The following is a 72,089-nucleotide window of genomic DNA, read 5'->3' as shown; positions in this document are numbered from 1 at the left end:
CGCGAAGTTAATTTCGTGAAATCTTTAGTAATACTTGCGCCACAGTTTGAAAAATGTTACCAATCGATGCAGAACATTGCATTTCATAAGATCAAACATCTATTTTATATTGGTATCGAAGTTTTAACATTGTTTCGTACGTATATGAGATTTTTCGCTCATATACGCGTATCGTCGAAAAACGAAAAGTTGAAATCTCGTTCAATTTCATTGATTTTATATTCTATCGATGAAGAATAAAGAATATAACAAGAATATAACGTGTTTGCTATGTTTAAATAGGCGTTTTCATATGATTTTTATCGAAAAACTTAATCGACATACGCGAATTTCGCTTTACGCGAAGTTAATTACGTGAAATCTTTAGTAATACTTGCGCCACAGTTTGAAAAATGTTACCAATCGATGCAGAACATTGCATTTCATAAGATCAAACATCTATTTTATATTGGTATCGAAGTTTTAACATTGTATCGTTCGTATATGAGATTTTTCGCTCATATACGCGTATCGTCGAAAAACGAAAAGTTGAAATCTCGTTCAATTTCATTGATTTTATATTCTATCGATGAAGAATAAAGAATATAAAAAGAATATAACGTGTCTTCTATGTTTAAATAGGCGTTTTCATATGATTTTTATCGAAAAACTTAATCGACATACGCGAATTTCGCTTTACGCGAAGTTAATTTCGTGAAATCTTTAGTAATACTTGCGCCACAGTTTGAAAAATGCTACCAATCGATGCAGAACATTGCATTTCATAAGATCAAACATCTATTTTATATTGGAATCGAAGTTTTAACATTGTTTCGTTCGTATATGAGATTTTTCGCTCATATACGCGTATCGTCGAAAAACGAAAAGTTGATATCTCGTTCAATTTCATTGATTTTATATTCTATCGATGAAGAATAAAGAATATAACAAGAAAATAACGTTTTTGCTATGTTTAAATAGTCGTTTTCATATGATTTTTATCGAAAAACTTAATCGACATACGCGAATTTCGCTATACGCGAAGTTAAATTCGTGAAATCTTTTGTAATACTTGCGCCACAGTTTGAAAAATGTTACCAATCGATGCAGAACATTGCATTTCATAAGATCAAACATCTATTTTATATTGGAATCAAAGTTTTAACATTGTTTCGCATCGTATATACGATTTTTCGCTCATATACGCGTATCGTCGAAAAACGAAAAGTTGAAATCTCGTTCAATTTCATTGATTTTATATTCTATCGATGCAGAATAAAGAATATAACAAGAATATAACGTGTTTGCTATTTTTAAATAGGCGTTTTCATATGATTTTTATCGAAAAACTTAAGCGACATACGCGAATTTCGCTATACGCGAAGTTAATTTCGTGAAATCTTTTGTAATACTTGCGCCACAGTTTGAAAAATGTTACCAATCGATGCAGAACATTGCATTTCATAAGATCAAACATCTATTTTATATTGGTATCGCAGTTTTAACATTGTTTCGCATCGTATATACGATTTTTCGCTCATATACGCGTATCGTCGAAAAACGAAAAGTTGAAATCTCGTTCAATTTCATTGATTTTATATTCTATCGATGCAGAATAAAGAATATAACAAGAATATAACGTGTTTGCTATGTTTAAATAGGCGTTTCATATGATTTTTATCGAAAAACTTAATCGACATGCGCGAATTTCGCTATACGCGAAGTTAATTTCGTGAAATCTTTAGTAATACTTGCGCCACAGTTTGAAAAATGTTACCAATCGATGCAGAACATTGCATTTCATAAGATCAAACATCTATTTTTTATTGGAATCAAAGTTTTAACATTGTTTCGCATCGTATATACGATTTTTCCCTCATATACGCGTATCGTCGAAAAACGAAAAGTTGAAATCTCGTTCAATTTCATTGATTTTATATTCTATCGATGCAGAATAAAGAATATAACAAGAATATAACGTGTTTGCTATGTTTAAATAGGCGTTTTCATATGATTTTTATCGAAAAACTTAATCGACATACGCGAATTTCGCTATACGCGAAGTTAATTTCATGAAATCTTTTGTAATACTTGCGCCACAGTTTGAAAAATGTTACCAATCGATGCAGAACATTGCATTTCATAAGATCAAACATCTATTTTATATTGGAATCAAAGTTTTAACATTGTTTCGCATCGTATATACGATTTTTCGCTCATATACGCGTATCGTCGAAAAACGAAAAGTTGAAATCTCGTTCAATTTCATTGATTTTATATTCTATCGATGCAGAATAAAGAATATAACAAGAATATAACGTGTTTGCTATGTTTAAATAGTCGTTTTCATATGATTTTTATCGAAAAACTTAATCGACATACGCGAATTTCGCTATACGCGAAGTTAAATTCGTGAAATCTTTTGTAATACTTGCGCCACAGTTTGAAAAATGTTACCAATCGATGCAGAACATTGCATTTCATAAGATCAAACATCTATTTTATATTGGAATCAAAGTTTTAACATTGTTTCGCATCGTATATACGATTTTTCGCTCATATACGCGTATCGTCGAAAAACGAAAAGTTGAAATCTCGTTCAATTTCATTGATTTTATATTCTATCGATGCAGAATAAAGAATGTAACAAGAATATAACGTGTTTGCTATGTTTAAATAGGCGTTTTCATATGATTTTTATCGAAAAACTTAATCGACATACGCGAATTTCGCTATACGCGAAGTTAATTTCGTGAAATCTTTAGTAATACTTGCGCCACAGTTTGAAAAATGTTACCAATCGATGCAGAACATTGCATTTCATAAGATCAAACATCTATTTTATATTGGAATCGAAGTTTTAACATTGTTTCGTTCGTATATGAGATTTTTCGCTCATATACGCGTATCGTCGAAAAACGAAAAGTTGATATCTCGTTCAATTTCATTGATTTTATATTCTATCGATGAAGAATAAAGAATATAACATGAAAATAACGTTTTTGCTATGTTTAAATAGTCGTTTTCATATGATTTTTATCGAAAAACTTAATCGACATACGCGAATTTCGCTATACGCGAAGTTAAATTCGTGAAATCTTTTGTAATACTTGCTCCACAGTTTGAAAAATGTTACCAATCGATGCAGAACATTGCATTTCATAAGATCAAACATCTATTTTATATTGGGATCAAAGTTTTAACATTGTTTTGCATCGTATATACGATTTTTCGCTCATATACGCGTATAGTCGAAAAACGAAAAGTTGAAATCTCGTTCAATTTCATTGATTTTATATTCTATCGATGCAGAATAAAGAATATAACAAGAATATAACGTGTTTGCTATGTTTAAATAGGCGTTTCATATGATTTTTATCGAAAAACTTAATCGACATGCGCGAATTTCGCTATACGCGAAGTTAATTTCGTGAAATCTTTAGTAATACTTGCGCCACAGTTTGAAAAATGTTACCAATCGATGCAGAACATTGCATTTCATAAGATCAAACATCTATTTTTTATTGGAATCAAAGTTTTAACATTGTTTCGCATCGTATATACGATTTTTCCCTCATATACGCGTATCGTCGAAAAACGAAAAGTTGAAATCTCGTTCAATTTCATTGATTTTATATTCTATCGATGCAGAATAAAGAATATAACAAGAATATAACGTGTTTGCTATGTTTAAATAGGCGTTTTCATATGATTTTTATCGAAAAACTTAATCGACATACGCGAATTTCGCTATACGCGAAGTTAATTTCATGAAATCTTTTGTAATACTTGCGCCACAGTTTGAAAAATGTTACCAATCGATGCAGAACATTGCATTTCATAAGATCAAACATCTATTTTATATTGGAATCAAAGTTTTAACATTGTTTCGCATCGTATATACGATTTTTCGCTCATATACGCGTATCGTCGAAAAACGAAAAGTTGAAATCTCGTTCAATTTCATTGATTTTATATTCTATCGATGCAGAATAAAGAATATAACAAGAATATAACGTGTTTGCTATGTTTAAATAGTCGTTTTCATATGATTTTTATCGAAAAACTTAATCGACATACGCGAATTTCGCTATACGCGAAGTTAAATTCGTGAAATCTTTTGTAATACTTGCGCCACAGTTTGAAAAATGTTACCAATCGATGCAGAACATTGCATTTCATAAGATCAAACATCTATTTTATATTGGAATCAAAGTTTTAACATTGTTTCGCATCGTATATACGATTTTTCGCTCATATACGCGTATCGTCGAAAAACGAAAAGTTGAAATCTCGTTCAATTTCATTGATTTTATATTCTATCGATGCAGAATAAAGAATGTAACAAGAATATAACGTGTTTGCTATGTTTAAATAGGCGTTTTCATATGATTTTTATCGAAAAACTTAATCGACATACGCGAATTTCGCTATACGCGAAGTTAATTTCGTGAAATCTTTAGTAATACTTGCGCCACAGTTTGAAAAATGTTACCAATCGATGCAGAACATTGCATTTCATAAGATCAAACATCTATTTTATATTGGAATCGAAGTTTTAACATTGTTTCGTTCGTATATGAGATTTTTCGCTCATATACGCGTATCGTCGAAAAACGAAAAGTTGATATCTCGTTCAATTTCATTGATTTTATATTCTATCGATGAAGAATAAAGAATATAACATGAAAATAACGTTTTTGCTATGTTTAAATAGTCGTTTTCATATGATTTTTATCGAAAAACTTAATCGACATACGCGAATTTCGCTATACGCGAAGTTAAATTCGTGAAATCTTTTGTAATACTTGCTCCACAGTTTGAAAAATGTTACCAATCGATGCAGAACATTGCATTTCATAAGATCAAACATCTATTTTATATTGGGATCAAAGTTTTAACATTGTTTTGCATCGTATATACGATTTTTCGCTCATATACGCGTATAGTCGAAAAACGAAAAGTTGAAATCTCGTTCAATTTCATTGATTTTATATTCTATCGATGCAGAATAAAGAATATAACAAGAATATAACGTGTTTGCTATGTTTAAATAGCGTTTTCATATGATCTTTATCGAAAAACTTAATCGACATACGCGAATTTCGCTATACGCGAAGTTAAATTCGTGAAATCTTTAGTAATACTTGAGCCACAGTTTGAAAAATGATACCAATCGATGCAGAACATTGCATTTCATAAGATCAAACATCTATTTTATATTGGAATCAAAGTTTTAACATTGTTTCGCATCGTATATACGATTTTTCGCACATATACGCGTATCGTCGAAAAACGAAAAGTTGAAATCTCGTTCAATTTCATTGATTTTATATTCTATCGATGCAGAATAAAGAATATAACAAGAATATAACGTGTTTGCTATGTTTAAATAGGCGTTTTCATATGATTTTTATCGAAAAACTTAACCGACATACGCGAATTTCGCTATACGCGAAGTTAATTTCGTGAAATCTTTAGTAATAGTTGCGCCACAGTTTGAAAAATGTTACCAATCGATGCAGAACATTGCATTTCATAAGATCAAACATCTATTTTATATTGGAATCGAAGTTTTAACATTGTTTCGTTCGTATATGAGATTTTTCGCTCATATACGAGTATCGTCGAAAAACGAAAAGTAGATATCTCGTTCAATTTCATTGATTTTATATTCTATCGATGCAGAATAAAGAATATAACAAGAATATAACGTGTTTGCTATGTTTAAATAGCGTTTTCATATGATCTTTATCGAAAAACTTAATCGACATACGCGAATTTCGCTATACGCGAAGTTAAATTCGTGAAATCTTTAGTAATACTTGAGCCACAGTTTGAAAAATGATACCAATCGATGCAGAACATTGCATTTCATAAGATCAAACATCTATTTTATATTGGAATCAAAGTTTTAACATTGTTTCGCATCGTATATACGATTTTTCGCTCATATACGCGTATCGTCGAAAAACGAAAAGTTGAAATCTCGTTCAATTTCATTGATTTTATATTCTATCGATGCAGAATAAAGAATATAACAAGAATATAACGTGTTTGCTATGTTTAAATAGGCGTTTCATATGATTTTTATCGAAAAACTTAATCGACATACGCGAATTTCGCTATACGCGAAGTTAATTTCGTGAAATCTTTAGTAATACTTGCGCCACAGTTTGAAAAATGTTACCAATCGATGCAGAACATTGCATTTCATAAGATCAAACATCTATTTTATATTGGTATCGAAGTATTAACATTGTTTCGTTCGAATATGAGATTTTTCGCTCATATACGCGTATCGTCGAAAAACGAAAAGTTGAAATCTCGTTCAATTTCACTGATTTTATATTCTATCGATGAAGAATAAAGAATATAACAAGAATATAACGTGTTTGCTATGTTTAAATAGGCGTTTTCATATGATTTTTATCGAAAAACTTAATCGACATACGCGAATTTCGCTATAGGCGAAGTTAAATTCGTGAAATCTTTAGTAATACTTGAGCCACAGTTTGAAAAATGATACCAATCGATGCAGAACATTGCATTTCATAAGATCAAACATCTATTTTATATTGGAATCTAAGTTTTGACATTGTTTCGCATCGTATATACGATTTTTCGCTCATATACGCGTATCGTCGAAAAACGAAAAGTTGAAATCTCGTTCAATTTCATTGATTTTATATTCTATCGATGCAGAATAAAGAATATAACAAGAATATAACGTGTTTGCTATGTTTAAATAGGCGTTTTCATATGATTTTTATCGAAAAACTTAACCGACATACGCGAATTTCGCTATACGCGAAGTTAATTTCGTGAAATCTTTAGTAATAGTTGCGCCACAGTTTGAAAAATGTTACCAATCGATGCAGAACATTGCATTTCATAAGATCAAACATCTATTTTATATTGGAATCGAAGTTTTAACATTGTTTCGTTCGTATATGAGATTTTTCGCTCATATACGCGTATCGTCGAAAAACGAAAAGTAGATATCTCGTTCAATTTCATTGATTTTATATTCTATCGATGCAGAATAAAGAATATAACAAGAATATAACGTGTTTGCTATGTTTAAATAGGCGTTTTCATATGATTTTTATCGAAAAACTTAATCGACATACGCGAAGTTAATTTCGTGAAATCTTTAGTAATACTTGCGCCACAGTTTGAAAAATGTTACTAATCGATTCAGAACATTGCATTTCATAAGATCAAACATCTATTTTATATTGGAATCGAAGTTTTAACATTGTTTCGTTCGTATATGAGATTTTTCGCTCATATACGCGTATCGTCGAAAAACGAAAAGTGGATATCTCGTTCAATTTCATTGATTTTATATTCTATCGATGCAGAATAAAGAATATAACATGAAAATAACGTTTTTGCTATGTTTAAATAGTCGTTTTCATATGATTTTTATCGAAAAACTTAACCGACATACGCGAATTTCGCTATACGCGAAGTTAAATTCGTGAAATCTTTTGTAATACTTGCGCCACAGTTTGAAAAATGTTACCAATCGATGCAGAACATTGCATTTCATAAGATCAAACATCTATTTTATATTGTAATCAAAGTTTTAACATTGTTTCGCATCGTATATACGATATGTCGCTCATATACGCGTATCGTCGAAAAACGAAAAGTTGAAATCTCGTTCAATTTCATTGATTCTATATTCTATCGATGCAGAATAAAGAATATAACAAGAATATAACGTGTTTGCTATGTTTAAATAGGCGTTTTCATATGATCTTTATCGAAAAACTTAATCGACATACGCGAATTTCGCTATACGCGAAGTTAATTTCGTGAAATCTTTAGTAATACTTGAGCCACAGTTTGAAAAATGATACCAATCGATGCAGAACATTGCATTTCATAAGATCAAACATCTATTTTATATTGGAATCAAAGTTTTAACATTGTTTCGCATCGTATATACGATTTTTCGCTCATATACGCGTATCGTCGAAAAACGAAAAGTTGAAATCTCGTTCAATTTCATTGATTTTATATTCTATCGATGCAGAATAAAGAATATAACAAGAATATAACGTGTTTGCTATGTTTAAATAGGCGTTTTCATATGATTTTTATCGAAAAACTTAATCGACATACGCGAATTTCGCTTTACGCGAAGTTAATTTCGTGAAATCTTTAGTAATACTTGCGCCACAGTTTGAAAAATGTTACCAATCGATGCAGAACATTGCATTTCATAAGATCAAACATCTATTTTATATTGGAATCGATTTTTTAACATTGTTTCGTTCGTATATGAGATTTTTCGCTCATATACGCGTATCGTCGAAAAACGAAAAGTTGATATCTCGTTCAATTTCATTGATTTTATATTCTATCGATGAAGAATAAAGAATATAACAAGAAAATAACGTTTTTGCTATGTTTAAATAGTCGTTTTCATATGATTTTTATCGAAAAACTTAATCGACATCCGCGAATTTCGCTATACGCGAAGTTAAATTCGTGAAATCTTTTATAATACTTGCGCCGCAGTTTGAAAAATGTTACCAATCGATGCAGAACATTGCATTTCATAAGATCAAACATCTATTTTATATTGGAATCAAAGTTTTAACATTGTTTCGCATCGTATATACGATTTTTCGCTCATATACGCGTATCGTCGAAAAACGAAAAGTTGAAATCTCGTTCAATTTCATTGATTTTATATTCTATCGATGCAGAATAAAGAATATAACAAGAATATAACGTGTTTGCTATGTTTAAATAGGCGTTTCATATGATTTTTATCGAAAAACTTAATCGACATACGCGAATTTCGCTATACGCGAAGTTAATTTCGTGAAATCTTTAGTAATACTTGCGCCACAGTTTGAAAAATGTTACCAATCGATGCAGAACATTGCATTTCATAAGATCAAACATCTATTTTATATTGGTATCGAAGTTTTAACATTGTTTCGTTCGAATATGAGATTTTTCGCTCATATACGCGTATCGTCGAAAAACGAAAAGTTGAAATCTCGTTCAATTTCATTCATTTTATATTCTATCGATGAAGAATAAAGAATATAACAAGAATATAACGTGTTTGCTATGTTTAAATAGGCGTTTTCATATGATTTTTATCGAAAAACTTAATCGACATACGCGAATTTCGCTATACGCGAAGTTAAATTCGTGAAATCTTTAGTAATACTTGAGCCACAGTTTGAAAAATGATACCAATCGATGCAGAACATTGCATTTCATAAGATCAAACATCAATTTTATATTGGAATCTAAGTTTTAACATTGTTTCGCATCGTATATACGATTTTTCGCTCATATACGCGTATCGTCGAAAAACGAAAAGTTGAAATCTCGTCCAATTTCATTGATTTTATATTCTATCGATGCAGAATAAAGAATATAACAAGAATATAACGTGTTTGCTATGTTTAAATAGGCGTTTTCATATGATTTTTATCGAAATACTTAACCGACATACGCGAATTTCGCTTTACGCGAAGTTAATTTCGTGAAATCTTTAGTAATACTTGCGCCACAGTTTGAAAAATGTTACCAATCGATTCAGAACATTGCATTTCATAAGATCAAACATCTATTTTATATTGGAATCAAAGTTTTAACATTGTTTCGCATCGTATATACGATTTTTCGCTCATATACGCGTTTCGTCGAAAAACGAAAAGTTGAAATCTCGTTCAATTTCATTGATTTTATATTCTATCGATGCAGAATAAAGAATATAAAAAGAATATAACGTGTTTGCTATGTTAAATAGGCGTTTTCATATGATTTTTATCGAAAAACTTAATCGATATACGCGAATTTCGCTATACGCGAAGTTAATTTCGTGAAATCTTTAGTAATACTTGCGCCACAGTTTGAAAAATGTTACCAATCGATGCAGAACATTGCATTTCATAAGATCAAACATCTATTTTATATTGGAATCGAAGTTTTAACATTGTTTCGTTCGTATATGAGATTTTTCGCTCATATACGCGTATCGTCGAAAAACGAAAAGTTGAAATCTCGTTCAATTTCATTGATTTTATATTCTATCGATGCAGAATAAAGAATATAACGAGAATATAACGTGTTTGCTATGTTTAAATAGGCGTTTCATATGATTTTTATCGAAAAACTTAATCGACATACGCGAATTTCGCTATACGCGAAGTTAATTTCGTGAAATCTTTAGTAATACTTGCGCCACAGTTTGAAAAATGTTACCAATCGATGCAGAACATTGCATTTCATAAGATCAAACATCTATTTTATATTGGTATCGAAGTTTTAACATTGTTTCGTACGTATATGAGATTTTTCGCTCATATACGCGTATCGTCGAAAAACGAAAAGTTGAAATCTCGTTCAATTTCATTGATTTTATATTCTATCGATGAAGAATAAAGAATATAACAAGAATATAACGTGTTTGCTATGTTTAAATAGGCGTTTTCATATGATTTTTATCGAAAAACTTAATCGACATACGCGAATTTCGCTTTACGCGAAGTTAATTACGTGAAATCTTTAGTAATACTTGCGCCACAGTTTGAAAAATGTTACCAATCGATGCAGAACATTGCATTTCATAAGATCAAACATCTATTTTATATTGGTATCGAAGTTTTAACATTGTTTCGTTCGTATATGAGATTTTTCGCTCATATACGCGTATCGTCGAAAAACGAAAAGTTGAAATCTCGTTCAATTTCATTGATTTTATATTCTATCGATGAAGAATAAAGAATATAAAAAGAATATAACGTGTCTTCTATGTTTAAATAGGCGTTTTCATATGATTTTTATCGAAAAACTTAATCGACATACGCGAATTTCGCTTTACGCGAAGTTAATTTCGTGAAATCTTTAGTAATACTTGCGCCACAGTTTGAAAAATGCTACCAATCGATGCAGAACATTGCATTTCATAAGATCAAACATCTATTTTATATTGGAATCGAAGTTTTAACATTGTTTCGTTCGTATATGAGATTTTTCGCTCATATACGCGTATCGTCGAAAAACGAAAAGTTGATATCTCGTTCAATTTCATTGATTTTATATTCTATCGATGAAGAATAAAGAATATAACAAGAAAATAACGTTTTTGCTATGTTTAAATAGTCGTTTTCATATGATTTTTAACGAAAAACTTAATCGACATACGCGAATTTCGCTATACGCGAAGTTAAATTCGTGAAATCTTTTGTAATACTTGCGCCACAGTTTGAAAAATGTTACCAATCGATGCAGAACATTGCATTTCATAAGATCAAACATCTATTTTATATTGGAATCAAAGTTTTAACATTGTTTCGCATCGTATATACGATTTTTCGCTCATATACGCGTATCGTCGAAAAACGAAAAGTTGAAATCTCGTTCAATTTCATTGATTTTATATTCTATCGATGCAGAATAAAGAATATAACAAGAATATAACGTGTTTGCTATTTTTAAATAGGCGTTTTCATATGATTTTTATCGAAAAACTTAATCGACATGCGCGAATTTCGCTATACGCGAAGTTAATTTCGTGAAATCTTTTGTAATACTTGCGCCACAGTTTGAAAAATGTTACCAATCGATGCAGAACATTGCATTTCATAAGATCAAACATCTATTTTATATTGGTATCGCAGTTTTAACATTGTTTCGCATCGTATATACGATTTTTCGCTCATATACGCGTATCGTCGAAAAACGAAAAGTTGAAATCTCGTTCAATTTCATTGATTTTATATTCTATCGATGCAGAATAAAGAATATAACAAGAATATAACGTGTTTGCTATGTTTAAATAGGCGTTTCATATGATTTTTATCGAAAAACTTAATCGACATGCGCGAATTTCGCTATACGCGAAGTTAATTTCGTGAAATCTTTAGTAATACTTGCGCCACAGTTTGAAAAATGTTACCAATCGATGCAGAACATTGCATTTCATAAGATCAAACATCTATTTTATATTGGAATCAAAGTTTTAACATTGTTTCGCATCGTATATACGATTTTTCCCTCATATACGCGTATCGTCGAAAAACGAAAAGTTGAAATCTCGTTCAATTTCATTGATTTTATATTCTATCGATGCAGAATAAAGAATATAACAAGAATATAACGTGTTTGCTATGTTTAAATAGGCGTTTTCATATGATTTTTATCGAAAAACTTAATCGACATACGCGAATTTCGCTATACGCGAAGTTAATTTCATGAAATCTTTTGTAATACTTGCGCCACAGTTTGAAAAATGTTACCAATCGATGCAGAACATTGCATTTCATAAGATCAAACATCTATTTTATATTGGAATCAAAGTTTTAACATTGTTTCGCATCGTATATACGATTTTTCGCTCATATACGCGTATCGTCGAAAAACGAAAAGTTGAAATCTCGTTCAATTTCATTGATTTTATATTCTATCGATGCAGAATAAAGAATATAACAAGAATATAACGTGTTTGCTATGTTTAAATAGGCGTTTCATATGATTTTTATCGAATAACTTAATCGACATACGCGAATTTCGCTATACGCGAAGTTAATTTCGTGAAATCGTTAGTAATACTTGCGCCACAGTTTGAAAAATGTTACCAATCGATGCAGAACATTGCATTTCATAAGATCAAACATCTATTTTATATTGGAATCGAAGTTTTAACATTGTTTCGTTCGTATATGAGATTTTTCGCTCATATACGCGTATCGTCGAAAAACGAAAAGTTGATATCTCGTTCAATTTCATTGATTTTATATTCTATCGATGAAGAATAAAGAATATAACAAGAAAATAACGTTTTTGCTATGTTTAAATAGTCGTTTTCATATGATTTTTATCGAAAAACTTAATCGACATACGCGAATTTCGCTATACGCGAAGTTAAATTCGTGAAATCTTTTGTAATACTTGCGCCACAGTTTGAAAAATGTTACCAATCGATGCAGAACATTGCATTTCATAAGATCAAACATCTATTTTATATTGGAATCAAAGTTTTAACATTGTTTCGCATCGTATATACGATTTTTCGCTCATATACGCGTATCGTCGAAAAACGAAAAGTTGAAATCTCGTTCAATTTCATTGATTTTATATTCTATCGATGCAGAATAAAGAATGTAACAAGAATATAACGTGTTTGCTATGTTTAAATAGGCGTTTTCATATGATTTTTATCGAAAAACTTAATCGACATACGCGAATTTCGCTATACGCGAAGTTAATTTCGTGAAATCTTTAGTAATACTTGCGCCACAGTTTGAAAAATGTTACCAATCGATGCAGAACATTGCATTTCATAAGATCAAACATCTATTTTATATTGGAATCGAAGTTTTAACATTGTTTCGTTCGTATATGAGATTTTTCGCTCATATACGCGTATCGTCGAAAAACGAAAAGTTGAAATCTCGTTCAATTTCATTGATTTTATATTCTATCGATGAAGAATAAAGAATATAACAAGAATATAACGTGTTTGCTATGTTTAAATAGGCGTTTTCATATGATTTTTATCGAAAAACTTAATCGACATACGCGAATTTCGCTTTACGCGATGTTAATTACGTGAAATCTTTAGTAATACTTGCGCCACAGTTTGAAAAATGTTACCAATCGATGCAGAACATTGCATTACATAAGATCAAACATCTATTTTATATTGGTATCGAAGTTTTAACATTGTTTCGTTCGTATATGAGATTTTTCGCTCATATACGCGTATCGTCGAAAAACGAAAAGTTGAAATCTCGTTCAATTTCATTGATTTTATATTCTATCGATGAAGAATAAAGAATATAAAAAGAATATAACGTGTCTTCTATGTTTAAATAGGCGTTTTCATATGATTTTTATCGAAAAACTTAATCGACATACGCGAATTTCGCTTTACGCGAAGTTAATTTCGTGAAATCTTTAGTAATACTTGCGCCACAGTTTGAAAAATGCTACCAATCGATGCAGAACATTGCATTTCATAAGATCAAACATCTATTTTATATTGGAATCGAAGTTTTAACATTGTTTCGTTCGTATATGAGATTTTTCGCTCATATACGCGTATCGTCGAAAAACGAAAAGTTGATATCTCGTTCAATTTCATTGATTTTATATTCTATCGATGAAGAATAAAGAATATAACAAGAAAATAACGTTTTTGCTATGTTTAAATAGTCGTTTTCATATGATTTTTATCGAAAAACTTAATCGACATACGCGAATTTCGCTATACGCGAAGTTAATTTCGTGAAATCTTTTGTAATACTTGCGCCACAGTTTGAAAAATGTTACCAATCGATGCAGAACATTGCATTTCATAAGATCAAACATCTATTTTATATTGGAATCAAAGTTTTAACATTGTTTCGCATCGTATATACGATTTTTCGCTCATATACGCGTATCGTCGAAAAACGAAAAGTTGAAATCTCGTTCAATTTCATTGATTTTATATTCTATCGATGCAGAATAAAGAATATAACAAGAATATAACGTGTTTGCTATTTTTAAATAGGCGTTTTCATATGATTTTTATCGAAAAACTTAAGCGACATACGCGAATTTCGCTATACGCGAAGTTAATTTCGTGAAATCTTTTGTAATACTTGCGCCACAGTTTGAAAAATGTTACCAATCGATGCAGAACATTGCATTTCATAAGATCAAACATCTATTTTATATTGGTATCGCAGTTTTAACATTGTTTCGCATCGTATATACGATTTTTCGCTCATATACGCGTATCGTCGAAAAACGAAAAGTTGAAATCTCGTTCAATTTCATTGATTTTATATTCTATCGATGAAGAATAAAGAATATAACAAGAATATAACGTGTTTGCTATGTTTAAATAGGCGTTTTCATATGATTTTTATCGAAAAACTTAATCGACATACGCGAATTTCGCTTTACGCGATGTTAATTACGTGAAATCTTTAGTAATACTTGCGCCACAGTTTGAAAAATGTTACCAATCGATGCAGAACATTGCATTACATAAGATCAAACATCTATTTTATATTGGTATCGAAGTTTTAACATTGTTTCGTTCGTATATGAGATTTTTCGCTCATATACGCGTATCGTCGAAAAACGAAAAGTTGAAATCTCGTTCAATTTCATTGATTTTATATTCTATCGATGAAGAATAAAGAATATAAAAAGAATATAACGTGTCTTCTATGTTTAAATAGGCGTTTTCATATGATTTTTATCGAAAAACTTAATCGACATACGCGAATTTCGCTTTACGCGAAGTTAAATTCGTGAAATCTTTAGTAATACTTGCGCCACAGTTTGAAAAATGCTACCAATCGATGCAGAACATTGCATTTCATAAGATCAAACATCTATTTTATATTGGAATCGAAGTTTTAACATTGTTTCGTTCGTATATGAGATTTTTCGCTCATATACGCGTATCGTCGAAAAACGAAAAGTTGATATCTCGTTCAATTTCATTGATTTTATATTCTATCGATGAAGAATAAAGAATATAACAAGAAAATAACGTTTTTGCTATGTTTAAATAGTCGTTTTCATATGATTTTTATCGAAAAACTTAATCGACATACGCGAATTTCGCTATACGCGAAGTTAAATTCGTGAAATCTTTTGTAATACTTGCGCCACAGTTTGAAAAATGTTACCAATCGATGCAGAACATTGCATTTCATAAGATCAAACATCTATTTTATATTGGAATCAAAGTTTTAACATTGTTTCGCATCGTATATACGATTTTTCGCTCATATACGCGTATCGTCGAAAAACGAAAAGTTGAAATCTCGTTCAATTTCATTGATTTTATATTCTATCGATGCAGAATAAAGAATATAACAAGAATATAACGTGTTTGCTATTTTTAAATAGGCGTTTTCATATGATTTTTATCGAAAAACTTAAGCGACATACGCGAATTTCGCTATACGCGAAGTTAATTTCGTGAAATCTTTTGTAATACTTGCGCCACAGTTTGAAAAATGTTACCAATCGATGCAGAACATTGCATTTCATAAGATCAAACATCTATTTTATATTGGTATCGCAGTTTTAACATTGTTTCGCATCGTATATACGATTTTTCGCTCATATACGCGTATCGTCGAAAAACGAAAAGTTGAAATCTCGTTCAATTTCATTGATTTTATATTCTATCGATGCAGAATAAAGAATATAACAAGAATATAACGTGTTTGCTATGTTTAAATAGGCGTTTCATATGATTTTTATCGAAAAACTTAATCGACATGCGCGAATTTCGCTATACGCGAAGTTAATTTCGTGAAATCTTTAGTAATACTTGCGCCACAGTTTGAAAAATGTTACCAATCGATGCAGAACATTGCATTTCATAAGATCAAACATCTATTTTATATTGGAATCAAAGTTTAAACATTGTTTCGCATCGTATATACGATTTTTCCCTCATAAACGCGTATCGTCGAAAAACGAAAAGTTGAAATCTCGTTCAATTTCATTGATTTTATATTCTATCGATGCAGAATAAAGAATATAACAAGAATATAACGTGTTTGCTATGTTTAAATAGGCGTTTTCATATGATTTTTATCGAAAAACTTAATCGACATACGCGAATTTCGCTATACGCGAAGTTAATTTCATGAAATCTTTTGTAATACTTGCGCCACAGTTTGAAAAATGTTACCAATCGATGCAGAACATTGCATTTCATAAGATCAAACATCTATTTTATATTGGAATCAAAGTTTTAACATTGTTTCGCATCGTATATACGATTTTTCGCTCATACACGCGTATCGTCGAAAAACGAAAAGTTGAAATCTCGTTCAATTTCATTGATTTTATATTCTATCGATGCAGAATAAAGAATGTAACAAGAATATAACGTGTTTGCTATGTTTAAATAGGCGTTTTCATATGATTTTTATCGAAAAACTTAATCGACATACGCGAATTTCGCTATACGCGAAGTTAATTTCGTGAAATCTTTAGTAATACTTGCGCCACAGTTTGAAAAATGTTACCAATCGATGCAGAACATTGCATTTCATAAGATCAAACATCTATTTTATATTGGAATCGAAGTTTTAACATTGTTTCGTTCGTATATGTGATTTTTCGCTCATATACGCATATCGTCGAAAAACGAAAAGTTGATATCTCGTTCAATTTCATTGATTTTATATTCTATCGATGAAGAATAAAGAATATAACAAGAAAATAACGTTTTTGCTATGTTTAAATAGTCGTTTTCATATGATTTTTATCGAAAAACTTAATCGACATACGCGAATTTCGCTATACGCGAAGTTAAATTCGTGAAATCTTTTGTAATACTTGCGCCACAGTTTGAAAAATGTTACCAATCGATGGAGAACATTGCATTTCATAAGATCAAACATCTATTTTATATTGGAATCAAAGTTTTAACATTGTTTCGCATCGTATATACGATTTTTCGCTCATATACGCGTATCGTCGAAAAACGAAAAGTTGAAATCTCGTTCAATTTCATTGATTTTATATTCTATCGATGCAGAATAAAGAATATAACAAGAATATAACGTGTTTGCTATGTTTAAATAGGCGTTTTCATATGATTTTTATCGAAAAACTTAATCGACATACGCGAATTTCGATATACGCGAAGTTAATTTCGTGAAATCTTTTGTAATACTTGCGCCACAGTTTGAAAAATGTTACCAATCAATGCAGAACATTGCATTTCATAAGATCAAACATCTATTTTATATTGGAATCAAAGTTTTAACATTGTTTCGCATCGTATATACGATTTTTCGCTCATATACGCGTATCGTCGAAAAACGAAAAGTTGAAATCTCGTTCAATTTCATTGATTTTATATTCTATCGATGCAGAATAAAGAATATAACAAGAATATAACGTGTTTGCTATGTTTAAATAGGCGTTTCATATGATTATTATCGAAAAACTTAATCGACATGCGCGAATTTCGCAATACGCGAAGTTAATTTCGTGAAATCTTTAGTAATACTTGCGCCACAGTTTGAAAAATGTTACCAATCGATGCAGAACATTGCATTTCATAAGATCAAACATCTATTTTATATTGGTATCGATGTTTTAACATTGTTTCGTTCGAATATGAGATTTTTCGCTCATATACGCGTATCGTCGAAAAACGAAAAGTTGAAATCTCGTTCAATTTCATTGATTTTATATTCTATCGATGAAGAATAAAGAATATAACAAGAATATAACGTGTTTGCTATGTTTAGATAGGCGTTTTCATATGATTTTTATCGAAAAACTTAATCGACATACGCGAAATTCGCTATACGCGAAGTTAATTTCGTGAAATCTTTAGTAATACTTGCGCCACAGTTTGAAAAATGTTACCAATCGATGCAGAACATTGCATTTCATAAGATCAAACATCTATTTTATATTGGAATCAAAGTTTTAACATTGTTTCGCATCGTATATACGATTTTTCGCTCATATACGCGTATCGTCGAAAAACGAAAAGTTGAAATCTCGTTCAATTTCATTGATTTTATATTCTATCGATGCAGAATAAAGAATATAACAAGAATATAACGTGTTTGCTATGTTTAAATAGGCGTTTTCATATGATTTTTATCGAAAAACTTAATCGACATACGCGAATTTCGATATACGCGAAGTTAATTTCGTGAAATCTTTTGTAATACTTGCGCCACAGTTTGAAAAATGTTAACAATCGATGCAGAACATTGCATTTCATAAGATCAAACATCTATTTTATATTGGAATCAAAGTTTTAACATTGTTTCGCATCGTATATACGATTTTTCGCTCATATACGCGTATCGTCGAAAAACGAAAAATTGAAATCTCGTTCAATTTCATTGATTTTATATTCTATCGATGCAGAATAAAGAATATAACAAGAATATAACGTGTTTGCTATGTTTAAATAGGCGTTTCATATGATTTTTATCGAAAAACTTAATCGACATACGCGAATTTCGCTATACGCGAAGTTAATTTCGTGAAATCGTTAGTAATACTTGCGCCACAGTTTGAAAAATGTTACCAATCGATGCAGAACATTGCATTTCATAAGATCAAACATCTATTTTATATTGGAATCAAAGTTTTAACATTGTTTCGCATCGTATATACGATTTTTCGCTCATATACGCGTATCGTCGAAAAACGAAAAGTTGAAATCTCGTTCAATTTCATTGATTTTATATTCTATCGATGCAGAATAAAGAATATAACAAGAATATAACGTGTTTGCTATGTTTAAATAGGCGTTTTCATATGATTTTTATCGAAAAACTTAATCGACATACGCGAATTTCGCTATACGCGAAGTTAATTTCGTGAAATCTTTTGTAATACTTGCGCCACAGTTTGAAAAATGTTACCAATCGATGCAGAACATTGCATTTCATAAGATCAAACATCTATTTTATATTGGAATCAAAGTTTTAACATTGTTTCGCATCGTATATACGATTTTTCGCTCATATACGCGTATCGTCGAAAAACGAAAAGTTGAAATCTCGTTCAATTTCATTGATTTTATATTCTATCGATGCAGAATAAAGAATATAACAAGAATATAACGTGTTTGCTATGTTTAAATAGGCGTTTCATATGATTTTTATCGAAAAACTTAATCGACATACGCGAATTTAGCTATCCGCGAAGTTAATTTCGTGAAATCTTTAGTAATAGTTGCGCCACAGTTTGAAAAATGTTACCAATCGATGCAGAACATTGCATTTCATAAGATCAAACATCTATTTTATATTGGAATCGAAGTTTTAACATTGTTTCGTTCGTATATGAGATTTTTCGCTCATATACGCGTATCGTCGAAAAACGAAAAGTTGATATCTCGTTCAATTTCATTGATTTTATATTCTATCGATGAAGAATAAAGAATATAACAAGAAAATAACGTTTTTGCTATGTTTAAATAGTCGTTTTCATATGATTTTTATCGAAAAACTTAATCGACATACGCGAATTTCGCTATACGCGAAGTTAAATTCGTGAAATCTTTTGTAATACTTGCGCCACAGTTTGAAAAATGTTACCAATCGATGCAGAACATTGCATTTCATAAGATCAAACATCTATTTTATATTGGAATCAAAGTTTTAACATTGTTTCGCATCGTATATACGATTTTTCGCTCATATACGCGTATCGTCGAAAAACGAAAAGTTGAAATCTGGTTCAATTTCATTGATTTTATATTCTATCGATGCAGAATAAAGAATGTAACAAGAATATAACGTGTTTGCTATGTTTAAATAGGCGTTTTCATATGATTTTTATCGAAAAACTTAATCGACATACGCGAATTTCGCTATACGCGAAGTTAATTTCGTGAAATCTTTTGTAATACTTGCGCCACAGTTTGAAAAATGTTACCAATCGATGCAGAACATTGCATTTCATAAGATCAAACATCTATTTTATATTGGAATCAAAGTTTTAACATTGTTTCGCATCGTATATACGATTTTTCGCTCATATACGCGTATCGTCGAAAAACGAAAAGTTGAAATCTCGTTCAATTTCATTGATTTTATATTCTATCGATGCAGAATAAAGAATATAACAAGAATATAACGTGTTTGCTATGTTTAAATAGGCGTTTTCATATGATTTTTATCGAAAAACTTAATCGACATACGCGAATTTCGCTATACGCGAAGTTAATTTCGTGAAATCTTTTGTAATACTTGCGCCACAGTTTGAAAAATGTTACCAATCGATGCAGAACATTGCATTTCATAAGATCAAACATCTATTTTATATTGGTATCGAAGTTTTAACATTGTTTCGTTCGAATATGGGATTTTTCGCTCATATACGCGTATCGTCGAAAAACGAAAAGTTGAAATCTCGTTCAATTTCATTGATTTTATATTCTATCGATGAAGAATAAAGAATATAACAGGAATATAACGTGTTTGCTATGTTTAGATAGGCGTTTTCATATGATTTTTATCGAAAAACTTAATCGACATACGCGAATTTCGCTATACGCGAAGTTAATTTCGTGAAATCTTTAGTAATACTTGCGCCACAGTTTGAAAAATGTTACCAATCGATGCAGAACATTGCATTTCATAAGATCAAACATCTATTTTATATTGGAATCGAAGTTTTAACATTGTTTCGTTCGTATATGAGATTTTTCGCTCATATACGCGTATCGTCGAAAAACGAAAAGTTGATATCTCGTTCAATTTCATTGATTTTATATTCTATCGATGAAGAATAAAGAATATAACAAGAAAATAACGTTTTTGCTATGTTTAAATAGTCGTTTTCATATGATTTTTATCGAAAAACTTAATCGACATACGCGAATTTCGCTATACGCGAAGTTAAATTCGTGAAATCTTTTGTAAGACTTGCGCCACAGTTTGAAAAATGTTACCAATCGATGCAGAACATTGCATTTCATAAGATCAAACATCTATTTTATATTGGAATCAAAGTTTTAACATTGTTTCGCATCGTATATACGATTTTTCGCTCATATACGCGTATCGTCGAAAAACGAAAAGTTGAAATCTCGTTCAATTTCATTGATTTTATATTCTATCGATGAAGAATAAAGAATATAACAGGAATATAACGTGTTTGCTATGTTTAGATAGGCGTTTTCATATGATTTTTATCGAAAAACTTAATCGACATACGCGAATTTCGCTATACGCGAAGTTAATTTCGTGAAATCTTTAGTAATACTTGCGCCACAGTTTGAAAAATGTTACCAATCGATGCAGAACATTGCATTTCATAAGATCAAACATCTATTTTATATTGGAATCGAAGTTTTAACATTGTTTCGTTCGTATATGAGATTTTTCGCTCATATACGCGTATCGTCGAAAAACGAAAAGTTGATATCTCGTTCAATTTCATTGATTTTATATTCTATCGATGAAGAATAAAGAATATAACAAGAAAATAACGTTTTTGCTATGTTTAAATAGTCGTTTTCATATGATTTTTATCGAAAAACTTAATCGACATACGCGAATTTCGCTATACGCGAAGTTAAATTCGTGAAATCTTTTGTAATACTTGCGCCACAGTTTGAAAAATGTTACCAATCGATGCAGAACATTGCATTTCATAAGATCAAACATCTATTTTATATTGGAATCAAAGTTTTAACATTGTTTCGCATCGTATATACGATTTTTCGCTCATATACGCGTATCGTCGAAAAACGAAAAGTTGAAATCTGGTTCAATTTCATTGATTTTATATTCTATCGATGCAGAATAAAGAATGTAACAAGAATATAACGTGTTTGCTATGTTTAAATAGGCGTTTTCATATGATTTTTATCGAAAAACTTAATCGACATACGCGAATTTCGCTATACGCGAAGTTAATTTCGTGAAATCTTTTGTAATACTTGCGCCACAGTTTGAAAAATGTTACCAATCGATGCAGAACATTGCATTTCATAAGATCAAACATCTATTTTATATTGGAATCGAAGTTTTAACATTGTTTCGTTCGTATATGAGATTTTTCGCTCATATACGCGTATCGTCGAAAAACGAAAAGTTGATATCTCGTTCAATTTCATTGATTTTATATTCTATCGATGAAGAATAAAGAATATAACAAGAAAATAACGTTTTTGCTATGTTTAAATAGTCGTTTTCATATGATTTTTATCGAAAAACTTAATCGACATACGCGAATTTCGCTATACGCGAAGTTAAATTCGTGAAATCTTTTGTAATACTTGCGCCACAGTTTGAAAAATGTTACCAATCGATGCAGAACATTGCATTTCATAAGATCAAACATCTATTTTATATTGGAATCAAAGTTTTAACATTGTTTCGCATCGTATATACGATTTTTCGCTCATATACGCGTATCGTCGAAAAACGAAAAGTTGAAATCTGGTTCAATTTCATTGATTTTATATTCTATCGATGCAGAATAAAGAATGTAACAAGAATATAACGTGTTTGCTATGTTTAAATAGGCGTTTTCATATGATTTTTATCGAAAAACTTAATCGACATACGCGAATTTCGCTATACGCGAAGTTAATTTCGTGAAATCTTTTGTAATACTTGCGCCACAGTTTGAAAAATGTTACCAATCGATGCAGAACATTGCATTTCATAAGATCAAACATCTATTTTATATTGGAATCAAAGTTTTAACATTGTTTCGCATCGTATATACGATTTTTCGCTCATATACGCGTATCGTCGAAAAACGAAAAGTTGAAATCTCGTTCAATTTCATTGATTTTATATTCTATCGATGCAGAATAAAGAATATAACAAGAATATAACGTGTTTGCTATGTTTAAATAGGCGTTTTCATATGATTTTTATCGAAAAACTTAATCGACATACGCGAATTTCGCTATACGCGAAGTTAAATTCGTGAAATCTTTTGTAATACTTGCGCCACAGTTTGAAAAATGTTACCAATCGATGCAGAACATTGCATTTCATAAGATCAAACATCTATTTTATATTGGAATCGAAGTTTTAACATTGTTTCGTTCGTATATGAGATTTTTCGCTCATATACGCGTATCGTCGAAAAACGAAAAGTTGATATCTCGTTCAATTTCATTGATTTTATATTCTATCGGTGAAGAATAAAGAATATAACAAGAAAATAACGTTTTTGCTATGTTTAAATAGTCGTTTTCATATGATTTTTATCGAAAAACTTAATCGACATACGCGAATTTCGCTATACGCGAAGTTAAATTCGTGAAATCTTTTGTAATACTTGCGCCACAGTTTGAAAAATGTTACCAATCGATGCAGAACATTGCATTTCATAAGATCAAACATCTATTTTATATTGGAATCAAAGTTTTAACATTGTTTCGCATCGTATATACGATTTTTCGCTCATATACGCGTATCGTCGAAAAACGAAAAGTTGAAATCTCGTTCAATTTCATTGATTTTATATTCTATCGATGCAGAATAAAGAATGTAACAAGAATATAACGTGTTTGCTATGTTTAAATAGGCGTTTTCATATGATTTTTATCGAAAAACTTAATCGACATACGCGAATTTCGCTATACGCGAAGTTAATTTCGTGAAATCTTTAGTAATACTTGCGCCACAGTTTGAAAAATGTTACCAATCGATGCAGAACATTGCATTTCATAAGATCAAACATCTATTTTATATTGGAATCAAAGTTTTAACATTGTTTCGCATCGTATATACGATTTTTCGCTCATATACGCGTATCGTCGAAAAACGAAAAGTTGAAATCTCGTTCAATTTCATTGATTTTATATTCTATCGATGCAGAATAAAGAATGTAACAAGAATATAACGTGTTTGCTATGTTTAAATAGGCGTTTTCATATGATTTTTATCGAAAAACTTAATCGACATACGCGAATTTCGCTATACGCGAAGTTAATTTCGTGAAATCTTTAGTAATACTTGCGCCACAGTTTGAAAAATGTTACCAATCGATGCAGAACATTGCATTTCATAAGATCAAACATCTATTTTATATTGGAATCAAAGTTTTAACATTGTTTCGCATCGTATATACGATTTTTCGCTCATATACGCGTATCGTCGAAAAACGAAAAGTTGAAATCTCGTTCAATTTCATTGATTTTATATTCTATCGATGCAGAATAAAGAATATAACAAGAATATAACGTGTTTGCTATGTTTAAATAGGCGTTTTCATATGATTTTTATCGAAAAACTTAATCGACATACGCGAATTTCGATATACGCGAAGTTAATTTCGTGAAATCTTTTGTAATACTTGCGCCACAGTTTGAAAAATGTTAACAATCGATGCAGAACATTGCATTTCATAAGATCAAACATCTATTTTATATTGGAATCAAAGTTTTAACATTGTTTCGCATCGTATATACGATTTTTCGCTCATATACGCGTATCGTCGAAAAACGAAAAGTTGAAATCTCGTTCAATTTCATTGATTTTATATTCTATCGATGCAGAATAAAGAATATAACAAGAATATAACGTGTTTGCTATGTTTAAATAGGCGTTTCATATGATTTTTATCGAAAAACTTAATCGACATACGCGAATTTCGCTATACGCGAAGTTAATTTCGTGAAATCGTTAGTAATACTTGCGCCACAGTTTGAAAAATGTTACCAATCGATGCAGAACATTGCATTTCATAAGATCAAACATCTATTTTATATTGGAATCAAAGTTTTAACATTGTTTCGCATCGTATATACGATTTTTCGCTCATATACGCGTATCGTCGAAAAACGAAAAGTTGAAATCTCGTTCAATTTCATTGATTTTATATTCTATCGATGCAGAATAAAGAATATAACAAGAATATAACGTGTTTGCTATGTTTAAATAGGCGTTTTCATATGATTTTTATCGAAAAACTTAATCGACATACGCGAATTTCGCTATACGCGAAGTTAATTTCGTGAAATCTTTTGTAATACTTGCGCCACAGTTTGAAAAATGTTACCAATCGATGCAGAACATTGCATTTCATAAGATCAAACATCTATTTTATATTGGAATCAAAGTTTTAACATTGTTTCGCATCGTATATACGATTTTTCGCTCATATACGCGTATCGTCGAAAAACGAAAAGTTGAAATCTCGTTCAATTTCATTGATTTTATATTCTATCGATGCAGAATAAAGAATATAACAAGAATATAACGTGTTTGCTATGTTTAAATAGGCGTTTCATATGATTTTTATCGAAAAACTTAATCGACATACGCGAATTTCGCTATACGCGAAGTTAATTTCGTGAAATCGTTAGTAATACTTGCGCCACAGTTTGAAAAATGTTACCAATCGATGCAGAACATTGCATTTCATAAGATCAAACATCTATTTTATATTGGAATCGAAGTTTTAACATTGTTTCGTTCGTATATGAGATTTTTCGCTCATATACGCGTATCGTCGAAAAACGAAAAGTTGATATCTCGTTCAATTTCATTGATTTTATATTCTATCGATGAAGAATAAAGAATATAACAAGAAAATAACGTTTTTGCTATGTTTAAATAGTCGTTTTCATATGATTTTTATCGAAAAACTTAATCGACATACGCGAATTTCGCTATACGCGAAGTTAAATTCGTGAAATCTTTTGTAATACTTGCGCCACAGTTTGAAAAATGTTACCAATCGATGCAGAACATTGCATTTCATAAGATCAAACATCTATTTTATATTGGAATCAAAGTTTTAACATTGTTTCGCATCGTATATACGATTTTTCGCTCATATACGCGTATCGTCGAAAAACGAAAAGTTGAAATCTCGTTCAATTTCATTGATTTTATATTCTATCGATGCAGAATAAAGAATGTAACAAGAATATAACGTGTTTGCTATGTTTAAATAGGCGTTTTCATATGATTTTTATCGAAAAACTTAATCGACATACGCGAATTTCGCTATACGCGAAGTTAATTTCGTGAAATCTTTAGTAATACTTGCGCCACAGTTTGAAAAATGTTACCAATCGATGCAGAACATTGCATTTCATAAGATCAAACATCTATTTTATATTGGAATCGAAGTTTTAACATTGTTTCGTTCGTATATGTGATTTTTCGCTCATATACGCATATCGTCGAAAAACGAAAAGTTGATATCTCGTTCAATTTCATTGATTTTATATTCTATCGATGAAGAATAAAGAATATAACAAGAAAATAACGTTTTTGCTATGTTTAAATAGTCGTTTTCATATGATTTTTATCGAAAAACTTAATCGACATACGCGAATTTCGCTATACGCGAAGTTAAATTCGTGAAATCTTTTGTAATACTTGCGCCACAGTTTGAAAAATGTTACCAATCGATGGAGAACATTGCATTTCATAAGATCAAACATCTATTTTATATTGGAATCAAAGTTTTAACATTGTTTCGCATCGTATACACGATTTTTCGCTCATATACGCGTATCGTCGAAAAACGAAAAGTTGAAATCTCGTTCAATTTCATTGATTTTATATTCTATCGATGCAGAATAAAGAATATAACAAGAATATAACGTGTTTGCTATGTTTAAATAGGCGTTTTCATATGATTTTTATCGAAAAACTTAATCGACATACGCGAATTTCGATATACGCGAAGTTAATTTCGTGAAATCTTTTGTAATACTTGCGCCACAGTTTGAAAAATGTTACCAATCAATGCAGAACATTGCATTTCATAAGATCAAACATCTATTTTATATTGGAATCAAAGTTTTAACATTGTTTCGCATCGTATATACGATTTTTCGCTCATATACGCGTATCGTCGAAAAACGAAAAGTTGAAATCTCGTTCAATTTCATTGATTTTATATTCTATCGATGCAGAATAAAGAATATAACAAGAATATAACGTGTTTGCTATGTTTAAATAGGCGTTTCATATGATTATTATCGAAAAACTTAATCGACATGCGCGAATTTCGCAATACGCGAAGTTAATTTCGTGAAATCTTTAGTAATACTTGCGCCACAGTTTGAAAAATGTTACCAATCGATGCAGAACATTGCATTTCATAAGATCAAACATCTATTTTATATTGGTATCGATGTTTTAACATTGTTTCGTTCGAATATGAGATTTTTCGCTCATATACGCGTATCGTCGAAAAACGAGAAGTTGAAATCTCGTTCAATTTCATTGATTTTATATTCTATCGATGAAGAATAAAGAATATAACAAGAATATAACGTGTTTGCTATGTTTAGATAGGCGTTTTCATATGATTTTTATCGAAAAACTTAATCGACATACGCGAATTTCGCTATACGCGAAGTTAATTTCGTGAAATCTTTAGTAATACTTGCGCCACAGTTTGAAAAATGTTACCAATCGATGCAGAACATTGCATTTCATAAGATCAAACATCTATTTTGTATTGGAATCAAAGTTTTAACATTGTTTCGCATCGTATATACGATTTTTCGCTCATATACGCGTATCGTCGAAAAACGAAAAGTTGAAATCTCGTTCAATTTCATTGATTTTATATTCTATCGATGCAGAATAAAGAATATAACAAGAATATAACGTGTTTGCTATGTTTAAATAGGCGTTTTCATATGATTTTTATCGAAAAACTTAATCGACATACGCGAATTTCGATATACGCGAAGTTAATTTCGTGAAATCTTTTGTAATACTTGCGCCACAGTTTGAAAAATGTTAACAATCGATGCAGAACATTGCATTTCATAAGATCAAACATCTATTTTATATTGGAATCAAAGTTTTAACATTGTTTCGCATCGTATATACGATTTTTCGCTCATATACGCGTATCGTCGAAAAACGAAAAGTTGAAATCTCGTTCAATTTCATTGATTTTATATTCTATCGATGCAGAATAAAGAATATAACAAGAATATAACGTGTTTGCTATGTTTAAATAGGCGTTTCATATGATTTTTATCGAAAAACTTAATCGACATACGCGAATTTCGCTATACGCGAAGTTAATTTCGTGAAATCGTTAGTAATACTTGCGCCACAGTTTGAAAAATGTTACCAATCGATGCAGAACATTGCATTTCATAAGATCAAACATCTATTTTATATTGGAATCAAAGTTTTAACATTGTTTCGCATCGTATATACGATTTTTCGCTCATATACGCGTTTCGTCGAAAAACGAAAAGTTGAAATCTCGTTCAATTTCATTGATTTTATATTCTATCGATGCAGAATAAAGAATATAACAAGAATATAACGTGTTTGCTATGTTTAAATAGGCGTTTTCATATGATTTTTATCGAAAAACTTAATCGACATACGCGAATTTCGCTATACGCGAAGTTAATTTCGTGAAATCTTTTGTAATACTTGCGCCACAGTTTGAAAAATGTTACCAATCGATGCAGAACATTGCATTTCATAAGATCAAACATCTATTTTATATTGGAATCAAAGTTTTAACATTGTTTCGCATCGTATATACGATTTTTCGCTCATATACGCGTATCGTCGAAAAACGAAAAGTTGAAATCTCGTTCAATTTCATTGATTTTATATTCTATCGATGCAGAATAAAGAATATAACAAGAATATAACGTGTTTGCTATGTTTAAATAGGCGTTTCATATGATTTTTATCGAAAAACTTAATCGACATACGCGAATTTCGCTATACGCGAAGTTAATTTCGTGAAATCTTTAGTAATAGTTGCGCCACAGTTTGAAAAATGTTACCAATCGATGCAGAACATTGCATTTCATAAGATCAAACATCTATTTTATATTGGAATCGAAGTTTTAACATTGTTTCGTTCGTATATGAGATTTTTCGCTCATATACGCGTATCGTCGAAAAACGAAAAGTTGATATCTCGTTCAATTTCATTGATTTTATATTCTATCGATGAAGAATAAAGAATATAACAAGAAAATAACGTTTTTGCTATGTTTAAATAGTCGTTTTCATATGATTTTTATCGAAAAACTTAATCTACATACGCGAATTTCGCTATACGCGAAGTTAAATTCGTGAAATCTTTTGTAATACTTGCGCCACAGTTTGAAAAATGTTACCAATCGATGCAGAACATTGCATTTCATAAGATCAAACATCTATTTTATATTGGAATCAAAGTTTTAACATTGTTTCGCATCGTATATACGATTTTTCGCTCATATACGCGTATCGTCGAAAAACGAAAAGTTGAAATCTCGTTCAATTTCATTGATTTTATATTCTATCGATGCAGAATAAAGAATGTAACAAGAATATAACGTGTTTGCTATGTTTAAATAGGCGTTTTCATATGATTTTTATCGAAAAACTTAATCGACATACGCGAATTTCGCTATACGCGAAGTTAATTTCGTGAAATCTTTTGTAATACTTGCGCCACAGTTTGAAAAATGTTACCAATCGATGCAGAACATTGCATTTCATAAGATCAAACATCTATTTTATATTGGAATCAAAGTTTTAACATTGTTTCGCATCGTATATACGATTTTTCGCTCATATACGCGTATCGTCGAAAAACGAAAAGTTGAAATCTCGTTCAATTTCATTGATTTTATATTCTATCGATGCAGAATAAAGAATATAACAAGAATATAACGTGTTTGCTATGTTTAAATAGGCGTTTTCATATGATTTTTATCGAAAAACTTAATCGACATACGCGAATTTCGCTATACGCGAAGTTAATTTCGTGAAATCTTTTGTAATACTTGCGCCACAGTTTGAAAAATGTTACCAATCGATGCAGAACATTGCATTTCATAAGATCAAACATCTATTTTATATTGGTATCGAAGTTTTAACATTGTTTCGTTCGAATATGGGATTTTTCGCTCATATACGCGTATCGTCGAAAAACGAAAAGATGAAATCTCGTTCAATTTCATTGATTTTATATTCTATCGATGAAGAATAAAGAATATAACAGGAATATAACGTGTTTGCTATGTTTAGATAGGCGTTTTCATATGATTTTTATCGAAAAACTTAATCGACATACGCGAATTTCGCTATACGCGAAGTTAATTTCGTGAAATCTTTAGTAATACTTGCGCCACAGTTTGAAAAATGTTACCAATCGATGCAGAACATTGCATTTCATAAGATCAAACATCTATTTTATATTGGAATCGAAGTTTTAACATTGTTTCGTTCGTATATGAGATTTTTCGCTCATATACGCGTATCGTCGAAAAACGAAAAGTTGATATCTCGTTCAATTTCATTGATTTTATATTCTATCGATGAAGAATAAAGAATATAACAAGAAAATAACGTTTTTGCTATGTTTAAATAGTCGTTTTCATATGATTTTTATCGAAAAACTTAATCGACATACGCGAATTTCGCTATACGCGAAGTTAAATTCGTGAAATCTTTTGTAATACTTGCGCCACAGTTTGAAAAATGTTACCAATCGATGCAGAACATTGCATTTCATAAGATCAAACATCTATTTTATATTGGAATCAAAGTTTTAACATTGTTTCGCATCGTATATACGATTTTTCGCTCATATACGCGTATCGTCGAAAAACGAAAAGTTGAAATCTCGTTCAATTTCATTGATTTTATATTCTATCGATGAAGAATAAAGAATATAACAGGAATATAACGTGTTTGCTATGTTTAGATAGGCGTTTTCATATGATTTTTATCGAAAAACTTAATCGACATACGCGAATTTCGCTATACGCGAAGTTAATTTCGTGAAATCTTTAGTAATACTTGCGCCACAGTTTGAAAAATGTTACCAATCGATGCAGAACATTGCATTTCATAAGATCAAACATCTATTTTATATTGGAATCGAAGTTTTAACATTGTTTCGTTCGTATATGAGATTTTTCGCTCATATACGCGTATCGTCGAAAAACGAAAAGTTGATATCTCGTTCAATTTCATTGATTTTATATTCTATCGATGAAGAATAAAGAATATAACAAGAAAATAACGTTTTTGCTATGTTTAAATAGTCGTTTTCATATGATTTTTATCGAAAAACTTAATCGACATACGCGAATTTCGCTATACGCGAAGTTAAATTCGTGAAATCTTTTGTAATACTTGCGCCACAGTTTGAAAAATGTTACCAATCGATGCAGAACATTGCATTTCATAAGATCAAACATCTATTTTATATTGGAATCAAAGTTTTAACATTGTTTCGCATCGTATATACGATTTTTCGCTCATATACGCGTATCGTCGAAAAACGAAAAGTTGAAATCTGGTTCAATTTCATTGATTTTATATTCTATCGATGCAGAATAAAGAATGTAACAAGAATATAACGTGTTTGCTATGTTTAAATAGGCGTTTTCATATGATTTTTATCGAAAAACTTAATCGACATACGCGAATTTCGCTATACGCGAAGTTAATTTCGTGAAATCTTTTGTAATACTTGCGCCACAGTTTGAAAAATGTTACCAATCGATGCAGAACATTGCATTTCATAAGATCAAACATCTATTTTATATTGGAATCAAAGTTTTAACATTGTTTCGCATCGTATATACGATTTTTCGCTCATATACGCGTATCGTCGAAAAACGAAAAGTTGAAATCTCGTTCAATTTCATTGATTTTATATTCTATCGATGCAGAATAAAGAATATAACAAGAATATAACGTGTTTGCTATGTTTAAATAGGCGTTTTCATATGATTTTTATCGAAAAACTTAATCGACATACGCGAATTTCGCTATACGCGAAGTTAAATTCGTGAAATCTTTTGTAATACTTGCGCCACAGTTTGAAAAATGTTACCAATCGATGCAGAACATTGCATTTCATAAGATCAAACATCTATTTTATATTGGAATCGAAGTTTTAACATTGTTTCGTTCGTATATGAGATTTTTCGCTCATATACGCGTATCGTCGAAAAACGAAAAGTTGATATCTCGTTCAATTTCATTGATTTTATATTCTATCGGTGAAGAATAAAGAATATAACAAGAAAATAACGTTTTTGCTATGTTTAAATAGTCGTTTTCATATGATTTTTATCGAAAAACTTAATCGACATACGCGAATTTCGCTATACGCGAAGTTAAATTCGTGAAATCTTTTGTAATACTTGCGCCACAGTTTGAAAAATGTTACCAATCGATGCAGAACATTGCATTTCATAAGATCAAACATCTATTTTATATTGGAATCAAAGTTTTAACATTGTTTCGCATCGTATATACGATTTTTCGCTCATATACGCGTATCGTCGAAAAACGAAAAGTTGAAATCTCGTTCAATTTCATTGATTTTATATTCTATCGATGCAGAATAAAGAATGTAACAAGAATATAACGTGTTTGCTATGTTTAAATAGGCGTTTTCATATGATTTTTATCGAAAAACTTAATCGACATACGCGAATTTCGCTATACGCGAAGTTAATTTCGTGAAATCTTTAGTAATACTTGCGCCACAGTTTGAAAAATGTTACCAATCGATGCAGAACATTGCATTTCATAAGATCAAACATCTATTTTATATTGGAATCAAAGTTTTAACATTGTTTCGCATCGTATATACGATTTTTCGCTCATATACGCGTATCGTCGAAAAACGAAAAGTTGAAATCTCGTTCAATTTCATTGATTTTATATTCTATCGATGCAGAATAAAGAATGTAACAAGAATATAACGTGTTTGCTATGTTTAAATAGGCGTTTTCATATGATTTTTATCGAAAAACTTAATCGACATACGCGAATTTCGCTATACGCGAAGTTAATTTCGTGAAATCTTTAGTAATACTTGCGCCACAGTTTGAAAAATGTTACCAATCGATGCAGAACATTGCATTTCATAAGATCAAACATCTATTTTATATTGGAATCAAAGTTTTAACATTGTTTCGCATCGTATATACGATTTTTCGCTCATATACGCGTATCGTCGAAAAACGAAAAGTTGAAATCTCGTTCAATTTCATTGATTTTATATTCTATCGATGCAGAATAAAGAATATAACAAGAATATAACGTGTTTGCTATGTTTAAATAGGCGTTTTCATATGATTTTTATCGAAAAACTTAATCGACATACGCGAATTTCGATATACGCGAAGTTAATTTCGTGAAATCTTTTGTAATACTTGCGCCACAGTTTGAAAAATGTTAACAATCGATGCAGAACATTGCATTTCATAAGATCAAACATCTATTTTATATTGGAATCAAAGTTTTAACATTGTTTCGCATCGTATATACGATTTTTCGCTCATATACGCGTATCGTCGAAAAACGAAAAGTTGAAATCTCGTTCAATTTCATTGATTTTATATTCTATCGATGCAGAATAAAGAATATAACAAGAATATAACGTGTTTGCTATGTTTAAATAGGCGTTTCATATGATTTTTATCGAAAAACTTAATCGACATACGCGAATTTCGCTATACGCGAAGTTAATTTCGTGAAATCGTTAGTAATACTTGCGCCACAGTTTGAAAAATGTTACCAATCGATGCAGAACATTGCATTTCATAAGATCAAACATCTATTTTATATTGGAATCAAAGTTTTAACATTGTTTCGCATCGTATATACGATTTTTCGCTCATATACGCGTATCGTCGAAAAACGAAAAGTTGAAATCTCGTTCAATTTCATTGATTTTATATTCTATCGATGCAGAATAAAGAATATAACAAGAATATAACGTGTTTGCTATGTTTAAATAGGCGTTTTCATATGATTTTTATCGAAAAACTTAATCGACATACGCGTATTTCGCTATACGCGAAGTTAATTTCGTGAAATCTTTTGTAATACTTGCGCCACAGTTTGAAAAATGTTACCAATCGATGCAGAACATTGCATTTCATAAGATCAAACATCTATTTTATATTGGAATCAAAGTTTTAACATTGTTTCGCATCGTATATACGATTTTTCGCTCATATACGCGTATCGTCGAAAAACGAAAAGTTGAAATCTCGTTCAATTTCATTGATTTTATATTCTATCGATGCAGAATAAAGAATATAACAAGTATATAACGTGTTTGCTATGTTTAAATAGGCGTTTCATATGATTTTTATCGAAAAACTTAATCGACATACGCGAATTTCGCTATACGCGAAGTTAATTTCGTGAAATCTTTAGTAATAGTTGCGCCACAGTTTGAAAAATGTTACCAATCGATGCAGAACATTGCATTTCATAAGATCAAACATCTATTTTATATTGGAATCGAAGTTTTAACATTGTTTCGTTCGTATATGAGATTTTTCGCTCATATACGCGTATCGTCGAAAAACGAAAAGTTGATATCTCGTTCAATTTCATTGATTTTATATTCTATCGATGAAGAATAAAGAATATAACAAGAAAATAACGTTTTTGCTATGTTTAAATAGTCGTTTTCATATGATTTTTATCGAAAAACTTAATCGACATACGCGAATTTCGCTATACGCGAAGTTAAATTCGTGAAATCTTTTGTAATACTTGCGCCACAGTTTGAAAAATGTTACCAATCGATGCAGAACATTGCATTTCATAAGATCAAACATCTATTTTATATTGGAATCAAAGTTTTAACATTGTTTCGCATCGTATATACGATTTTTCGCTCATATACGCGTATCGTCGAAAAACGAAAAGTTGAAATCTCGTTCAATTTCATTGATTTTATATTCTATCGATGCAGAATAAAGAATGTAACAAGAATATAACGTGTTTGCTATGTTTAAATAGGCGTTTTCATATGATTTTTATCGAAAAACTTAATCGACATACGCGAATTTCGCTATACGCGAAGTTAATTTCGTGAAATCTTTTGTAATACTTGCGCCACAGTTTGAAAAATGTTACCAATCGATGCAGAACATTGCATTTCATAAGATCAAACATCTATTTTATATTGGAATCAAAGTTTTAACATTGTTTCGCATCGTATATACGATTTTTCGCTCATATACGCGTATCGTCGAAAAACGAAAAGTTGAAATCTCGTTCAATTTCATTGATTTTATATTCTATCGATGCAGAATAAAGAATATAACAAGAATATAACGTGTTTGCTATGTTTAAATAGGCGTTTTCATATGATTTTTATCGAAAAACTTAATCGACATACGCGAATTTCGCTATACGCGAAGTTAATTTCGTGAAATCTTTTGTAATACTTGCGCCACAGTTTGAAAAATGTTACCAATCGATGCAGAACATTGCATTTCATAAGATCAAACATCTATTTTATATTGGAATCAAAGTTTTAACATTGTTTCGCATCGTATATACGATTTTTCGCTCATATACGCGTATCGTCGAAAAACGAAAAGTTGAAATCTCGTTTAATTTCATTGATTTTATATTCTATCGATGCAGAATAAAGAATATAACTAGAATATAACGTGTTTGCTATGTTTAAATAGGCGTTTCATATGATTTTTATCGAAAAACTTAATCGACATACGCGAATTTCGCTATACGCGAAGTTAATTTCGTGAAATCTTTAGTAATAGTTGCGCCACAGTTTGAAAAATGTTACCAATCGATGCAGAACATTGCATTTCATAAGATCAAACATCTATTTTATATTGGAATCGAAGTTTTAACATTGTTTCGTTCGTATATGAGATTTTTCGCTCATATACGCGTATCGTCGAAAAACGAAAAGTTGATATCTCGTTCAATTTCATTGATTTTATATTCTATCGATGAAGAATAAAGAATATAACAAGAAAATAACGTTTTTGCTATGTTTAAATAGTCGTTTTCATATGATTTTTATCGAAAAACTTAATCGACATACGCGAATTTCGCTATACGCGAAGTTAAATTCGTGAAATCTTTTGTAATACTTGCGCCACAGTTTGAAAAATGTTACCAATCGATGCAGAACATTGCATTTCATAAGATCAAACATCTATTTTATATTGGAATCAAAGTTTTAACATTGTTTCGCATCGTATATACGATTTTTCGCTCATATACGCGTATCGTCGAAAAACGAAAAGTTGAAATCTCGTACAATTTCATTGATTTTATATTCTATCAATGCAGAATAAAGAATGTAACAAGAATATAACGTGTTTGCTATGTTTAAATAGGCGTTTTCATATGATTTTTATCGAAAAACTTAATCGACATACGCGAATTTCGCTATACGCGAAGTTAATTTCGTGAAATCTTTTGTAATACTTGCGCCACAGTTTGAAAAATGTTACCAATCGATGCAGAACATTGCATTTCATAAGATCAAACGTCTATTTTATATTGGAATCAAAGTTTTAACATTGTTTCGCATCGTATATACGATTTTTCGCTCATATACGCGTATCGTCGAAAAACGAAAAGTTGAAATCTCGTTCAATTTCATTGATTTTATATTCTATCGATGCAGAATAAAGAATATAACAAGAATATAACGTGTTTGCTATGTTTAAATAGGCGTTTTCATATGATTTTTATCGAAAAACTTAATCGACATACGCGAATTTCGCTATACGCGAAGTTAATTTCGTGAAATCTTTTGTAATACTTGCGCCACAGTTTGAAAAATGTTACCAATCGATGCAGAACATTGCATTTCATAAGATCAAACATCTATTTTATATTGGTATCGAAGTTTTAACATTGTTTCGTTCGAATATGAGATTTTTCGCTCATATACGCGTATCGTCGAAAAACGAAAAGTTGAAATCTCGTTCAATTTCATTGATTTTATATTCTATCGATGAAGAATAAAGAATATAACAGGAATATAACGTGTTTGCTATGTTTAGATAGGCGTTTTCATATGATTTTTATCGAAAAACTTAATCGACATACGCGAATTTCGCTATACGCGAAGTTAATTTCGTGAAATCTTTAGTAATACTTGCGCCACAGTTTGAAAAATGTTACCAATCGATGCAGAACATTGCATTTCATAAGATCAAACATCTATTTTATATTGGAATCGAAGTTTTAACATTGTTTCGTTCGTATATGAGATTTTTCGCTCATATACGCGTATCGTCGAAAAACGAAAAGTTGATATCTCGTTCAATTTCATTGATTTTATATTCTATCGATGAAGAATAAAGAATATAACAAGAAAATAACGTTTTTGCTATGTTTAAATAGTCGTTTTCATATGATTTTTATCGAAAAACTTAATCGACATACGCGAATTTCGCTATACGCGAAGTTAAATTCGTGAAATCTTTTGTAATACTTGCGCCACAGTTTGAAAAATGTTACCAATCGATGCAGAACATTGCATTTCATAAGATCAAACATCTATTTTATATTGGAATCAAAGTTTTAACATTGTTTCGCATCGTATATACGATTTTTCGCTCATATACGCGTATCGTCGAAAAACGAAAAGTTGAAATCTCGTTCAATTTCATTGATTTTATATTCTATCGATGAAGAATAAAGAATATAACAGGAATATAACGTGTTTGCTATGTTTAGATAGGCGTTTTCATATGATTTTTATCGAAAAACTTAATCGACATACGCGAATTTCGCCATACGCGAAGTTAATTTCGTGAAATCTTTAGTAATACTTGCGCCACAGTTTGAAAAATGTTACCAATCGATGCAGAACATTGCATTTCATAAGATCAAACATCTATTTTATATTGGAATCGAAGTTTTAACATTGTTTCGTTCGTATATGAGATTTTTCGCTCATATACGCGTATCGTCGAAAAACGAAAAGTTGATATCTCGTTCAATTTCATTGATTTTATATTCTATCGATGAAGAATAAAGAATATAACAAGAAAATAACGTTTTTGCTATGTTTAAATAGTCGTTTTCATATGATTTTTATCGAAAAACTTAATCGACATACGCGAATTTCGCTATACGCGAAGTTAAATTCGTGAAATCTTTTGTAATACTTGCGCCACAGTTTGAAAAATGTTACCAATCGATGCAGAACATTGCATTTCATAAGATCAAACATCTATTTTATATTGGAATCGAAGTTTTAACATTGTTTCGTTCGTATATGAGATTTTTCGCTCATATACGCGTATCGTCGAAAAACGAAAAGTTGATATCTCGTTCAATTTCATTGATTTTATATTCTATCGGTGAAGAATAAAGAATATAACAAGAAAATAACGTTTTTGCTATGTTTAAATAGTCGTTTTCATATGATTTTTATCGAAAAACTTAATCGACATACGCGAATTTAGCTATACGCGAAGTTAAATTCGTGAAATCTTTTGTAATACTTGCGCCACAGTTTGAAAAATGTTACCAATCGATGCAGAACATTGCATTTCATAAGATCAAACATCTATTTTATATTGGAATCAAAGTTTTTACATTGTTTCGCATCGTATATACGATTTTTCGCTCATATACGCGTATCGTCGAAAAACGAAAAGTTGAAATCTCGTTCAATTTCATTGATTTTATATTCTATCGATGCAGAATAAAGAATATAACAAGAATATAAAGTGTTTGCTATGTTTAAATAGGCGTTTTCATATGATTTTTATCGAAAAACTTAATCGACATACGCGAATTTCGCTATACGCGAAGTTAATTTCGTGAAATCTTTTGTAATACTTGCGCCACAGTTTGAAAAATGTTACCAATCGATGCAGAACATTGCATTTCATAAGATCAAACATCTATTTTATATTGGAATCAAAGTTTTAACATTGTTTCGCATCGTATATACGATTTTTCGCTCATATACGCGTATCGTCGAAAAACGAAAAGTTGAAATCTCGTTCAATTTCATTGATTTTATATTCTATCGATGCAGAATAAAGAATATAACAAGAATATAACGTGTTTGCTATGTTTAAATAGGCGTTTCATATGATTTTTATCGAAAAACTTAATCGACATACGCGAATTTCGCTATACGCGAAGTTAATTTCGTGAAATCTTTAGTAATAGTTGCGCCACAGTTTGAAAAATGTTACCAATCGATGCAGAACATTGCATTTCATAAGATCAAACATCTATTTTATATTGGAATCGAAGTTTTAACATTGTTTCGTTCGTATATGAGATTTTTCGCTCATATACGCGTATCGTCGAAAAACGAAAAGTTGATATCTCGTTCAATTTCATTGATTTTATATTCTATCGATGAAGAATAAAGAATATAACAAGAAAATAACGTTTTTGCTATGTTTAAATAGTCGTTTTCATATGATTTTTATCGAAAAACTTAATCGACATACGCGAATTTCGCTATACGCGAAGTTAAATTCGTGAAATCTTTTGTAATACTTGCGCCACAGTTTGAAAAATGTTACCAATCGATGCAGAACATTGCATTTCATAAGATCAAACATCTATTTTATATTGGAATCAAAGTTTTAACATTGTTTCGCATCGTATATACGATTTTTCGCTCATATACGCGTATCGTCGAAAAACGAAAAGTTGAAATCTCGTTCAATTTCATTGATTTTATATTCTATCGATGCAGAATAAAGAATGTAACAAGAATATAACGTGTTTGCTATGTTTAAATAGGCGTTTTCATATGATTTTTATCGAAAAACTTAATCGACATACGCGAATTTCGCTATACGCGAAGTTAATTTCGTGTAATCTTTTGTAATACTTGCGCCACAGTTTGAAAAATGTTACCAATCGATGCAGAACATTGCATTTCATAAGATCAAACATCTATTTTATATTGGAATCAAAGTTTTAACATTGTTTCGCATCGTATATACGATTTTTCGCTCATATACGCGTATCGTCGAAGAACGAAAAGTTGAAATCTCGTTCAATTTCATTGATTTTATATTCTATCGATGAAGAATAAAGAATATAACAGGAATATAACGTGTTTGCTATGTTTAGATAGGCGTTTTCATATGATTTTTATCGAAAAACTTAATCGACATACGCGAATTTCGCTATACGCGAAGTTAATTTCGTGAAATCTTTAGTAATACTTGCGCCACAGTTTGAAAAATGTTACCAATCGATGCAGAACATTGCATTTCATAAGATCAAACATCTATTTTATATTGGAATCGAAGTTTTAACATTGTTTCGTTCGTATATGAGATTTTTCGCTCATATACGCGTATCGTCGAAAAACGAAAAGTTGATATCTCGTTCAATTTCATTGATTTTATATTCTATCGATGAAGAATAAAGAATATAACAAGAAAATAACGTTTTTGCTATGTTTAAATAGTCGTTTTCATATGATTTTTATCGAAAAACTTAATCGACATACGCGAATTTCGCTATACGCGAAGTTAAATTCGTGAAATCTTTTGTAATACTTGCGCCACAGTTTGAAAAATGTTACCAATCGATGCAGAACATTGCATTTCATAAGATCAAACATCTATTTTATATTGGAATCGAAGTTTTAACATTGTTTCGTTCGTATATGAGATTTTTCGCTCATATACGCGTATCGTCGAAAAACGAAAAGTTGATATCTCGTTCAATTTCATTGATTTTATATTCTATCGGTGTAGAATAAAGAATATAACAAGAAAATAACGTTTTTGCTATGTTTAAATAGTCGTTTTCATATGATTTTTATCGAAAAACTTAATCGACATACGCGAATTTCGCTATACGCGAAGTTAAATTCGTGAAATCTTTTGTAATACTTGCGCCACAGTTTGAAAAATGTTACCAATCGATGCAGAACATTGCATTTCATAAGATCAAACATCTATTTTATATTGGAATCGAAGTTTTAACATTGTTTCGCATCGTATATACGATTTTTCGCTCATATACGCGTATCGTCGAAAAACGAAAAGTTGAAATCTCGTTCAATTTCATTGATTTTATATTCTATCGATGCAGAATAAAGAATATAACAAGAATATAACGTGTTTGCTATGTTTAAATAGGCGTTTCATATGATTTTTATCGAAAAACTTAATCGACATACGCGAATTTCGCTATACGCGAAGTTAATTTCGTGAAATCTTTAGTAATAGTTGCGCCACAGTTTGAAAAATGTTACCAATCGATGCAGAACATTGCATTTCATAAGATCAAACATCTATTTTATATTGGAATCGAAGTTTTAACATTGTTTCGTTCGTATATGAGATTTTTCGCTCATATACGCGTATCGTCGAAAAACGAAAAGTTGATATCTCGTTCAATTTCATTGATTTTATATTCTATCGATGAAGAATAAAGAATATAACAAGAAAATAACGTTTTTGCTATGTTTAAATAGTCGTTTTCATATGATTTTTATCGAAAAACTTAATCGACATACGCGAATTTCGCTATACGCGAAGTTAAATTCGTGAAATCTTTTGTAATACTTGCGCCACAGTTTGAAAAATGTTACCAATCGATGCAGAACATTGCATTTCATAAGATCAAACATCTATTTTATATTGGAATCAAAGTTTTAACATTGTTTCGCATCGTATATACGATTTTTCGCTCATATACGCGTATCGTCGAAAAACGAAAAGTTGAAATCTCGTTCAATTTCATTGATTTTATATTCTATCGATGCAGAATAAAGAATGTAACAAGAATATAACGTGTTTGCTATGTTTAAATAGGCGTTTTCATATGATTTTTATCGAAAAACTTAATCGACATACGCGAATTTCGCTATACGCGAAGTTAATTTCGTGTAATCTTTTGTAATACTTGCGCCACAGTTTGAAAAATGTTACCAATCGATGCAGAACATTGCATTTCATAAGATCAAACATCTATTTTATATTGGAATCAAAGTTTTAACATTGTTTCGCATCGTATATACGATTTTTCGCTCATATACGCGTATCGTCGAAGAACGAAAAGTTGAAATCTCGTTCAATTTCATTGATTTTATATTCTATCGATGAAGAATAAAGAATATAACAGGAATATAACGTGTTTGCTATGTTTAGATAGGCGTTTTCATATGATTTTTATCGAAAAACTTAATCGACATACGCGAATTTCGCTATACGCGAAGTTAATTTCGTGAAATCTTTAGTAATACTTGCGCCACAGTTTGAAAAATGTTACCAATCGATGCAGAACATTGCATTTCATAAGATCAAACATCTATTTTATATTGGAATCGAAGTTTTAACATTGTTTCGTTCGTATATGAGATTTTTCGCTCATATACGCGTATCGTCGAAAAACGAAAAGTTGATATCTCGTTCAATTTCATTGATTTTATATTCTATCGATGAAGAATAAAGAATATAACAAGAAAATAACGTTTTTGCTATGTTTAAATAGTCGTTTTCATATGATTTTTATCGAAAAACTTAATCGACATACGCGAATTTCGCTATACGCGAAGTTAAATTCGTGAAATCTTTTGTAATACTTGCGCCACAGTTTGAAAAATGTTACCAATCGATGCAGAACATTGCATTTCATAAGATCAAACATCTATTTTATATTGGAATCGAAGTTTTAACATTGTTTCGTTCGTATATGAGATTTTTCGCTCATATACGCGTATCGTCGAAAAACGAAAAGTTGATATCTCGTTCAATTTCATTGATTTTATATTCTATCGGTGAAGAATAAAGAATATAACAAGAAAATAACGTTTTTGCTATGTTTAAATAGTCGTTTTCATATGATTTTTATCGAAAAACTTAATCGACATACGCGAATTTCGCTATACGCGAAGTTAAATTCGTGAAATCTTTTGTAATACTTGCGCCACAGTTTGAAAAATGTTACCAATCGATGCAGAACATTGCATTTCATAAGATCAAACATCTATTTTATATTGGAATCAAAGTTTTAACATTGTTTCGCATCGTATATACGATTTTTCGCTCATATACGCGTATCGTCGAAAAACGAAAAGTTGAAAACTCGTTCAATTTCATTGATTTTATATTCTATCGATGCAGAATAAAGAATGTAACAAGAATATAACGTGTTTGCTATGTTTAAATAGGCGTTTTCATATGATTTTTATCGAAAAACTTAATCGACATACGCGAATTTCGCTATACGCGAAGTTAATTTCGTGAAATCTTTTGTAATACTTGCGCCACAGTTTGAAAAATGTTACCAATCGATGCAGAACATTGCATTTCATAAGATCAAACATCTATTTTATATTGGAATCAAAGTTTTAACATTGTTTCGCATCGTATATACGATTTTTCGCTCATATACGCGTATCGTAAAAAACGAAAAGTTGAAATCTCGTTCAATTTCATTGATTTTATATTCTATCGATGCAGAATAAAGAATATAACAAGAATATAACGTGTTTGCTATGTTTAAATAGGCGTTTTCATATGATTTTTATCGAAAAACTTAATCGACATACGCGAATTTCGCTATACGCGAAGTTAATTTCGTGAAATCTTTTGTAATACTTGCGCCACAGTTTGAAAAATGTTACCAATCGATGCAGAACATTGCATTTCATAAGATCAAACATCTATTTTATATTGGTATCGAAGTTTTAACATTGTTTCGTTCGAATTTGAGATTTTTCGCTCATATACGCGTATCGTCGAAAAACGAAAAGTTGAAATCTCGTTCAATTTCATTGATTTTATATTCTATCGATGAAGAATAAAGAATATAACAAGAATATAACGTGTTTGCTATGTTTAGATAGGCGTTTTCATATGATTTTTATCGAAATACTTAATCGACATACGCGAATTTCGCTATACGCGAAGTTAATTTCGTGAAATCTTTAGTAATACTTGCGCCACAGTTTGAAAAATGTTACCAATCGATGCAGAACATTGCATTTCATAAGATCAAACATCTATTTTATATTGGAATCGAAGTTTTAACATTGTTTCGTTCGTATATGAGATTTTTCGCTCATATACGCGTATCGTCGAAAAACGAAAAGTTGATATCTCGTTCAATTTCATTGATTTTATATTCTATCGATGAAGAATAAAGAATATAACAAGAAAATAACGTTTTTGCTATGTTTAAATAGTCGTTTTCATATGATTTTTATCGAAAAACTTAATCGACATACGCGAATTTCGCTATACGCGAAGTTAAATTCGTGAAATCTTTTGTAATACTTGCGCCACAGTTTGAAAAATGTTACCAATCAATGCAGAACATTGCATTTCATAAGATCAAACATCTATTTTATATTGGAATCAAAGTTTTAACATTGTTTCGCATCGTATATACGATTTTTCGCTCATATACGCGTATCGTCGAAAAACGAAAAGTTGAAATCTCGTTCAATTTCATTGATTTTATATTCTATCGATGCAGAATAAAGAATATAACAAGAATATAACGTGTTTGCTATGTCTAAATAGGCGTTTTCATATGATTTTTATCGAAAAACTTAATCGACATACGCGAATTTCGCTATACGCGAAGTTAATTTCGTGAAATCTTTTGTAATACTTGCGCCACAGTTTGAAAAATGTTACCAATCGATGCAGAACATTGCATTTCATAAGATCAAACATCTATTTTATATTGGAATCAAAGTTTTAACATTGTTTCGCATCGTATATACGATTTTTCGCTCATATACGCGTATCGTCGAAAAACGAAAAGTTGAAATCTCGTTCAATTACATTGATTTTATATTCTATCGATGCAGAATAAAGAATATAACAAGAATATAACGTGTTTGCTATGTTTAAATAGGCGTTTCATATGATTTTTATCGAAAAACTTAATCGACATACGCGAATTTCTCTATACGCGAAGTTAATTTCGTGAAATCTTTAGTAATACTTGCGCCACAGTTTGAAAAATGTTACCAATCGATGCAGAACATTGCATTTCATAAGATCAAACATCTATTTTATATTGGTATCGAAGTTTTAACATTGTTTCGCATCGTATATACGATTTTTCGCTCATATACGCGTATCGTCGAAAAACGAAAAGTTGAAATCTCGTTCAATTTCATTGATTTTATATTCTATCGATGCAGAATAAAGAATATAACAAGAATATAACGTGTTTGCTATGTTTAAATAGGCGTTTCATATGATTTTTATCGAAAAACTTAATCGACATACGCGAATTTCGCTATACGCGAAGTTAATTTCGTGAAATCTTTAGTAATACTTGCGCCACAGTTTGAAAAATGTTACCAATCGATGCAGAACATTGCATTTCATAAGATCAAACATCTATTTTATATTGGTATCGAAGTTTTAACATTGTTTCGTTCGAATATACGATTTTTCGCTCATATACGCGTATCGTCGAAAAACGAAAAGTTGAAATCTCGTTCAATTTCATTGATTTTATATTCTATCGATGCAGAATAAAGAATATAACAAGAATATAACGTGTTTGCTATGTTTAAATAGGCGTTTTCATATGATTTTTATCGAAAAACTTAATCGACATACGCGAATTTCGCTATACGCGAAGTTAATTTCGTGAAATCTTTTGTAATACTTGCGCCACAGTTTGAAAAATGTTACCAATCGATGCAGAACATTGCATTTCATAAGATCAAACATCTATTTTATATTGGTATCGAAGTTTTAACATTGTTTCGTTCGACTATGAGATTTTTCGCTCATATACGCGTATCGTCGAAAAACGAAAAGTTGAAATCTCGTACAATTTCATTGATTTTATATTCTATCGATGAAGAATAAAGAATATAACAGGAATATAACGTGTTTGCTATGTTTAGATAGGCGTTTTCATATGATTTTTATCGAAAAACTTAATCGACATACGCGAATTTCGCTATACGCGAAGTTAATTTCGTGAAATCTTTAGTAATACTTGCGCCACAGTTTGAAAAATGTTACCAATCGATGCAGAACATTGCATTTCATAAGATCAAACATCTATTTTATATTGGAATCGAAGTTTTAACATTGTTTCGTTCGTATATGAGATTTTTCGCTCATATACGCGTATCGTCGAAAAACGAAAAGTTGATATCTCGTTCAATTTCATTGATTTTATATTCTATCGATGAAGAATAAAGAATATAACAAGAAAATAACGTTTTTGCTATGTTTAAATAGTCGTTTTCATATGATTTTTATCGAAAAACTTAATCGACATACGCGAATTTCGCTATACGCGAAGTTAAATTCGTGAAATCTTTTGTAATACTTGCGCCACAGTTTGAAAAATGTTACCAATCGATGCAGAACATTGCATTTCATAAGATCAAACATCTATTTTATATTGGAATCAAAGTTTTAACATTGTTTCGCATCGTATATACGATTTTTCGCTCATATACGCGTATCGTCGAAAAACGAAAAGTTGAAATCTCGTTCAATTTCATTGATTTTATATTCTATCGATGAAGAATAAAGAATATAACAGGAATATAACGTGTTTGCTATGTTTAGATAGGCGTTTTCATATGATTTTTATCGAAAAACTTTATCGACATACGCGAATTTCGCCATACGCGAAGTTAATTTCGTGAAATCTTTAGTAATACTTGCGCCACAGTTTGAAAAATGTTACCAATCGATGCAGAACATTGCATTTCATAAGATCAAACATCTATTTTATATTGGAATCAAAGTTTTAACATTGTTTCGCATCGTATATACGATTTTTCGCTCATATACGCGTATCGTCGAAGAACGAAAAGTTGAAATCTCGTTCAATTTCATTGATTTTATATTCTATCGATGAAGAATAAAGAATATAACAGGAATATAACGTGTTTGCTATGTTTAGATAGGCGTTTTCATATGATTTTTATCGAAAAACTTAATCGACATACGCGAATTTCGCTATACGCGAAGTTAATTTCGTGAAATCTTTAGTAATACTTGCGCCACAGTTTGAAAAATGTTACCAATCGATGCAGAACATTGCATTTCATAAGATCAAACATCTATTTTATATTGGAATCGAAGTTTTAACATTGTTTCGTTCGTATATGAGATTTTTCGCTCATATACGCGTATCGTCGAAAAACGAAAAGTTGATATCTCGTTCAATTTCATTGATTTTATATTCTATCGATGAAGAATAAAGAATATAACAAGAAAATAACGTTTTTGCTATGTTTAAATAGTCGTTTTCATATGATTTTTATCGAAAAACTTAATCGACATACGCGAATTTCGCTATACGCGAAGTTAAATTCGTGAAATCTTTTGTAATACTTGCGCCACAGTTTGAAAAATGTTACCAATCGATGCAGAACATTGCATTTCATAAGATCAAACATCTATTTTATATTGGAATCAAAGTTTTAACATTGTTTCGCATCGTATATACGATTTTTCGCTCATATACGCGTATCGTCGAAAAACGAAAAGTTGATATCTCGTTCAATTTCATTGATTTTATATTCTATCGGTGAAGAATAAAGAATATAACAAGAAAATAACGTTTTTGCTATGTTTAAATAGTCGTTTTCATATGATTTTTATCGAAAAACTTAATCGACATACGCGAATTTCGCTATACGCGAAGTTAAATTCGTGAAATCTTTTGTAATACTTGCGCCACAGTTTGAAAAATGTTACCAATCGATGCAGAACATTGCATTTCATAAGATCAAACATCTATTTTATATTGGAATCAAAGTTTTAACATTGTTTCGCATCGTATATACGATTTTTCGCTCATATACGCGTATCGTCGAAAAACGAAAAGTTGAAATCTCGTTCAATTTCATTGATTTTATATTCTATCGATGCAGAATAAAGAATGTAACAAGAATATAACGTGTTTGCTATGTTTAAATAGGCGTTTTCATATGATTTTTATCGAAAAACTTAATCGACATACGCGAATTTCGCTATACGCGAAGTTAATTTCGTGAAATCTTTTGTAATACTTGCGCCACAGTTTGAAAAATGTTACCAATCGATGCAGAACATTGCATTTCATAAGATCAAACATCTATTTTATATTGGAATCAAAGTTTTAACATTGTTTCGCATCGTATATACGATTTTTCGCTCATATACGCGTATCGTCGAAAAACGAAAAGTTGAAATCTCGTTCAATTTCATTGATTTTATATTCTATCGATGCAGAATAAAGAATATAACAAGAATATAACGTGTTTGCTATGTTTAAATAGGCGTTTTCATATGATTTTTATCGAAAAACTTAATCGACATACGCGAATTTCGCTATACGCGAAGTTAATTTCGTGAAATCTTTTGTAATACTTGCGCCACAGTTTGAAAAATGTTACCAATCGATGCAGAACATTGCATTTCATAAGATCAAACATCTATTTTATATTGGTATCGAAGTTTTAACATTGTTTCGTTCGAATATGAGATTTTTCGCTCATATACGCGTATCGTCGAAAAACGAAAAGTTGAAATCTCGTTCAATTTCATTGATTTTATATTCTATCGATGAAGAATAAAGAATATAACAAGAATATAACGTGTTTGCTATGTTTAGATAGGCGTTTTCATATGATTTTTATCGAAAAACTTAATCGACATACGCGAATTTCGCAATACGCGAAGTTAATTTCGTGAAATCTTTAGTAATACTTGCGCCACAGTTTGAAAAATGTTACCAATCGATGCAGAACATTGCATTTCATAAGATCAAACATCTATTTTATATTGGAATCGAAGTTTTAACATTGTTTCGTTCGTATATGAGATTTTTCGCTCATATACGCGTATCGTCGAAAAACGAAAAGTTGATATCTCGTTCAATTTCATTGATTTTATATTCTATCGATGAAGAATAAAGAATATAACAAGAATATAACGTGTTTGCTATGTTTAAATAGGCGTTTTCATATGATTTTTATCGAAAAACTTAATCGACATACGCGAATTTCGCTATACGCGAAGTTAATTTCGTGAAATCTTTAGTAATACTTGCGCCACAGTTTGAAAAATGTTACCAATCGATGCAGAACATTGCATTTCATAAGATCAAACATCTATTTTATATTGGAATCGAAGTTTTAACATTGTTTCGTTCGTATATGTAATTTTTCGCTCATATACGCGTATCGTCGAAAAACGAAAAGTTGATATCTCGTTCAATTTCATTGATTTTATATTCTATCGATGAAGAATAAAGAATATAACATGAAAATAACGTGTTTGCTATGTCTAAATAGGCGTTTTCATATGATTTTTATCGAAAAACTTAATCGACATACGCGAATTTCGCTATACGCGAAGTTAATTTCGTGAAATCTTTTGTAATACTTGCGCCACAGTTTGAAAAATGTTACCAATCGATGCAGAACATTGCATTTCATAAGATCAAACATCTATTTTATATTGGAATCAAAGTTTTAACATTGTTTCGCATCGTATATACGATTTTTCGCTCATATACGCGTATCGTCGAAAAACGAAAAGTTGAAATCTCGTTCAATTACATTGATTTTATATTCTATCGATGCAGAATAAAGAATATAACAAGAATATAACGTGTTTGCTATGTTTAAATAGGCGTTTCATATGATTTTTATCGAAAAACTTAATCGACATACGCGAATTTCGCTATACGCGAAGTTAATTTCGTGAAATCTTTAGTAATACTTGCGCCACAGTTTGAAAAATGTTACCAATCGATGCAGAACATTGCATTTCATAAGATCAAACATCTATTTTATATTGGTATCGAAGTTTTAACATTGTTTCGCATCGTATATACGATTTTTCGCTCATATACGCGTATCGTCGAAAAACGAAAAGTTGAAATCTCGTTCAATTTCATTGATTTTATATTCTATCGATGCAGAATAAAGAATATAACAAGAATATAACGTGTTTGCTATGTTTAAATAGGCGTTTCATATGATTTTTATCGAAAAACTTAATCGACATACGCGAATTTCGCTATACGCGAAGTTAATTTCGTGAAATCTTTAGTAATACTTGCGCCACAGTTTGAAAAATGTTACCAATCGATGCAGAACATTGCATTTCATAAGATCAAACATCTATTTTATATTGGTATCGAAGTTTTAACATTGTTTCGTTCGAATATACGATTTTTCGCTCATATACGCGTATCGTCGAAAAACGAAAAGTTGAAATCTCGTTCAATTTCATTGATTTTATATTCTATCGATGCAGAATAAAGAATATAACAAGAATATAACGTGTTTGCTATGTTTAAATAGGCGTTTTCATATGATTTTTATCGAAAAACTTAATCGACATACGCGAATTTCGCTATACGCGAAGTTAATTTCGTGAAATCTTTAGTAATACTTGCGCCACAGTTTGAAAAATGTTACCAATCGATGCAGAACATTGCATTTCATAAGATCAAACATCTATTTTATATTGGTATCGAAGTTTTAACATTGTTTCGTTCGAATATGAGATTTTTCGCTCATATACGCGTATCGTCGAAAAACGAAAAGTTGAAATCTCGTTCAATTTCATTGATTTTATATTCTATCGATGAAGAATAAAGAATATAACAAGAAAATAACGTTTTTGCTATGATTAAATAGTCGTTTTCATATGATTTTTATCGAAAAACTTAATCGACATACGCGAATTTCGCTATACGCGAAGTTAAATTCGTGAAATCTTTTGTAATACTTGCGCCACAGTTTGAAAAATGTTACCAATCGATGCAGAACATTGCATTTCATAAGATCAAACATCTATTTTATATTGGAATCGAAGTTTTAACATTGTTTCGTTCGTATATGAGATTTTTCGCTCATATACGCGTATCGTCGAAAAACGAAAAGTTGATATCTCGTTCAATTTCATTGATTTTATATTCTATCGGTGAAGAATAAAGAATATAACAAGAAAATAACGTTTTTGCTATGTTTAAATAGTCGTTTTCATATGATTTTTATCGAAAAACTTAATCGACATACGCGAATTTCGCTATACGCGAAGTTAAATTCGTGAAATCTTTTGTAATACTTGCGCCACAGTTTGAAAAATGTTACCAATCGATGCAGAACATTGCATTTCATAAGATCAAACATCTATTTTATATTGGAATCAAAGTTTTAACATTGTTTCGCATCGTATATACGATTTTTCGCTCATATACGCGTATCGTCGAAAAATGAAAAGTTGAAATCTCGTTCAATTTCATTGATTTTATATTCTATCGATGCAGAATAAAGAATGTAACAAGAATATAACGTGTTTGCTATGTTTAAATAGGCGTTTTCATATGATTTTTATCGAAAAACTTAATCGACATACGCGAATTTCGCTATACGCGAAGTTAATTTCGTGAAATCTTTTGTAATACTTGCGCCACAGTTTGAAAAATGTTACCAATCGATGCAGAACATTGCATTTCATAAGATCAAACATCAATTTTATATTGGAATCAAAGTTTTAACATTGTTTCGCATCGTATATACGATTTTTCGCTCATATACGCGTATCGTCGAAAAACGAAAAGTTGAAATCTCCTTCAATTTCATTGATTTTATATTCTATCGATGCAGAATAAAGAATGTAACAAGAATATAACGTGTTTGCTATGTTTAAATAGGCGTTTTCATATGATTTTTATCGAAAAACTTAATCGACATACGCGAATTTCGCTATACGCGAAGTTAATTTCGTGAAATCTTTAGTAATACTTGCGCCACAGTTTGAAAAATGTTACCAATCGATGCAGAACATTGCGTTTCATAAGATCAAACATCTATTTTATATTGGTATCGAAGTTTTAACATTGTTTCGTTCGAATATGAGATTTTTCGCTCATATACGCGTATCGTCGAAAAACGAAAAGTTGAAATCTCGTTCAATTTCATTGATTTTATATTCTATCGATGAAGAATAAAGAATATAACAAGAATATAACGTGTTTGCTATGTTTAAATAGGCGTTTTCATATGATTTTTATCGAAAAACTTAATCGACATACGCGAATTTCGCTATACGTGAAGTTAATTTCGTGAAATCTTTAGTAATACTTGCGCCACAGTTTGAAAAATGTTACCAATCGATGCAGAACATTGCATTTCATAAGGTCAAACATCTATTTTATATTGGAATCGAAGTTTTAACATTGTTTCGTTCGTATATGAGATTTTTCGCTCATATACGCGTATCGTCGAAAAACGAAAAGTTGATATCTCGTTCAATTTCATTGATTTTATATTCTATCGATGAAGAATAAAGAATATAACAAGAAAATAACGTTTTTGCTATGTTTAAATAGTCGTTTTCATATGATTTTTATCGAAAAACTTAATCGACATACGCGAATTTCGCTATACGCGAAGTTAAATTCGTGAAATCTTTTGTAATACTTGCGCCACAGTTTGAAAAATGTTACCAATCGATGCAGAACATTGCATTTCATAAGATCAAACATCTATTTTATATTGGAATCAAAGTTTTAACATTGTTTCGCATCGTATATACGATTTTTCGCTCATATACGCGTATCGTCGAAAAACGAAAAGTTGAAATCTCGTTCAATTTCATTGATTTTATATTCTATCGATGCAGAATAAAGAATATAACAAGAATATAACGTGTTTGCTATGTCTAAATAGGCGTTTTCATATGATTTTTATCGAAAAACTTAATCGACATACGCGAATTTCGCTATACGCGAAGTTAATTTCGTGAAATCTTTTGTAATACTTGCGCCACAGTTTGAAAAATGTTACCAATCGATGCAGAACATTGCATTTCATAAGATCAAACATCAATTTTATATTGGAATCAAAGTTTTAACATTGTTTCGCATCGTATATACGATTTTTCGCTCATATACGCGTATCGTCGAAAAACGAAAAGTTGAAATCTCCTTCAATTTCATTGATTTTATATTCTATCGATGCAGAATAAAGAATGTAACAAGAATATAACGTGTTTGCTATGTTTAAATAGGCGTTTTCATATGATTCTTATCGAAAAACTTAATCGACATACGCGAATTTCGCTATACGCGAAGTTAATTTCGTGAAATCTTTAGTAATACTTGCGCCACAGTTTGAGAAATGTTACCAATCGATGCAGAACATTGCGTTTCATAAGATCAAACATCTATTTTATATTGGTATCGAAGTTTTAACATTGTTTCGTTCGAATATGAGATTTTTCGCTCATATACGCGTATCGTCGAAAAACGAAAAGTTGAAATCTCGTTCAATTTCATTGATTTTATATTCTATCGATGAAGAATAAAGAATATAACAAGAATATAACGTGTTTGCTATGTTTAAATAGGCGTTTTCATATGATTTTTATCGAAAAACTTAATCGACATACGCGAATTTCGCTATACGCGAAGTTAATTTCGTGAAATCTTTAGTAATACTTGCGCCACAGTTTGAAAAATGTTACCAATCGATGCAGAACATTGCATTTCATAAGGTCAAACATCTATTTTATATTGGAATCGAAGTTTTAACATTGTTTCGTTCGTATATGAGATTTTTCGCTCATATACGCGTATCGTCGAAAAACGAAAAGTTGATATCTCGTTCAATTTCATTGATTTTATATTCTATCGATGTAGAATAAAGAATATAACAAGAAAATAACGTTTTTGCTATGTTTAAATAGTCGTTTTCATATGATTTTTATCGAAAAACTTAATCGACATACGCGAATTTCGCTATACGCGAAGTTAAATTCGTGAAATCTTTTGTAATACTTGCGCCACAGTTTGAAAAATGTTACCAATCGATGCAGAACATTGCATTTCATAAGATCAAACATCAATTTTATATTGGAATCAAAGTTTTAACATTGTTTCGCATCGTATATACGATTTTTCGCTCATATACGCGTATCGTCGAAAAACGAAAAGTTGAAATCTCCTTCAATTTCATTGATTTTATATTCTATCGATGCAGAATAAAGAATGTAACAAGAATATAACGTGTTTGCTATGTTTAAATAGGCGTTTTCATATGATTTTTATCGAAAAACTTAATCGACATACGCGAATTTCGCTATACGCGAAGTTAATTTCGTGAAATCTTTAGTAATACTTGCGCCACAGTTTGAAAAATGTTACCAATCGATGCAGAACATTGCGTTTCATAAGATCAAACATCTATTTTATATTGGTATCGAAGTTTTAACATTGTTTCGTTCGAATATGAGATTTTTCGCTCATATACGCGTATCGTCGAAAAACGAAAAGTTGAAATCTCGTTCAATTTCATTGATTTTATATTCTATCGATGAAGAATAAAGAATATAACAAGAATATAACGTGTTTGCTATGTTTAAATAGGCGTTTTCATATGATTTTTATCGAAAAACTTAATCGACATACGCGAATTTCGCTATACGCGAAGTTAATTTCGTGAAATCTTTAGTAATACTTGCGCCACAGTTTGAAAAATGTTACCAATCGATGCAGAACATTGCATTTCATAAGGTCAAACATCTATTTTATATTGGAATCGAAGTTTTAACATTGTTTCGTTCGTATATGAGATTTTTCGCTCATATACGCGTATCGTCGAAAAACGAAAAGTTGATATCTCGTTCAATTTCATTGATTTTATATTCTATCGATGAAGAATAAAGAATATAACAAGAAAATAACGTTTTTGCTATGTTTAAATAGTCGTTTTCATATGATTTTTATCGAAAAACTTAATCGACATACGCGAATTTCGCTATACGCGAAGTTAAATTCGTGAAATCTTTTGTAATACTTGCGCCACAGTTTGAAAAATGTTACCAATCGATGCAGAACATTGCATTTCATAAGATCAAACATCTATTTTATATTGGAATCAAAGTTTTAACATTGTTTCGCATCGTATATACGATTTTTCGCTCATATACGCGTATCGTCGAAAAACGAAAAGTTGAAATCTCGTTCAATTTCATTGATTTTATATTCTATCGATGCAGAATAAAGAATATAACAAGAATATAACGTGTTTGCTATGTCTAAATAGGCGTTTTCATATGATTTTTATCGAAAAACTTAATCGACATACGCGAATTTCGCTATACGCGAAGTTAATTTCGTGAAATCTTTTGTAATACTTGCGCCACAGTTTGAAAAATGTTACCAATCGATGCAGAACATTGCATTTCATAAGATCAAACATCTATTTTATATTGGAATCAAAGTTTTAACATTGTTTCGCATCGTATATACGATTTTTCGCTCATATACGCGTATCGTCGAAAAACGAAAAGTTGAAATCTCGTTCAATTTCATTGATTTTATATTCTATCGATGCAGAATAAAGAATATAACAAGAATATAACGTGTTTGCTATGTTTAAATAGGCGTTTCATATGATTTTTATCGAAAAACTTAATCGACATACGCGAATTTCGCTATACGCGAAGTTAATTTCGTGAAATCTTTAGTAATACTTGCGCCACAGTTTGAAAAATGTTACCAATCGATGCAGAACATTGCGTTTCATAAGATCAAACATCTATTTTATATTGGTATCGAAGTTTTAACATTGTTTCGTTCGAATATGAGATTTTTCGCTCATATACGCGTATCGTCGAAAAACGAAAAGTTGAAATCTCGTTCAATTTCATTGATTTTATATTCTATCGATGAAGAATAAAGAATATAACAAGAATATAACGTGTTTGCTATGTTTAAATAGGCGTTTTCATATGATTTTTATCGAAAAACTTAATCGACATACGCGAATTTCGCTATACGCGAAGTTAATTTCGTGAAATCTTTAGTAATACTTGCGCCACAGTTTGAAAAATGTTACCAATCGATGCAGAACATTGCATTTCATAAGATCAAACATCTATTTTATATTGGAATCGAAGTTTTAACATTGTTTCGTTCGTATATGAAATTTTTCGCTCATATACGCGTATCGTCGAAAAACGAAAAGTTGATATCTCGTTCAATTTCATTGATTTTATATTCTATCGATGAAGAATAAAGAATATAACATGAAAATAACGTGTTTGCTATGTCTAAATAGGCGTTTTCATATGATTTTTATCGAAAAACTTAATCGACATACGCGAATTTCGCTATACGCGAAGTTAATTTCGTGAAATCTTTTGTAATACTTGCGCCACAGTTTGAAAAATGTTACCAATCGATGCAGAACATTGCATTTCATAAGATCAAACATCTATTTTATATTGGAATCAAAGTTTTAACATTGTTTCGCATCGTATATACGATTTTTCGCTCATATACGCGTATCGTCGAAAAACGAAAAGTTGAAATCTCGTTCAATTTCATTGATTTTATATTCTATCGATGCAGAATAAAGAATATAACAAGAATATAACGTGTTTGCTATGTTTAAATAGGCGTTTCATATGATTTTTATCGAAAAACTTAATCGACATACGCGAATTTCGCTATACGCGAAGTTAATTTCGTGAAATCTTTAGTAATACTTGCGCCACAGTTTGAAAAATGTTACCAATCGATGCAGAACATTGCGTTTCATAAGATCAAACATCTATTTTATATTGGTATCGAAGTTTTAACATTGTTTCGTTCGAATATGAGATTTTTCGCTCATATACGCGTATCGTCGAAAAACGAAAAGTTGAAATCTCGTTCAATTTCATTGATTTTATATTCTATCGATGAAGAATAAAGAATATAACAAGAATATAACGTGTTTGCTATGTTTAAATAGGCGTTTTCATATGATTTTTATCGAAAAACTTAATCGACATACGCGAATTTCGCTATACGCGAAGTTAATTTCGTGAAATCTTTAGTAATACTTGCGCCACAGTTTGAAAAATGTTACCAATCGATGCAGAACATTGCATTTCATAAGATCAAACATCTATTTTATATTGGAATCGAAGTTTTAACATTGTTTCGTTCGTATATGAAATTTTCGCTCATATACGCGTATCGTCGAAAAACGAAAAGTTGATATCTCGTTCAATTTCATTGATTTTATATTCTATCGATGAAGAATAAAGAATATAACATGAAAATAACGTTTTTGCTATGTTTAAATAGTCGTTTTCATATGATTTTTATCGAAAAACTTAATCGACATACGCGAATTTCGCTATACGCGAAGTTAAATTCGTGAAATCTTTTGTAATACTTGCGCCACAGTTTGAAAAATGTTACCAATCGATGCAGAACATTGCATTTCATAAGATCAAACATCTATTTTATATTGGAATCAAAGTTTTAACAATGTTTCGCATCGTATATACGATTTTTCGCTCATATACGCGTATCGTCGAAAAACGAAAAGTTGAAATCTCGTTCAATTTCATTGATTTTATATTCTATCGATGCAGAATAAAGAATATAACAAGAATATAACGTGTTTGCTATGTTTAAATAGGCGTTTTCATATGATTTTTATCGAAAAACTTAATCGACATACGCGAATTTCGCTATACGCGAAGTTAATTTCGTGAAATCTTTAGTAATACTTGCGCCACAGTTTGAAAAATGTTACCAATCGATGCAGAACATTGCATTTCATAAGATCAAACATCTATTTTATATTGGTATCGAAGTTTTAACATTGTTTCGTTCGAATATGAGATTTTTCGCTCATATACGCGTATCGTCGAAAAACGAAAAGTTGAAATCTCGTTCAATTTCATTGATTTTATATTCTATCGATGAAGAATAAAGAATATAACAAGAATATAACGTGTTTGCTATGTTTAAATAGGCGTTTTCATATGATTTTTATCGAAAAACTTAATCGACATACGCGAATTTCGCTATACGCGAAGTTAATTTCGTGAAAGCTTTAGTAATACTTGCGCCACAGTTTGAAAAATGTTACCAATCGATGCAGAACATTGCATTTCATAAGATCAAACATCTATTTTATATTGGAATCGAAGTTTTAACATTGTTTCGTTCGTATATGAAATTTTTCGCTCATATACGCGTATCGTCGAAAAACGAAAAGTTGATATCTCGTTCAATTTCATTGATTTTATATTCTATCGATGAAGAATAAAGAATATAACATGAAAATAACGTTTTTGCTATGTTTAAATAGTCGTTTACATATGATTTTTATCGAAAAACTTAATCGACATACGCGAATTTCGCTATACGCGAAGTTAAATTCGTGAAATCTTTTGTAATACTTGCGCCACAGTTTGAAAAATGTTACCAATCGATGCAGAACATTGCATTTCATAAGATCAAACATCTATTTTATATTGGAATCGAAGTTTTAACATTGTTTCGTTCGTATATGAGATTTTTCGATCATATACGCGTATCGTCGAAAAACGAAAAGTTGATATCTCGTTCAATTTCATTGATTTTATATTCTATCGGTGAAGAATAAAGAATATAACAAGATAATAACGTTTTTGCTATGTTTAAATAGTCGTTTTCATATGATTTTTATCGAAAAACTTAATCGACATACGCGAATTTCGCTATACGCGAAGTTAAATTCGTGAAATCTTTTGTAATACTTGCGCCACAGTTTGAAAAATGTTACCAATCGATGCAGAACATTGCATTTCATAAGATCAAACATCTATTTTATATTGGAATCAAAGTTTTAACATTGTTTCGCATCGTATATACGATTTTTCGCTCATATACGCGTATCGTCGAAAAACGATAAGTTGAAATCTCGTTCAATTTCATTGATTTTATATTCTATCGATGCAGAATAAAGAATGTAACAAGAATATAACGTGTTTGCTATGTTTAAATAGGCGTTTTCATATGATTTTTATCGAAAAACTTAATCGACATACGCGAATTTCGCTATACGCGAAGTTAATTTCGTGAAATCTTTTGTAATACTTGCGCCACAGTTTGAAAAATGTTACCAATCGATGCAGAACATTGCATTTCATAAGATCAAACATCTATTTTATATTGGAATCAAAGTTTTAACATTGTTTCGCATCGTATATACGATTTTTCGCTCATATACGCGTATCGTCGAAAAACGAAAAGTTGAAATCTCGTTCAATTTCATTGATTTTATATTCTATCGATGCAGAATAAAGAATATAACAAGAATATAACGTGTTTGCTATGTTTAAATAGGCGTTTTCATATGATTTTTATCGAAAAACTTAATCGACATACGCGAATTTCGCTATACGCGAAGTTAATTTCGTGAAATCTTTTGTAATACTTGCGCCACAGTTTGAAAAATGTTACCAATCGATGCAGAACATTGCATTTCATAAGATCAAACATCTATTTTATATTGGTATCGAAGTTTTAACATTGTTTCGTTCGAATATGAGATTTTTCGATCATATACGCGTATCGTCGAAAAACGAAAAGTTGAAATCTCGTTCAATTTCATTGATTTTATATTCTATCGATGAAGAATAAAGAATATAACAAGAATATAACGTGTTTGCTATGTTTAGATAGGCGTTTTCATATGATTTTTATCGAAAAACTTAATCGACATACGCGAATTTCGCTATACGCGAAGTTAATTTCGTGAAATCTTTAGTAATACTTGCGCCACAGTTTGAAAAATGTTACCAATCGATGCAGAACATTGCATTTCATAAGATCAAACATCTATTTTATATTGGAATCGAAGTTTTAACATTGTTTCGTTCGTATATGAGATTTTTCGCTCATATACGCGTATCGTCGAAAAACGAAAAGTTGATATCTCGTTCAATTTCATTGATTTTATATTCTATCGATGAAGAATAAAGAATATAACAAGAAAATAACGTTTTTGCTATGTTTAAATAGTCGTTTTCATATGATTTTTATCGAAAAACTTAATCGACATACGCGAATTTCGCTATACGCGAAGTTAAATTCGTGAAATCTTTTGTAATACTTGCGCCACAGTTTGAAAAATGTTACCAATCGATGCAGAACATTGCATTTCATAAGATCAAACATCTATTTTATATTGGAATCAAAGTTTTAACATTGTTTCGCATCGTATATACGATTTTTCGCTCATATACGCGTATCGTCGAAAAACGAAAAGTTGAAATCTCGTTCAATTTCATTGATTTTATATTCTATCGATGAAGAATAAAGAATATAACAAGAATATAACGTGTTTGCTATGATTAGATAGGCGTTTTCATATGATTTTTATCGAAAAACTTAATCGACATACGCGAATTTCGCTATACGCGAAGTTAATTTCGTGAAATCTTTAGTAATACTTGCGCCACAGTTTGAAAAATGTTACCAATCGATGCAGAACATTGCATTTCATAAGATCAAACATCTATTTTATATTGGAATCGAAGTTTTAACATTGTTTCGTTCGTTTATGAGATTTTTCGCTCATATACGCGTATCGTCGAAAAACGAAAAGTTGATATCTCGTTCAATTTCATTGATTTTATATTCTATCGATGAAGAATAAAGAATATAACAAGAAAATAACGTTTTTGCTATGTTTAAATAGTCGTTTTCATATGATTTTTATCGAAAAACTTAATCGACATACGCGAATTTCGCTATACGCGAAGTTAAATTCGTGAAATCTTTTGTAATACTTGCGCCACAGTTTGAAAAATGTTACCAATCGATGCAGAACATTGCATTTCATAAGATCAAACATCTATTTTATATTGGAATCAAAGTTTTAACATTGTTTCGCATCGTATATACGATTTTTCGCTCATATACGCGTATCGTCGAAAAACGAAAAGTTGAAATCTCGTTCAATTTCATTGATTTTATATTCTAACGATGCAGAATAAAGAATATAACAAGAATATAACGTGTTTGCTATGTCTAAATAGGCGTTTTCATATGATTTTTATCGAAAAACTTAATCGACATACGCGAATTTCGCTATACGCGAAGTTAATTTCGTGAAATCTTTTGTAATACTTGCGCCACAGTTTGAAAAATGTTACCAATCGATGCAGAACATTGCATTTCATAAGATCAAACATCTATTTTATATTGGTATCGAAGTTTTAACATTGTTTCGTTCGAATATGAGATTTTTCGCTCATATACGCGTATCGTCGAAAAACGAAAAGTTGAAATCTCGTTCAATTTCATTGATTTTATATTCTATCGATGAAGAATAAAGAATATAACAAGAATATAACGTGTTTGCTATGTTTAGATAGGCGTTTTCATATGATTTTTATCGAAAAACTTAATCGACATACGCGAATTTCGCTATACGCGAAGTTAATTTCGTGAAATCTTTAGTAATACTTGCGCCACAGTTTGAAAAATGTTACCAATCGATGCAGAACATTGCATTTCATAAGATCAAACATCTATTTTATATTGGAATCGAAGTTTTAACATTGTTTCGTTCGTATATGAGATTTTTCGCTCATATACGCGTATCGTCGAAAAACGAAAAGTTGATATCTCGTTCAATTTCATTGATTTTATATTCTATCGATGAAGAATAAAGAATATAACAAGAAAATAACGTTTTTGCTATGTTTAAATAGTCGTTTTCATATGATTTTTATCGAAAAACTTAATCGACATACGCGAATTTCGCTATACGCGAAGTTAAATTCGTGAAATCTTTTGTAATACTTGCGCCACAGTTTGAAAAATGTTACCAATCGATGCAGAACATTGCATTTCATAAGATCAAACATCTATTTTATATTGGAATCAAAGTTTTAACATTGTTTCGCATCGTATATACGATTTTTCGCTCATATACGCGTATCGTCGAAAAACGAAAAGTTGAAATCTCGTTCAATTTCATTGATTTTATATTCTAACGATGCAGAATAAAGAATATAACAAGAATATAACGTGTTTGCTATGTCTAAATAGGCGTTTTCATATGATTTTTATCGAAAAACTTAATCGACATACGCGAATTTCGCTATACGCGAAGTTAATTTCGTGAAATCTTTTGTAATACTTGCGCCACAGTTTGAAAAATGTTACCAATCGATGCAGAACATTGCATTTCATAAGATCAAACATCTATTTTATATTGGAATCAAAGTTTTAACATTGTTTCGCATCGTATATACGATTTTTCGCTCATATACGCGTATCGTCGAAAAACGAAAAGTTGAAATCTCGTTCAATTTCATTGATTTTATATTCTATCGATGCAGAATAAAGAATATAACAAGAATATAACGTGTTTGCTATGTTTAAATAGGCGTTTCATATGATTTTTATCGAAAAACTTAATCGACATACGCGAATTTCGCTATACGCGAAGTTAATTTCGTGAAATCTTTAGTAATACTTGCGCCACAGTTTGAAAAATGTTACCAATCGATGCAGAACATTGCGTTTCATAAGATCAAACATCTATTTTATATTGGTATCGAAGTTTTAACATTGTTTCGTTCGAATATGAGATTTTTCGCTCATATACGCGTATCGTCGAAAAACGAAAAGTTGAAATCTCGTTCAATTTCATTGATTTTATATTCTATCGATGAAGAATAAAGAATATAACAAGAATATAACGTGTTTGCTATGTTTAAATAGGCGTTTTCATATGATTTTTATCGAAAAACTTAATCGACATACGCGAATTTCGCTATACGCGAAGTTAATTTCGTGAAATCTTTAGTAATACTTGCGCCACAGTTTGAAAAATGTTACCAATCGATGCAGAACATTGCATTTCATAAGATCAAACATCTATTTTATATTGGAATCGAAGTTTTAACATTGTTTCGTTCGTATATGAAATTTTTCGCTCATATACGCGTATCGTCGAAAAACGAAAAGTTGATATCTCGTTCAATTTCATTGATTTTATATTCTATCGATGAAGAATAAAGAATATAACATGAAAATAACGTTTTTGCTATGTTTAAATAGTCGTTTTCATATGATTTTTATCGAAAAACTTAATCGACATACGCGAATTTCGCTATACGCCAAGTTAAATTCGTGAAATCTTTTGTAATACTTGCGCCACAGTTTGAAAAATGTTACCAATCGATGCAGAACATTGCATTTCATAAGATCAAACATCTATTTTATATTGGAATCAAAGTTTTAACATTGTTTCGCATCGTATATACGATTTTTCGCTCATATACGCGTATCGTCGAAAAACGAAAAGTTGAAATCTCGTTCAATTTCATTGATTTTATATTCTATCGATGCAGAATAAAGAATATAACAAGAATATAACGTGTTTGCTATGTTTAAATAGGCGTTTTCATATGATTTTTATCGAAAAACTTAATCGACATACGCGAATTTCGCTATACGCGAAGTTAATTTCGTGAAATCTTTAGTAATACTTGCGCCACAGTTTGAAAAATGTTACCAATCGATGCAGAACATTGCATTTCATAAGATCAAACATCTATTTTATATTGGTATCGAAGTTTTAACATTGTTTCGTTCGAATATGAGATTTTTCGCTCATATACGCGTATCGTCGAAAAACGAAAAGTTGAAATCTCGTTCAATTTCATTGATTTTATATTCTATCGATGAAGAATAAAGAATATAACAAGAATATAACGTGTTTGCTATGTTTAAATAGGCGTTTTCATATGATTTTTATCGAAAAACTTAATCGACATACGCGAATTTCGCTATACGCGAAGTTAATTTCGTGAAATCTTTAGTAATACTTGCGCCATAGTTTGAAAAATGTTACCAATCGATGCAGAACATTGCATTTCATAAGATCAAACATCTATTTTATATTGGAATCGAAGTTTTAACATTGTTTCGTTCGTATATGAAATTTTTCGCTCATATACGCGTATCGTCGAAAAACGAAAAGTTGATATCTCGTTCAATTTCATTGATTTTATATTCTATCGATGAAGAATAAAGAATATAACATGAAAATAACGTTTTTGCTATGTTTAAATAGTCGTTTTCATATGATTTTTATCGAAAAACTTAATCGACATACGCGAATTTCGCTATACGCGAAGTTAAATTCGTGAAATCTTTTGTAATACTTGCGCCACAGTTTGAAAAATGTTACCAATCGATGCAGAACATTGCATTTCATAAGATCAAACATCTATTTTATATTGGAATCAAAGTTTTAACATTGTTTCGCATCGTATATACGATTTTTCGCTCATATACGCGTATCGTCGAAAAACGAAAAGTTGAAATCTCGTTCAATTTCATTGATTTTATATTCTATCGATGCAGAATAAAGAATATAACAAGAATATAACGTGTTTGCTATGTTTAAATAGGCGTTTTCATATGATTTTTATCGAAAAACTTAATCGACATACGCGAATTTCGCTATACGCGAAGTTAATTTCGTGAAATCTTTAGTAATACTTGCGCCACAGTTTGAAAAATGTTACCAATCGATGCAGAACATTGCATTTCATAAGATCAAACATCTATTTTATATTGGTATCGAAGTTTTAACATTGTTTCGTTCGAATATGAGATTTTTCGCTCATATACGCGTATCGTCGAAAAACGAAAAGTTGAAATCTCGTTCAATTTCATTGATTTTATATTCTATCGATGAAGAATAAAGAATATAACAAGAATATAACGTGTTTGCTATGTTTAAATAGGCGTTTTCATATGATTTTTATCGAAAAACTTAATCGACATACGCGAATTTCGCTATACGCGAAGTTAATTTCGTGAAATCTTTAGTAATACTTGCGCCACAGTTTGAAAAATGTTACCAATCGATGCAGAACATTGCATTTCATAAGATCAAACATCTATTTTATATTGGAATCGAAGTTTTAACATTGTTTCGTTCGTATATGAAATTTTTCGCTCATATACGCGTATCGTCGAAAAACGAAAAGTTGATATCTCGTTCAATTTCATTGATTTTATATTCTATCGATGAAGAATAAAGAATATAACATGAAAATAACGTGTTTGCTATGTCTAAATAGGCGTTTTCATATGATTTTTATCGAAAAACTTAATCGACATACGCGAATTTCGCTATACGCGAAGTTAATTTCGTGAAATCTTTTGTAATACTTGCGCCACAGTTTGAAAAATGTTACCAATCGATGCAGAACATTGCATTTCATAAGATCAAACATCTATTTTATATTGGAATCGAAGTTTTAACATTGTTTCGTTCGTATATGAGATTTTTCGCTCATATACGCGTATCGTCGAAAAACGAAAAGTTGATATCTCGTTCAATTTCATTGATTTTATATTCTATCGATGAAGAATAAAGAATATAACAAGAAAATAACGTTTTTGCTATGTTTAAATAGTCGTTTTCATATGATTTTTATCGAAAAACTTAATCGACATACGCGAATTTCGCTATACGCGAAGTTAAATTCGTGAAATCTTTTGTAATACTTGCGCCACAGTTTGAAAAATGTTACCAATCGATGCAGAACATTGCATTTCATATGATCAAACATCTATTTTATATTGGAATCAAAGTTTTAACATTTTTTCGCATCGTATATACGATTTTTCGCTCATATACGCGTATCGTCGAAAAACGAAAAGTTGAAATCTCGTTCAATTTCATTGATTTTATATTCTATCGATGCAGAATAAAGAATATAACAAGAATATAACGTGTTTGCTATGTTTAAATAGGCGTTTCATATGATTTTTATCGAAAAACTTAATCGACATACGCGAATTTCGCTATACGCGAAGTTAATTTCGTGAAATCTTTAGTAATACTTGCGCCACAGTTTGAAAAATGTTACCAATCGATGCAGAACATTGCATTTCATAAGATCAAACATCTATTTTATATTGGAATCGAAGTTTTAACATTGTTTCGTTCGTATATGAAATTTTTCGCTCATATACGCGTATCGTCGAAAAACGAAAAGTTGATATCTCGTTCAATTTCATTGATTTTATATTCTATCGATGAAGAATAAAGAATATAACATGAAAATAACGTGTTTGCTATGTCTAAATAGGCGTTTTCATATGATTTTTATCGAAAAACTTAATCGACATACGCGAATTTCGCTATACGCGAAGTTAATTTCGTGAAATCTTTAGTAATACTTGCGCCACAGTTTGAAAAATGTTACCAATCGATGCAGAACATTGCATTTCATAAGATCAAACATCTATTTTATATTGGAATCGAAGTTTTAACATTGTTTCGTTCGTATATGAGATTTTTCGCTCATATACGCGTATCGTCGAAAAACGAAAAGTTGATATCTCGTTCAATTTCATTGATTTTATATTCTATCGATGAAGAAAAAAGAATATAACATGAAAATAACGTTTTTGCTATGTTTAAATAGTCGTTTTCATATGATTCTTATCGAAAAACTTAATCGACATACGCGAATTTCGCTTTACGCGAAGTTAAATTCGTGAAATCTTTAGTAATACTTGAGCCACAGTTTGAAAAATGTTACCAATCGATGCAGAACATTGCATTTCATAAGATCAAACATCTATTTTATATTGGAATCGAAGTTTTAACATTGTTTCGCATCGTATATACGATTTTTCGCTCATATACGCGTATCGTCGAAAAACGAAAAGTTGAAATCTCGTTCAATTTCATTGATTTTATATTCTATCGATGCAGAATAAAGAATATAACAGGAATATAACGTGTTTGCTATGGTTAAATAGGCGTTTTCATATGATTTTTATCGAAAAACTTAATCGACATACGCGAATATCGCTATACGCGAAGTTAAATTCGTGAAATCTTTAGTAATACTTGAGCCACAGTTTGAAAAATGATACCAATCGATGCAGAACATTGCATTTCATAAGATCAAACATCTATTTTATATTGGAATCAAAGTTTTAACATTGTTTCGCATCGTATATACGATTTTTCGCTCATATACGCGTATCGTCGAAAAACGAAAAGTTGAAATCTCGTTCAATTTCATTGATTTTATATTCTATCGATGCAGAATAAAGAATATAACAAGAATATAACGTGTTTGCTATGTTTAAATAGGCGTTTCATATGATTTTTATCGAAAAACTTAATCGACATACGCGAATTTCGCTATACGCGAAGTTAATTTCGTGAAATCTTTAGTAATACTTGCGCCACAGTATGAAAAATGTTACCAATCGATGCAGAACATTGCATTTCATAAGATCAAACATCTATTTTATATTGGTATCGAAGTTTTAACATTGTTTCGTTCGAATATGAGATTTTTCACTCATATACGCGTATCGTCGAAAAACGAAAAGTTGATATCTCGTTCAATTTCATTGATTTTATATTCTATCGATGAAAAATAAAGAATATAACATGAAAATAACGTTTTTGCTATGTTTAAATAGTCGTTTTCATATGATTTTTATCGAAAAACTTAATCGACATACGCGAATTTCGCTATACGCGAAGTTAAATTCGTGAAATCTTTTGTAATACTTGCGCCACAGTTTGAAAAATGTTACCAATCGATGCAGAACATTGCATTTCATAAGATCAAACATCTATTTTATATTGGAATCGAAGTTTTAACATTGTTTCGTTCGTATATGAGATTTTTCGCTCATATACGCGTATCGTCGAAAAACGAAAAGTTGATATCTCGTTCAATTTCATTGATTTTATATTCTATCGATGAAGAAAAAAGAATATAACATGAAAATAACGTTTTTGCTATGTTTAAATAGTCGTTTTCATATGATTCTTATCGAAAAACTTAATCGACATACGCGAATTTCGCTATACGCGAAGTTAAATTCGTGAAATCTTTAGTAATACTTGAGCCACAGTTTGAAAAATGTTACCAATCGATGCAGAACATTGCATTTCATAAGATCAAACATCTATTTTATATTGGAATCAAAGTTTTAACATTGTTTCGCATCGTATATACGATTTTTCGCTCATATACGCGTATCGTCGAAAAACGAAAAGTTGAAATCTCGTTCAATTTCATTGATTTTATATTCTATCGATGCAGAATAAAGAATATAACAGGAATATAACGTGTTTGCTATGGTTAAATAGGCGTTTTCATATGATTTTTATCGAAAAACTTAATCGACATACGCGAATATCGCTATACGCGAAGTTAAATTCGTGAAATCTTTAGTAATACTTGAGCCACAGTTTGAAAAATGATACCAATCGATGCAGAACATTGCATTTCATAAGATCAAACATCTATTTTATATTGGAATCAAAGTTTTAACATTGTTTCGCATCGTATATACGATTTTTCGCTCATATACGCGTATCGTCGAAAAACGAAAAGTTGAAATCTCGTTCAATTTCATTGATTTTATATTCTATCGATGCAGAATAAAGAATATAACAAGAATATAACGTGTTTGCTATGTTTAAATAGGCGTTTCATATGATTTTTATCGAAAAACTTAATCGACATACGCGAATTTCGCTATACGCGAAGTTAATTTCGTGAAATCTTTAGTAATACTTGCGCCACAGTTTGAAAAATGTTACCAATCGATGCAGAACATTGCATTTCATAAGATCAAACATCTATTTTATATTGGTATCGAAGTTTTAACATTGTTTCGTTCGAATATGAGATTTTTCACTCATATACGCGTATCGTCGAAAAACGAAAAGTTGATATCTCGTTCAATTTCATTGATTTTATATTCTATCGATGAAAAATAAAGAATATAACATGAAAATAACGTTTTTGCTATGTTTAAATAGTCGTTTTCATATGATTTTTATCGAAAAACTTAATCGACATACGCGAATTTCGCTATACGCGAAGTTAAATTCGTGAAATCTTTTGTAATACTTGCGCCACAGTTTGAAAAATGTTACCAATCGATGCAGAACATTGCATTTCATAAGATCAAACATCTATTTTATATTGGAATCGAAGTTTTAACATTGTTTCGTTCGTATATGAGATTTTTCGCTCATATACGCGTATCGTCGAAAAACGAAAAGTAGATATCTCGTTCAATTTCATTGATTTTATATTCTATCGATGCAGAATAAAGAATATAACAAGAATATAACGTGTTTGCTATGTTTAAATAGGCGTTTTCATATGATTTTTATCGAAAAACTTAATCGACATACGCGAATTTCGCTATACGCGAAGTTAATTTCGTGAAATCTTTTGTAATACTTGCGCCACAGTTTGAAAAATGTTACCAATCGATGCAGAACATTGCATTTCATAAGATCATACATCTATTTTATATTGGAATCAAAGTTTTAACATTGTTTCGCATCGTATATACGATTTTTCGCTCATATACGCGTATCGTCGAAAAACGAAAAGTTGAAATCTCGTTCAATTTCATTGATTTTATATTCTATCGATGCAGAATAAAGAATATAACAAGAATATAACGTGTTTGCTATGTTTAAATAGGCGTTTCATATGATTTTTATCGAAAAACTTAATCGACATACGCGAATTTCGCTATACGCGAAGTTAATTTCGTGAAATCTTTAGTAATACTTGCGCCACAGTTTGAAAAATGTTACCAATCAATGCAGAACATTGCATTTCATAAGATCAAACATCTATTTTATATTGGTATCGAAGTTTTAACATTGTTTCGTTCGAATATGAGATTTTTCACTCATATACGCGTATCGTCGAAAAACGAAAAGTTGAAATCTCGTTCAATTTCATTGATTTTATATTCTATCGATGAAGAATAAAGAATATAACAAGAATATAACGTGTTTGCTATGTTTAAATAGGCGTTTTCATATGATATTTATCGAAAAACTTAATCGACATACGCGAATTTCGCTATACGCGAAGTTAATTTCGTGAAATCTTTAGTAATACTTGCGCCATAGTTTGAAAAATGTTACCAATCGATGCAGAACATTGCATTTCATAAGATCAAACATCTATTTTATATTGGAATCGAAGTTTTAACATTGTTTCGCATCGTATATACGATTTTTCGCTCATATACGCGTATCGTCGAAAAACGAAAAGTTGAAATCTCGTTCAATTTCATTAATTTTATATTCTATCGATGCAGAATAAAGAATATAACAGGAATATAACGTGTTTGCTATGTTTAAATAGGCGTTTTCATATGATTTTTATCGAAAAACTTAATCGACATACGCGAATTTCGCTATACGCGAAGTTAAATTCGTGAAATCTTTAGTAATACTTGAGCCACAGTTTGAAAAATGATACCAATCGATGCAGAACATTGCATTTCATAAGATCAAACATCTATTTTATATTGGAATCAAAGTTTTAACATTGTTTCGCATCGTATATACGATTTTTCGCTCATATACGCGTATCGTCGAAAAACGAAAAGTTGAAATCTCGTTCAATTTCATTGATTTTATATTCTATCGATGCAGAATAAAGAATATAACAAGAATATAACGTGTTTGCTATGTTTAAATAGGCGTTTTCATATGATTTTTATCGAAAAACTTAAACGACATACGCGAATTTCCCTATACGCGAAGTTAATTTCGTGAAATCTTTAGTAATAGTTGCGCCACAGTTTGAAAAATGTTACCAATCGATGCAGAACATTGCATTTCATAAGATCAAACATCTATTTTATATTGGAATCGAAGTTTTAACATTGTTTCGTTCGTATATGAGATTTTTCGCTCATATACGCGTATCGTCGAAAAACGAAAAGTAGATATCTCGTTCAATTTCATTGATTTTATATTCTATCGATGCAGAATATAGAATATAACAAGAATATAACGTGTTTGCTATGTTTAAATAGGCGTTTTCATATGATTTTTATCGAAAAACTTAATCGACATACAAGAATTTCGCTATACGCGAAGTTAATTTCGTGAAATCTTTTGTAATACTTGCGCCACAGTTTGAAAAATGTTACCAATCGATGCAGAACATTGCATTTCATAAGATCAAACATCTATTTTATAATGGAATCAAAGTTTTAACATTGTTTCGCATCGTATATACGATTTTTCGCTCATATACGCATATCGTCGAAAAACGAAAAGTTGAAATCTCGTTCAATTTCATTGATTTTATATTCTATCGATGCAGAATAAAGAATATAACAAGAATATAACGTGTTTGCTATGATTAAATAGGCGTTTCATATGATTTTTATCGAAAAACTTAATCGACATACGCGAATTTCGCTATACGAGAAGTTAATTTCGTGAAATCTTTAGTAATACTTGCGCCACAGTTTGAAAAATGTTACCAATCGATGCAGAACATTGCATTTCATAAGATCAAACATCTATTTTATATTGGTATCGAAGTTTTAACATTGTTTCGCATCGTATATACGATTTTTCGCTCATATACGCGAATCGTCCAAAAACGAAAAGTTGAAATCTCGTTCAATTTCATTGATTTTATATTCTATCCATGCAGAATAAAGAATATAACAGGAATATAACGTGTTTGCTATGTTTAAATAGGCGTTTTCATATGATTTTTATCGAAAAACTTAATCGACATACGCGTATTTCGCTATACGCGAAGTTAAATTCGTGAAATCTTTAGTAATACTTGAGCCACAGTTTGAAAAATGTTACCAATCGATGCAGAACATTGCATTTCATAAGATCAAACATCTATTTTATATTGGAATCAAAGTTTTAACATTGTTTCGCATCGTATATACGATTTTTCGCTCATATACGCGTATCGTCGAAAAACGAAAAGTTGAAATCTCGTTCAATTTCATTGATTTTATATTCTATCGATGCAGAATAAAGAATATAACAAGAATATAACGTGTTTGCTATGTTTAAATAGGCGTTTCATATGATTTTTATCGAAAAACTTAATCGACATACGCGAATTTCGCTATACGCGAAGTTAATTTCGTGAAATCTTTAGTAATACTTGCGCCACAGTTTGAAAAATGTTACCAATCGATGCAGAACATTGCATTTCATACGATCAAACATCTATTTTATATTGGTATCGAAGTTTTAACATTGTTTCGTTCGAATATGAGATTTTTCAC

Source organism: Vespa crabro, chromosome 1 (assembly GCF_910589235.1).
Source record: "Vespa crabro chromosome 1, iyVesCrab1.2, whole genome shotgun sequence".
Classification (NCBI taxonomy): domain Eukaryota; kingdom Metazoa; phylum Arthropoda; class Insecta; order Hymenoptera; family Vespidae; genus Vespa; species Vespa crabro.
This window is presented reverse-complemented; position numbering follows the sequence as displayed.